Source organism: Ylistrum balloti, unplaced genomic scaffold, assembly GCF_031769215.1.
Source record: "Ylistrum balloti isolate Yb309-2 unplaced genomic scaffold, AGI_CSIRO_Ybal_v1 Utg370450, whole genome shotgun sequence".
Taxonomy (NCBI): domain Eukaryota; kingdom Metazoa; phylum Mollusca; class Bivalvia; order Pectinida; family Pectinidae; genus Ylistrum; species Ylistrum balloti.
Genome location: NW_026782299.1, coordinates 2101145 through 2173233, shown reverse-complemented (window position 1 = coordinate 2173233; position 72089 = coordinate 2101145). Strand labels below are relative to the sequence as shown.

The 72089-nt window shown below is 35.3% G+C and overlaps 2 protein-coding genes and 1 pseudogene across 2 annotated transcripts; 1 reads left to right on the top strand and 2 right to left on the bottom strand.

Moving 5' to 3' along the window:
- Window positions 1-14596: 14596 nt before the first annotated feature.
- On the bottom strand, window positions 14597-28080 carry LOC132554951 (chloride channel protein C-like). Its single transcript, XM_060219279.1, has 18 exons — window positions 28061-28080; window positions 26645-26834; window positions 26222-26364; window positions 25741-25870; window positions 24883-24963; window positions 24446-24621; window positions 23192-23284; window positions 22451-22694; window positions 21620-21817; window positions 21151-21239; window positions 20788-20918; window positions 20130-20301; window positions 19040-19220; window positions 18339-18505; window positions 17493-17672; window positions 16760-16877; window positions 16120-16215; window positions 14597-14842 (listed from the first exon to the last, which is right to left on the bottom strand). Exons 1-18 carry the CDS (start codon window positions 28078-28080, stop codon window positions 14597-14599), a joined length of 2655 nt encoding a protein of 884 aa, XP_060075262.1.
- Window positions 28081-34170: 6090 nt separating this feature from the next.
- LOC132554950 (uncharacterized) lies at window positions 34171-36618 on the top strand (annotated as a pseudogene).
- A 6662-nt stretch (window positions 36619-43280) lies between these two features.
- LOC132554949 (sodium- and chloride-dependent glycine transporter 2-like) lies at window positions 43281-54160 on the bottom strand. Its single transcript, XM_060219278.1, has 13 exons — window positions 54088-54160; window positions 51696-51892; window positions 51204-51298; window positions 50561-50693; window positions 49917-50051; window positions 47980-48083; window positions 46481-46605; window positions 45850-45965; window positions 45561-45689; window positions 45292-45391; window positions 44814-44914; window positions 44055-44222; window positions 43281-43487 (listed from the first exon to the last, which is right to left on the bottom strand). The coding sequence occupies exons 1-13, from the start codon at window positions 54158-54160 to the stop codon at window positions 43281-43283; spliced, it is 1683 nt and encodes a 560-aa protein (XP_060075261.1).
- Between the last annotated feature and the right edge of the window lie 17929 nt (window positions 54161-72089).

Here is a 72089-nt window from a genome sequence, read left to right as displayed (position 1 = left end):
GCCGCTAACACTAATGTACACATAGTGCTCAAACAGCTACATATAAATAATTAATTATACATCCATGTTTCTGATGATATCGTTACCAGATAGCTGTGTGTGTAGACTAGCCCTTTGTAGGTGATGGTGCGGTGTATATAACTTACAGAGCAATACTTATCTAACACGTGAGCACGTGCTGTAATTCCATCACCTGTTACACTTATCATATTTTTCACACGTGAAAAAAAACTGTAAAGACAGTTATGAAGGATATTATCAATTTGACTGAAAATCCTTGATGATTATCCTGAGATCATTTTTTGTCAATTGAACAAAAATATATTCTGCAAATTTTAATGACCATTATTTGAGGTGAATAATTTTCGAAAGACATAATTTTAGATATCTCGTGATATCTGACGTAATCCTACACATCGTCGACAGCGATAGAAGATAGAAGTTAACGTCCGTGTAAATATGATTTCTGTTAAGAAACAATTTGATAGTTTATTGATTTACCAGCTGATTGAAACATATACACGCTTTTCTTTGCACGTTAATTCTATTTTCACTGCTCTTAGTTTCAGTCATTCTCGGGCCCCCCATCGGCTGTCAAATTTATAATGCATTTTGTATGGCGAAACCAGCATCAATGATGCAATACATACTCCTAGTTTTTAAGGCCCCCTCCCCACCATCCCTCTTCTTCAGGGGGCTTGTCGCCGCTACATTGTAAAGTAGAACACCAGAACATACCGCTAAAACTGTATATATATCCCTACCTATTCTAAATAGCTTGCTAATGATATCTATGACAATTTTGCGGAAGACTCACTCAGTTCCTTATCAACTAAATATAGCAATACCTATTTAACAAGCGATCATGACAAAACTAGCAATACTTTTCAAGTTCTCATCAATTTTAAAAGTGACGTGGGATAACTGGTTTTATTTATTAAAATATCTCGTGCTCTGAAGAATAAACTTGTTTATCCAATCGAATCAATCTTACAAGGGGAAGTTAAGACAGCCATCATGTAAAATAACAATGGTGAACGTCTCCTTGATTTGTGTTGAAAGCAAATGATCACACGAAAAACACTTGTGTAGATCAGATTTTCTTACAGAATCTTCACACACGTTTGATATTTTTGTTCGTTTGCGGTGACGGAGTTTAATCCAGTTATAACATCTGAATATGGTCCATGTAATTTTTTCCCAATGTTACCAATATTACAAGATAATATTAGCCACATAAAAATGGTGTATTGTAAAGAAAGCAATGATTTAATATAATGTTGTCGTGAATGAACTTATACAAGTAAATTGTCAAGACTATTCTGAAAACGCACGTATACCTGCAACGGAACCAATTTTAATGTTGCAAGAAAAAAGTTACGGTTTATGTAAAACTGGCCAGTGTAAAGCCGATATGATATCTGCGAGTAAAACATTTCACCAGTAAAACGTTAAAAGAATTTTAATGGAGGGAGGGGCCCACTATACGCTTTCCAGAGGATGGTGCAGAGTATGTTGTTAGGTTTAGATTTGTTGTTTGTTTTGCCGAGTAATAACAAAAACATGTACACAACAGAATAATAGACTTGTCTACATATCAATTACCGCAAATATTTCAATCTGAAGTCTGAACTGTCGTAGTTTTGTCACTTTGCGTAGATCGTCGCATTAAAATCATTAATATTTTCAAATAGAAAGTCTCCGTGCTAATTAAACCAGCGTTACTTATCGTTCATTGCGTTTTTATATGACGTATAATGATGTATAATGACTTCTATACCAAAACACAGATATTTCATGGAGACGGATAACTTAACAATTCTAAGAGACTTCTTCCCTCGACAGTTTTTTTAAGATTAACGTTTTCTTCATCTCAACTTAACTTATTGTTTCCAGTAAATACAATACCACTATAGTACTGACAGCTTTCAGCTAAGGAGACGTTTTGGTTTTAGAGTACGACTACACCCCTATAATCCACATGAAGACAACACGTGTTTTAAGTTATGGATGATCACGGAATTAGATTTCAAATGAATTCAATGGTATGATTACTAATATCTTCTTAACCTGAAACGCAGTTTTTATATTTGTGATTAACCAAGAAAAGAGAAAAAAAACTGTAGCCTGGTTGGTTAACAGCGCTGTATGAGGTAACTGTAGCCTGGTTGGTTAACAGCGCTGTATGAGGTAACTGTAGCCTGGTTGGTTAACAGCGCTGTATAAGGTAACTGTAGCCTTGTTGGTTAACAGCGCTGTATGAGGTAACTGTAGCCTGGTTGGTTAACAGCGCTGTTTAAGGTAACTGTAGCCTGGTTGGTTAACAGCGCTGTATGAGGTAACTGTAACCTGGTTGGTTAACAGCACTGTGTAAGGTAACTGTAACCTGATTGGTTAACAGCACTGCTTAACTTTAGTCTGGTTGGTTATCAGCGCTGTATAAGGTAAATGTAGCCTGGTTGTTTAACAGTGCTGTATAAGGTAACTGTTGCCTGGTTGGTTAACAGCCCTGTATAAGGTAACTGTAGCCAGGTTGGTTAACAGCACTATGTAAGGTAACTGTAACCTGATTGGTTAACAGCACTGTATAACTTTAGTCTGGTTGGTTAACAGCGCTGTATGAGGTAACTATAGCCTGGTTGGTTAACAGCGCTGTATAAGGTAACTGTAGCCTGGTTGGTTAACAGCACTGTGTAAGGTAACTGTAACCTGATTGGTTAACAGCACTGCTTAACTTTAGTCTGGTTGGTTAACAGCGCTGTATAAGGTAAATGTAGCCTGGTTGTTTAACAGTGCTGTATAAGGTAACTGTTGCCTGGTTGGTTAACAGCCCTGTATAAGGTAACTGTAGCCAGGTTGGTTAACAGCACTGTGTAAGGTAACTGTTGCCTGGTTGGTTAACAGCCCTGTATAAGGTAACTGTAGCCAGGTTGGTTAACAGCACTATGTAAGGTAACTGTAACCTGATTGGTTAACAGCACTGTATAACTTTAGTGTTTGGTTAACAGCGCTGTATAAGGTAACTGTAGCCTGGTTGGTTAACAGCGCTGTATAAGGTAACTGTTGCCTGGTTGGTTAACAGCACTGTGTAAGGTAACTGTAACCTGATTGGTTAACAGCACTGTATAACTTTAGTCTGGTTGGTTAACAGCGCTGTATAAGGTAACTGTAGCCTGGTTGGTTAACAGCGCTGTATAAGATACGACTGCAGTAAATTCGACACAAGAGGGAACCAGTTGTAACACCCTGAGACGAATCTATCAGATATAGGATTTCACAATGAGCAAAGACATTAGGACGGAAGACCTGGGTGTCTTTTAACAGTAAAGGATAAATGAGGAACCGAAGACGTTTCTAAGACAGACGAGATTTGTGGAGAAGATGACAAGAAAACATTTCTAACCAAGTAGCTGTTCAGGTTTGATTTCAATTTATACTTCGCTTAACTTCACTTTATAAATCCCTTTGCAATTAGGTCGTGTTTGTATAACATTTTGTTTTGCATATCAAAAACCTTTTTGTCGATATACTTCTAAATAGTTTGCCAATCTGACAATGCAGATAAGAGTAAATGTTATATATGTGTTGAAGAGCAAAGTTTTCATTGGCAAGCATAAATGAAATGAGCTACGACTAGGACAAAATAACAAAAAAAAAAAACAAAAACAAAAAACAAAAAACAAAATAAAATGAAAAAAAAAACAACAACAACAACAACAAAAACAAAAACCATCGAGGATTCTTAAGGAATACCACTTCAGACCCAAAGATCGTGAAGAAATCTTCTTATCTTTTGATGAAGAAATAAATAAAGTTTTAAAAAGTTAATTTTTAGTTTTACATCCTCGTGTAATCCAGACTGGTATGATGACGGCGTTCATGAATGATGGCGCCACCTTTGGACAGCTTTATAGTGTTTTCGTCTGAAATGTCAAATTCTGTATCATGACATCTCATCCGGTCACGTGATATCAACAACGTTCAATACTTAGCAATAAGCAGGGATTACGATGTACGATTTTTAATTAATTTTGTAGTGATGCCAAGTTTACCGTCATCGATTCTTTTATTACATTTTAGATCATCGGGATAAAATAATGATACTACGGAACATTCCGAAAACAAGATGCTTACTCGCAGCTAAAAGTCAGTTTACAAAGTAAGTGTTAGATATAGGTAAGCCTTCCAATCCTGTTGGAGTTTATAACGCATAGGAAATTCTCAAGTTAGTAGCATTGAATAAAATTATGTCTCTTAGTTAAAAATTGATAAATAGAAATGAAATTTTGATATTCAAACCTTCAAATTTACCCCATAATCATATGTACCAAGGACGGCACTCTCTCCGGCTCTATAGTAGGTTCCATATAACATTTGTACCACACGGTAATACCACCAGCCCTGTCTCGTTAAATACACACGCCACCGACATAATGAAACGCTTGTTAAATCGACACGTTTCTCAGATTTTATGTGAAATTTCACACAAAATAAAACGTGCGGGTACAAGTGTTTGCCACTGAAACACAGAACAACCACGACTGTAAATTTGTTGTGCAAGACATTAATCAGAATTACACTCTTTTGCTAAACAACTAAGACAAGGAGGCAGACTATTTCAAACGTTTGAAGATTCGCGCACTTGTGTAGTGTGTACGTACAAAGTGAGATGCACGTGCTGTTGAATGTTATGTTCTAACGGTATTACAAGTGTACATACGAACGTAAAAATGATGAATATTGGGTGCAGAATATTTCAGTAATTTGGAGAATTTATGTATTTTGTATGCGATTTTAATTATGCATTTAGATCTTTAGAGAAAATGTGAGTGATATGCCCTTCCGCTAACTTAGTCGTCAGTGAAAAATACTCCCGAAATCATATATATGAACACAAAATGTTAACTACAACACGCAGATCTTCATGGTATTAGCCATTCCGTGTCTATTTCCTTATCTTGCATATAAACGGGGATGATAGATATAAAATTAATGTGACTGAGTCAATGAGAAAGGGTAATTTTAAACATCTCTATCCATGTTACATTAAGGACATAAGATATGGTTTGTAGAAGAAAGTTGGTGTACTTAGGATTAATCAATATACCGGTATGGCTATCGTACAATGTTACATGACTATGAGAAGTCACCAGAAATTAAGATGCAAGTTAACTATTTATTTCCAGCTCTACGCAAGTACCATGTCCCTGGGCGTATTGAATATAAATCAAAGAAAATGTATAAGTGGACAGCATAGCTTAGTTCTAAGAGAAGACTTTTATATCAAAATTTTGAAGAAAACTTTGGGTTGGAGGAGATACAAAAATAGAGAAACGTGGAAAATATACCGATATATCAACAGAAGCTCAATTAAAATGAAATTCGATGAAATCATAAACAACAACAAATGGATAAGGAAAGAGTTACAGTGAGAGTCATAAAAATACATGGTGAATATGAATGTGTTCCGGAAGAGTAAGCGTCTTCTGCTTCATCGACGACACCCCCATGTAAATCTTGGTCATAAGTAAGTAACGTCACGTTCCCAAAGAAAACAAAGTAAAATAGTAATGGAACCACCAGGTATATTAACAAACATCAAACACGTCCACCTTTATATCGCACGTTTCCCGACGAGATCATTATGGTGGCCTTAACACTTCGCCATAGTCTTCGTCGGCATGCATCTCTCGAAACATTTTGTCGTGAGCTTGTCTGTTGCCACATCTTGCATGAAAATAATGATACCAGCAACACACTCATTAGTACGGAATGAACTGCAACATGTAAACACCTGAAGTTTGGAAGGCGGGAGTGATGCTAGTTAGATATGGAAAATTCATTACAGAGACATTGAGATTTTTTTTATTTATCTACAGTTTTTTGGACAGGTACATGATACGGAAAGTTGCGGGGTAGCGACGGCCTGGGTTTATAAAGTGAGTTGGAAGAGGATTTGAAAAAAGGATGCACGTACTGGAAACTGACGGAATGGTCATGAGGGTGTACAGACTGAAAAAGTGTTTTCGAATGCAAGACGCAAACATGATCTCTCACGTTTTCAGAGAGGGGTTATGCAATCAGCAAAAAATACAAAATACAAAGTACTTAAGACTAATATTCTTTATTTCATTAACAAATTAGTTTAAGATTAACAAGTTACTTATCAAAATAAACATATCGATATTCATAAACGATATTTATAAACCACACTTGTATTTTGTTTACATTTGAATACCACACCATGAATATTGATTACACACTCATACATAATACTTAGTCTTCAATTGATGAAGGTAGCAAAAGCGTTACTTCATAAAAAGGCAAAAAATCTACCCCCTACAGAAATCAGTGACTATCATGAAAAAAAAAAAAAAAAAATTACAGGTTTAACTGAAAACAAGCTGAATACATAGCTGTATTGTCGAAGAAAATTGTCTGTGGATTAGACTAGGCTGGGATAGATATTGATAAATATCTATATCAATGGAACATTTTAAATCATACACGAACACAGTCTTACCCAAGTAATAAAACAAAAAGATAGGGAAATTTCTTAGTACAGAGAAAAATGTTGGTAATATTTTCAAAATACCCTGAAACCAATAATGGCATAAATTTTGACACTGATAAGGAAAACACATAGAATAAATATTCCTTGGTTACAGTCGACTGAGGTTTCGCTGTAAATATTCCTTGGTTACAGTCGACTGAGGTTTCGCTGTAAATATTCCTTGACTACAGTCGACTGAGATACACAAGGCCAGAAAAATACCTCAGATTACCTGTACATTTGTGACTTTCTCACATTAATTATTATAGAATTGTTATAAAAATAGCTATACAACACATACCACCAACAACCTTTGAGTAATGATGTATTCAGGAGTATTGATTTAAATAAACTTCAACCTTTATATTATCAAAGGCAAAAACGGAAGCAACATACACACAGGGACTTCCCTACCCATCCTCCATATATATGTAGCATATAGTGACTGTATAATACATATACAATGGGCCAAGAATTCATGCCAAGTCCCTGTGAACATAAATGTACATAAATATTTTTGATATATCTAAATAGTAAATAAAATTTGGCTGTATCTTTTAGACTCCAATGCAATTTTCTTAATCTTTTACCAGTGTTAAAATACCCTATTACATAAAAAATATTACCCTTCCTTATAAAATTTCCACAAAAATATTCTTAAATTTTACTTCTAACTAAACTGGAAAGGTTTGTTGATTATCAATAATCGTTAATTTGTTTTCCTTTGATATTAATAGACAATCAGCGATTGATTATCTCCAGGCTTCACTTGGTCTTCCAGCCATCACCTAACAACAAACCTCATCCCTACAGATCCCCACCATCAGTCATCACTGACAATGATACAATACTTGATGTACAATAATTCTGGAATTATATTTTATGGTAAATAAACGTTACAATATCATTCATTTCTAAATTAAATAGAGTATTATTAAGTTCTTAATGATGAAGATAGAGCTGAGGAATTAAAATTTTATCAAAGCCCATCAACACCAACATTTTACCGTAAGGATGAGATTTATTGAATATCCTACACTTTTTTTACAATATGATGTAAATACAATTTCTACAACATCACTGTCCCTTGCTAAATCTTTAAACTGATGCATTTCAAAACCATTTAAAATGTAAAGAGAAACAGTAAATAACTTTAATCATCTCATTTGTAGATGTATAACTAGCAATGATTCTTAGCTAGTACGATTAAATTGTGAACTAGTCTCACTGGCCCCACACAGATATATAGTCCCAAAGCTAATGGTTAAATCAGAGGCTAAAGTATTACAGAAAATTGAGTCGAACCAAAGGTCCTCGTCCATATCTATAGGAAATGTAATAAAACTGTTGATATCAGAAAATCATCAGTAATTCAATAAAGCCTAAAGCAATATATCATTTACATTAATTGTAAACATTGTTCTCGAATATTTTATTCAATTTCAAAATAAGATCTGTTCAAACTGTTTTCCTCATTATTATAAAATATCTATACTATGCTTGTTAGTAAAATATTTATATAATGTATATTGTGTTGAGTGATTTCAGACCATCCCTTAACAAACGATACCAAAGGTAAGCTAGATTTTTAATTAAATGAAAGTTTCCCTCACCTTATGTCCTATATAGCGCTATTAGAAAAATTGTTAAAATATCCTTAAGGATACAATATATTTACAACTTAATCAAAAGAACTCTTGGATGTTTGAATTTTCTTTGGAAGTCTTATTTGGCACATAATTGATAAAATGGTACTTGTATGATAAACATGTAACAGCCATGACGAACCAAATGATATAAATGATATTATTTATAAATGAACTTTAACCAAAAGTTACAATTTTTTGGTCGTCAATAGATCTGATTTATAATCGTGATGATATATATATTAATTTGACCTCAAACACAGGTATATTATTACAAAAACAGATATTGTTTCAATCAAACAACAAATATTACATATACAAGCCATGTTAAAAGGCTCCATATCAGGAACTTTGCTGGCCACTAGCTATTCTATCTGGAAACTGATAGCATAACTAGACTACTACAAACAAATCTGATCTACAATAAGCTTGATATGTTATTTATATAGGTTCATTAAAGACTGATATTGTTTTACTGACGAGCTGGGAGAGTATAACAGATTAGGTGATGTTAGTCCTCACACACGATCTCACCCAACTTCAAAATTATCCGTGTAGCTACAATGATTAAAGCATCAAAGGCAGAAGTCTGCAGGAAAGAAATGAACTTTCACCACTAAATGTTTGTTGTGTTAGAAGGATGATCGAATGTAATAATTGGAAAAAAGGACAACAACCGAGAGCTATCAAAACTATCAGATTGCAGACTGACAATGTGGTATTATACTGCCATCTGACTGACAATGTGGTATTATACTGCCATCTGACTGACAATGTGGTATTATACTGCCATCTGACTGACAATGTGGTATTATACAGCCATCTGACTGACAATGTGGTATTATACTGCCATCTGACTGACAATGTGGTATTATACTGCCATCTGACTGACATTGTGGTATTATACTGCCATCTGACTGACAATGTGGTATTATACTGCCATCTGACTGACAATGTGGTATTATACTGCCATCTGACTGACAATGTGGTATTATACTGCCATCTGACTGACAATGTGGTATTATACTGCCATCTGACTGACAATGTGGTATTATACAGCCATCTGACTGACAATTTGGTATTATACTGCCATCTGACTGACAATGTGGTATTATACTGCCATCTGACTGACAATGTGGTATTATACTGCCATCTGAAACATTGCTTGATGTTCAGTTACAGCAACTGTGTATCAAATTATGAGGAATGCTGTTTATTTCATATAAACCAATGATAAAGGTACCATTGGAAATGGAAAAAAACGGGCACACATATAACAATAATGTTTTTGAAACTTTTGAAAATAAATTTAAGTACAAAGTTGCTGTGTAGAATTTTTTGCAATATAAAAGACTTGAGGGTTTATCCAAGGACGTTTTGTGAATTCTATTAAATGTCCCAGAACTTTGACGTGACATTCTCACTTGTTCCCTTCGGTATGGTTTATGATTTATGAGAACTCTTTAAAAACAAGGCATTTGATATAGCACGAAACATTTGTAACACAAAAGGTTGAGTATTTCAAACAAGAGGCACATGGGGTCTGTATGGCTCATCTTGCAGGTTTGATCACAAGAAAATATTTTCTCAAAAGGAGTTACACCTTTGATTCATACAAAATTAAATGTTCTTGATACAATGATGCTTCTGATAAAAATTGGTCAAAATTTACATTATTCACAACAGAATTAAGAAGAAATAATTCACAGCTTCACTACTTCACCTACTTGACCCTGTCCATATGGTCCCAAGTGGTTAGACTCTTCATTCACACAAAATTGATTCCCTTCCATACTAGGATGCAAGATCAGACCAAATGAGACAGAATCCTGACATTCCTTACAAAGGAATAAGGATTTTAAAGAATTTGCTCATTTCCCATAGATGGCCCTTCCCTTCCGCCACCCTAAGGGGCTGATACTTACATTTTATACAATGATTCTACATAACACCAGAATGCTTCAGGCCAAAAAAGAACAGAACCCTGACATTCCTACTGGAAAAATGAGATTAAAAAAAAAATGCTAAATTTCCCCTTGCCTTGCCTTTCCCCTCAGGTCTCAAGGGGTCAGACTTGTCATTCACATTAAATTGAGTCCCAACCCTCAAGGATGCTTCTGACCAAATTTGAAAAAATGTATCAAATTTATGCCATAAGCTACCATGGTCCTAGAGGCCAGGTGAGCTAAAAGCAAGTTACTCTGCATTAAGAATTATTTTGTTAAACTATTGTAAAAAAAAAAAAAGATAAAATGAGTGAATAGTAGAAACATCACACTTGCAGTTATATCACAGCAAAGCTTTCACACATAAAGTACATCAACAAAATAGCATTAATCAGGTGCAGTGAGAAATCATTAAATGTAAGTGTTAGATCAACTTGTTAAGCTGTAATACATTTGTTGTAACTTGAATCTCATTATAGAGTATCTTTTCTATATACAACATCCGAGGATGCCAGTTTTCAATCTTTCTTTTGATGGAAATCAATTCTTTACAGCAGCAATGTGACACTATACACAGTTTAACAGTTGTGTACAATATAATTGATAATCTGATACTGCATATTTGTACAATATCTGTTACAATTTTTACGAAATTCAAGTTGCAATTTTTTTTTATTCACGAACATTTGGTCTAGCCACTGAGAATTATGTAATAAATATGCACTAAGTTGAAAAAGGGTGTGGTAAACATTTAAAAGGGCCTCCTCCTAACACCCATTAACTCTCCAACATCTGTATCTGTGAGTATAGGAATGTATAAAGTTACATTTCACAACCGATGATCTAGCCTGACTATAACACCAGGTTCACAAGGACCACACATTAGTATATAACCACTGTAATACGTACGCACATCTAGTTAATTTATTGGTCTTGAACAAATGTGCGGTCTACGCCTGCAAAAACACACAATAAAAACATTAAAGTTATTGTACATTTCCAAAACAAAAGCGATGAGAAATATTAATTCAGGAAGCACATCTCTGTAAGACACAATCCTTTATCTACATGTACAGAAGAAAGTTTATCATTTGTTACCTTTAAACCCACACTGCTATCTTCTTTTAAAGATACCGTTGATTTCATTCTGAGAGAAACTTTTTCAAATTCACAAAATAGCAATGAGCCATTACATACTGTACATATAAATGTTGAAGACTGGGTGTACAGTTTTCATATTTCATTCTGGTTGTATTATCAAAGTTCTACTTGCCAAGCTACATGTATTTCAAAAGTCACTGAATCCACTTGTCTAGGTAAATTGAACACCTTTTGCTGGGTATGCATTAAGCATTGACAACATTTCACTTCTGTAATATACTTATGTACCAGGTATTCAACAAGGAGACAAAATGTCCTACCTCTTAATATTGTATAATTAACTATAATAAACCCTGTATTGGATGTGTGGAGTACAGTACTAGTATCAATAGTCTTATGAAGAAACGTTAATGTTTCCCTAAACATATTTAGAAGCAATCAAAGAGGTACTAAATCTCCTCTTTATATGTGGTTTCTTAATGACTCCATAATAGGGAAAATAACATGTGTTTCACTCACTGAACAGTATTGCCTTTTGGCTTTGCCTCTGAGAGATAACCCTGAATAGGAAACAGACCTCCACTTTATCTACTAACGGTAAAGAAACTCACTCTCAAAAACAACGATGTAACAATAAGTCATCCAATGAACTAGATATTAAATGCTGCAGCTAGTGTTTCCTGCAATTTTACTTCTTTCCTGAATATCAACAACATAACTACATGAGTATCGGTGAAACTGGTGAATGCTATCTAGAAACAAGGCCAATATCTCTGTAATTAAGTTGTTCTAGGCCTGTAATTAGGTACAGTGCATATCATCCTTGTATGACTGGCGTATATACATACCAGTCCTCATTTAAATACAAAATTATGCTCTGGGCCCGAAATTTTAACGAAGGGCAATAACCCTGTAATTGTGGGGCCCTGAGTTTGGTACAATGCACATTGTCTTAGTACAATCAATGTATACAACAGGTTTCATAATCCTTTCTTAACTGGACAAAAATTTGCTCTGAATGGGAATGCATGGATGAAAATATGGATAGACAGATAATGTGGCAACTATAACTTCCCCTTCAAATATTTGGGGAGCATAATAAACATTTTCTTATTCATAATGATGACTAACTGTTGATTAATAGGAAGACACTAAAATGGATTTGATCAAACGTATGAGTATTTATAGGTATTAAAACTGATACAACACTCTTCCTTTTTATTGTAAACATTTCGGATTTGATGAGAAACATTAGGCCCTAGTTGTTCAAAAATTGCTTTGTGAAATAATTAAATTGTTGTCGACTTAACAACTAAAAATAAAGAGAAACTAATCTTCAGAATGTATCATTCTGATCTGTCTTAAGAAATCTATTGTTGTGAAATGTTAAAGAATGCTCTCATTGTTTGTTTGGTTCATATTTTCACTAATTACTGGTCAGCTCTAACCAAGCTTTCAGCAACAGAGTTTTGTAAAACCACAGACTTAGATATCTGTATGTGTAGCAATACATTGTGAGAGATAAATACAACATATTGAATAAATGTAAGTTTGTGTCAGGCACCTGTGGTTTGCACCAGCTGGGAGATGTGAGATAACTATGGCAGCCAATCTTTAGAGAATTAAGCATACCTATGACCTCTTTCATATACATAAAAGGAATCACATAGTACGATGAAGGTCTAACTGACTATTTCATTTGGTCTCATTTGTATTCCTTATAAGGAACTATATCAGTCAAGTCATTGTTTCAAGTTTATATAGCTAAAACTACACAAATACCTAACTACAAGTATTCAGACAGTAATTACAAGAAATGATATCAATTGGTCCCTTCACACTTTAAAACATTAGGAAATCATTACTCCTTTCAGTCATAATTCACAATCAAGAGACAGAAATGTCCATCAATATGAAATATGCACCACATATACTTACTTGTCAATCTAACTATGTAAAAGTATACATAAAATAACATATTTAAATAATAAATACATTTGTATTAAGAATCATGTATTTTGATGCATTTGCTCCATTAATAATCTAACAAGTTTAACAAAGAAATAAGAGACATCATACAATGAAGGATTTCAGCAACAAAGTTTTCTACATTTTTCTGCACAACCAAATTGACATTACCTTAAAGAATCCGAACTAGCTTAAGATGTTCAATAAAAACACAGATCCCATTAAAGACTTCGATATGTATTTAAAGACCATGATTCAATGTTATGTTTTATCAAAATGTCATTAATAGATACATCAAACCGTATATATTTTGGACATGACATGACATGATATAGTATCATGAATGGGTATACATTTTTTATGTTTGGTATTAAACAGAAAACCATTAATTGCCTACTTAACTTTATCAATATCTTTATAACACATTTGCATAGCATTCTATCTAAACTTAAACAACAAAATACTGTGAGGCACTTGGCACTTAAAAATGATTAATATTTAATAGAAATCCATCCCATTAAACCTCGGTATCTGCTTTCCTAAATATAGTCAATATTATGGTGGATAGTTTTTATGAATTACTTTGAAAAAAAATCTCAAAATTTTAAAAATGCTTTAGATTATTTTCACTAATCAAGTCATTGGTTAATTCCATCGCAAAGACTTTTTAAAATAACATTTACTGAATGAGTAGTATTAATAAATTCAAGGCCAACAGAGTTATCTCCCTTCCTTATACAGTCTACATGAACCACATCAAGACAGTAGCCTTCAATAGATTTCCCTGACATTTTCTTCTTTCTATTTTCTTGTGTTTGATAAAGATTGCTTGACAACACCTTAACAGATAAAATTTGCTGTTCAGTTTGAATTAAACTGGTGTTTGTGTATCAAACTGTACTTTTTATATTGATATTTATTGCTTGGTACGCAAGTATAAATCCACCATAGTGTTTGATAAATAACAAAATGACAGAATAACACAAACTTCTCAATAGGTATTTCTCTTATTGAGGTATTACGTACCTGAGAACATAAGCGATAGCGAAATAAATGATACAAAATCAATCAGTTTTACATAATACATACGTAATATGATGTTAATGGTGAATTAAGAAACTTCTATATTTTTATTGCTATATTTTGTTGGCAATCAACTTTATGACAGGTAATATCTGTTAACCATTTTTCCTATCATAAAATCAAAACTTTAGATATTACTGTTCTTTTAAAGATTTTACAAACAATTCAATGCATCCACAAAATTAGTACTTAAATCCAAAACAGAAGAGAAAAACTTTAAAAAATGATGAGATTTCAGTCATATTTGGTTTTGTTATCTATATTTTAAATATCCTATAAAACTATCTTGAAAAATGTTGTTATGCGACTGAACTTTGGTTTGCAGCAGCCATGCTTCGCATTTCTAACCTTGCATCATGCAGGGTCGACACTTTCTCCACAATGTTGAATCCCATCAGGTCTTTCCTAGTGATAATACCAAGTACTTTATTGGACGAGTCCACCACCGTCATGTGACGAAGTCCGAGGGTCCGGAAGATGATGTATGTCCTTTGTAAGGAAAACTTCTCTGGGATAGACAATGCCGATTGGTTGATGTACTGTTTCTGTATAACAGTTAACATTACAAACAAATAATTTGACAACTCAAACATACAATCAGATCTATATATCATACACAAAAAATCATTTTGTATGTTAAATATATAGCAGGTGCTATCAAGTTAGGGTAAATGTTAAAATTAAATTATGATCAAGTGGACTATCAGGTTAAGATAAATTAAAGGTTAACATCAAGTTATGATAAAAGGAACCATCTAGTTAAGATAAATTAAAGGTTAACATCAAGTTATGAAAAAGGGAACCAACAAGTTAAGGTAATTCAAATATTAAATCAAGTTATGATAAAAGGAACCATCTAGTTAAGATAAATTAAAGGTTAACATCAAGTTATGAAAAAGGGAACCATCAAGTTAAGGTAATTCAAATATTAAATCAAGTTATGATAAAAGGAACCATCTAGTTAAGATAAATTATAGGTTAACATCAAGTTATGAAAAAGGGAACCATCAAGTTAAGGTAATTCAAATATTAAATCAAGTTATGATAAAAGGAACCATCTAGTTAAGATAAATTAAAGGTTAACATCAAGTTATGAAAAAGGGAACCATCAAGTTATGGTAATTCAAATATTAAATCAAGTTATGATAAAAGGAACCATCTAGTTAAGATAAATTAAAGGTTAACATCAAGTTATGAAAAAGGGAACCATCAAGTTAAGGTAATTCAAATATTAAATCAAGTTATGATAAAAGGAACCATCTAGTTAAGATAAATTAAAGGTTAACATCAAGTTATGAAAAAGGGAACCATCAAGTTATGGTAATTCAAATATTAAATCAAGTTATGATAAAAGGAACCATCTAGTTAAGTAGTAAATCAAGTTACCACTGGGATCAGCTTCAGGACATAGCTTCAGGACATTGTTAGTGCTATGCTTTGCAATTATTGTTATTGATATAAAAAATACCAGGATTATTTAGTAATAATCCCAACACATTACTTCTCATATGTGTGTTTATTATGAGGTAATACTACAAATCTGGGTTATATAATCTTTGTGAATAGTGATTATACATGGGTAGGCTCATTACCAGACTGGGAATTATTCTGGGCTAAATAGGTTAATGTGTCTCCAAACCAGAGAGACATTCTATTCTAAACACAAAAGGGCAAACAGTCAAGGTTGAAAGACATGCTATTTTTTGTTTTTTGTGAGGATAATCAATGCAGTATATTTACATTAAATTAACATTTAAATAATTGAAAAAATAATTAAAAAATGCACAAAAAGAAAAAAATCAATGATAAAAAAAAACCTTACCAAATTCAAAAATCTTGTTTTATAAGCTGGATTCTTCACATACTTCTGTAAGGTGTGACTGATTTCTTTGGGATTTTTCAGTTTCAAAATGTTAATCTGTAAAAGAAAAAAGAATTATTGCAATATCATCAAATGTAGATGGAAAATTACTTGTACCATACTTCTCAGTGTTTAGTGATAGGTATTGCTCTAGAATGCATCTTTTAAAAGATCATTTTCCTTTAAAAATCAAACAATTTTTGGAAATACTAGTTAAATATAAGATGATAGTCAAATTTGTTTGAGGAAAGATTATACTAGATAGCAATATGAAAGAAAACATTATTGCTGACAATATTAAGGATAAAACAATTTTGAAAAAAGTTTAACCTCAACAGCTTAAAATTTTATTTTTCTTGGATAGTATTCACAATACATCACATGTACATCAAAATATCTCCAAGTTTTTCAGTTGACCATAAGTAAATTAACATCCTCAGAATAAAGGCAACTGTATCAATGCTTGAAATTATCATGAATTTGTGGTGGACAAAGAGATTTTACCCCTTAAAACATTATACAAAGCAGCAGAACATTTAAAATTTTATGCAGGAAATATGGCTGTCAAATGACACACATCTAGAATTGATCATGGATGTACCTGTTCATATTCTATCCATGTCGGGTCTTGTTCCCCATTTCCTGAGTCACCGGAGTCATCTTGTGATCCATCAGACTCAAACAGTTCCTCATGTGTAAGAAGGACAGACAACTCTAACCTAAAAATAGGATAAACATAGATAAAATTGTAAATATTTTACTTTAACGAAAGGGCTCAGGACTTATAGCCCTTTATATGAAAACATCAATAGTGAATATAGTGAACAGGTTACCATAGCAACCATAATTCCCCTCCCCATCCATACACACCTACGACTGGAAAAGGTGCATGCACACCTACAAATAGTTCCTTATATTTCTGTATGGTTTTGTTTAAATCAGTTGACAGATTTCAGACAGGTTGTCTGGATAAATTTGTAGACAACAGACAGAGAGAGAGACAGGGGGATTCCAGAATATATTCCCTCACTTGGTTGTGTGAAGTATGATAAGGCAAAACCAAACAAATGCAGGTGATATATTCATAACATATTACCAAGATTTTATAAACTTTGTCATTGTGTTGTGGAATTATGAAGAGTCCTAAGTAAGAGAAACAACCAAAGCATGTGAGAAAATCCTGTTGTTAGACTAACTGACACTTCAACATGCATTGATAAAAGATTTCCTGCCTGTTTGACCAACGATGGACTATGCCAATTATCCTCGCACATCAATCTTTCAATAAAACATACAGTATTTAATGGAGAGTGTCTTTTGTTATCTTATCTTACCTGGTTATCATCCCGCAAAACACTTCATCTCCGGTTCTTTCAAGCACTTTGACGACTGGGAATCCTCCATGACTTGTATCTAAAAGGAGCTTGGCAAGGTCGTGTACACAGTCTTTGGTGTGGATACTAGTCACTGGTGATGACATGACATGACGAGCCAGGTAAAGCTCTAGATTGATCCTAAAGTAGTTAACCAAATGAAGATATGTATTGTCATGAGAAAGCCTCACACATTTACCACTGACACCTTGATGTCACATATTTCCACTACTACACTGTCACATTTCCTCCCTTACATGTCATTATCTGACCTTGATTAGAAACACATGTACAGAAAACGATCAAAATGCAAAGATTTAACTTAAAGTTGCAGATGAATGTACAGAGGGATGGTTGGGCAGAAGCTAAGTGCCAAATAGTATAAGAATGGTATATTGATTTCATTCCTTCATCTTCTTTAATGTAGCAGCAAAATTGTATATATGTTTTATCTGAAAATGATACAGGGCACATATTCTTTGGTCATGTAATCATATCATACTGCATACACATCAAATCCTGAAAATCAGTGTTTTAAACTTGTAAAACTCTTCAAATTGTAACACTATTTATACAGAATTCTGTTTTTATTTATTTTCATGTACTTTTCTGTTTTTCCAGGAAAATGTAGACAATTTGAAACAAGTGACAAGGTTTTGTTGATCAATGCCACACAAGGTTTGAAGTCAAAGAACAACTTAAAAGTTCTTAACCATGGTGGTACATGTCTAATGTGGGTCTAGGATAATCATATCAATTCTACTTAATGACGAATTAAGGCTTCATCTAGATCTAGAAATGTCTTACCGGTTCTTGTCGATGGTGACACGAGGTTCTGGGTCCAGGAATGGGATGCACTTTAGTTCCATCAAGGCATGATACACAGGATGTGTAAAGAAGTCACCGACCCATTTTGAGATCATCACTGATACCATGACTGGCAAAAGTACTTGTACGTCATTGGTTAGTTCCATCTGGTGGCAGACAGTTAACTAATGAAATAATCTATAATTCATGGGAGAACATGTTTGAATTTGCACAGAACGCTAACCTGTAAAGACTCGCTGCAAGTTCTGAACAGTTTAAGATAGAGAGTCCCAGTGATCTTTTACACCTCCATTGAGAAAGAGTTACAATTTGTTTGCTATTCTTTAAGAGTGCTTGCCAATATACAACATCAGCAAAGTGTTACACAGAAAAGGAAAATTACCCACAAATTTCATTCCATTTATCACAAATTAACACAAATTTTGGTCATAAGCAGGAAAGCCTTCTGATCTTTAAAGTAGGCAACTTCTCTAATGAGCTACAGATCAAGATGCTTCTTGGTGTATATTTTGCAAAAGTTTTAACATTTTGTGATATCTGCGTAGGGTTACAGAGGAAGTCATATAAATGTGTGAAACTTTTTACTCCGAGTCAGGTAGTAACACTCTTTGCCCCAAGAAGAAATTAGGATACACAATATAAACCATGATAAAGGGCTGATCAGTCCATGTATTCCATACCATAATCACAGTAACGGCAAGATTTAACCTGGTCACTCCACCAAAGAATGAGGCTGCTCCAATCAGAGAGAAAACACCAGGATCCATCCACGCCCAGTAGGAAAGGTCCTCTCCACTGTGAACTCCGAACATGGTCGTCATGAGTATTCCAATGACACGGCCATACAGCCCGCCAACTAACCTGTAATAGACGTTAAAGACCTTGCTAGTAATAGAAAACCTCATTATCGTTAAGTTTTCCTTTTATTTTAGAGAAAAAAAACAAAACAATTTTTAGACATGTGTATTGAGGACTTCTGTTTTGTCTTTCCTTGATAAGGTATTTACTTTTATTTTGAAGTTGTACATTTGCAATTTCTGGATAGCAACATTGTGAAGTATAGGATCTTTGCCAATATCCAATAGGTTCCTAATTTGGAAAGTCTGTTATTTTCATCAACTTTAACCTTGCCCCCACTGTTTCACCATAAGAGGTAGAGCTTTCAAATTTAGCAGGAGTGATCCTCGTGACAAGATCTTCCAGGTGGTTTCAAAATTTTTTACCTTGACTGTGACCTTTCACTTACATTTGAAAAATTTTAACATTGGCCATAATCATTGAACTGTAAGAGGTATGGCTTTCATATTTGACATATGTGTTGCTTGTGACAAAACTTTTCTGGTGGTACCAAAATTTCTTACCATGACCTTTGACCTACACTTGAAAGAAACAAATCATTACCACAATGAAGACATAAGTGTCTCACAAAGTGTGCATGCAATTAGCATATGCCTTACACAGTAAAGTTGTAACGTCCTACTTTAGAATTTTGTTGCAACCAGGAACATGGTGTTTCATAAAGACATCTTGTTCTTTCTCTCGATTTTGTCTTCTTTTGAATGCATCAATGAAAATTGAACATTCCACTTTCTTGTCTTGAGTGATCACCACCTTGTGGTTATTTACTTGATGCTTGCAGAAAACAGAGCAAACATCACAACACAACAGATTTGAAAACATTCTTTCTCATTATGTGGCTGTAGACTTGTAAAGGCACACCAGATAAATCATGTTTAAGGATTTTAGTGGATGAATCCACTGAATACTTACAGCATGGGAACTAGAGCTCCACAGGACACAGAAGTTCCTGTGGCCCAGCATATCATAATGAAGTAGATCACCAGAGTGGAAAGAAGAGAGGCAAATCCAAACTGGAGATGTGTGTCTCGGGAAAATAAGTGTTTTACTGCATTTTCTAGTGTACCAAACATTAATGTAGCCACTGAAATTATGAAAAATTAAACTAATAATGTCTGCTATACACTGTATAATGAAAAATTTGAGGTTTGAATATAAGTGTCAACCCATAAATCCTATCTACCCATAAATTATGTAGTTTTAAGAACGATTTAAGACAACTGTAACAATGAAGCCTTTTGAAGAATAATATTTTATGGTGTCTTCTTCTAAGAAATGTGTTTATCTAAACACAAGTCAAAGTTTGAATTGAGGAGTCGACAATAGAAAGTACATCTGTTATTAAAGGTGTCTTCAGAAATATCTCAACACATCATGACATCACAAATCACTGACATAATATTTTTAACAGTAAGAATTTCAGGAGCTTAGCTTTCAACAATAACACCAATTTTATGTTGCTAGTTGCAGAAAATTATGGTGGAAGTAAAAAAGGTGTAACTGAGCAATCTTAATGTCATTTCCTATGAAAGTAAACAGAGCCAAAAGAAGAAATAGAAGCCACACTCACTTTCATTGTAGGTGCCGTTGGTTTTCCAGGTGTACTTGTCATCTTTCCATACTTGACCCTCGTAACATGTGTACTTAACCACCGAACTCTCTACATGGAGGGGGTTCCTTGTGTCGTTCAGACAGTTGACACTAAACACAATCAATAAATCTACTGTAATGAATGTTTAATTCCTATCTATAATATTGTTTTGGCAACCTTTTTGAGATTCCATATAGAAATATACTCATCAATTTGCTGAAAAATAGAAAAATGCAGAAAATGTTATTTACATTTTCATGAGAAGAGAAGGATCTGTTAAATTTTTTTTTCACAGATTAACATGATTGTTGCCTTGAGGATATCCTTAAAACTTGACTTTACCTGGCATCACCTGTCATGCCCTCCTTACAGGTATATTGACTGCAGGGAAAGACAGCAGGTAAAAACACTGCCAACAGTGTGATAATGATCTACAACACACAAATACACTATAAGTAATATCTATCACTACTGAGAATTACAGAAAACAACAGGTGATGGAATTTCCAATGGTTTGTTTAATGAAACAAGAATTGTGATCAATTCAAGTCACAGGCAAACTAACTTAGAAATTGTCTACAATACATGAATGGCCCCACTTCCTACCAATGACATGTAGAATTAATGCTTGACAAATTTCTATAAATAGTAACTGTGAACTTGACCTAGGAACCCTAAAACAGGAACTCATCCTATGTATTATTATAACTGACCTTTGTATAAAGTATAAAGTTCCATCATTTCCCTAAAGAAAGTCACTGACTGATGATATTTTCTTTGAGCTGTTTATATATTTAACGTTATGAAATACCATAATTAAGGCTGGTTCAAAGATCCGAATGAGTTTCTGTAGTATGGTGTGTTCAGAGATTGTGGACAGTAATTTTTTCCTGCCCCTGGTCATCTTAAGATTGAGGATGGTGAAGATAGCGCCAAGTAGGCCTCCGATCACTCCTATTATAACCGTTGGTATAAACATCAGAATGTTAACATCTATACCCTTTTCAATCTGTAAAAGAAAAGACATTAATCTTTGTAATGTTGAATCAGATCTTTAGCCACAAAGTTCTGTTCTCTGGTATTGACTGAAGAAAAATCTTTCTTTACACTATAAATCTATTTCAATCTGACTTTTCAGTTCTGTGGCAACCTGCTGTAATCTAACATGTTGTAATCAAATTCTTAATGAACAACAAATCTTTTGTACTCTGACATCCTGTCTATTCTGACCAATATGTTGTTACCACAAGTGGTCAGAATGGACAGGTCAATCTGACCAATATTTTGGGTAAGATAATGAAGAAAGTCTGTGCTTCAAATATAATTTACAGTGTACCAGAGGTCAGATTAACCAGGTCAAGGGCATCAACATGGTGTGCACTAGAGGATGTCAAATTTTAAAGATTTCACTGAACAATTACTGATTAATTTATACACTTACCAGATATTAAAATTTGTTTATTCATGTCAACTTATAACACTGAAAGATGAGGGGTACCTAATACTCACTGAGTTCAAGCACTTCTTCGCCTAACAATGATCCCTCAAAACAATGTTTATAAATGAAAAAAATTAAAGTAAATAAAAATCAATACAGCTATATATGCAATAATTCTCTTTTCAACCATCAAGTATAACTTACGTTAAAGAGGATGTATCTCTGTGTTTTAAACTGTCCAAAGTTTCCTGTATAAGAGAATCCATCGAAGGCCGAGTTAAAGAGATCGGTGGTGAAGGCAGACACCATACAACAGAAAAAGATCTGCCATGACAGAGTGATGGTCCAAAACGAAGACACCTCTTCCATAGAGAAAAGGAGGCCTCCTACAGGGGCACCAAAAGCTGAGGCCACCCCTGCTGCGGCCCCCGCAGATATAAAGTTTCTCCTACAAAAGAAAAGAAGTTTTGATTTCACATTTTATAGAAATGTTTTGTAGTTTTAGCTTTTTATAATTAATTCTACGCATTGTTTTACGAACTAGAGCAATTTGTTTTACCAATTTTTAACGTTCATTTTTTTTTCCTGGTTAACAACACTAGTAAAATCAAATTTCAGATACATGTGATATGCTTCAGTTGTTTATTTTCTATCTTTTTTATTGTTGACATATATTGAAAAGTTATGTATCTTGTTGATGTCATGCTGAAGCTGTATAACACTTTGTTAATATTGTTCTGCCTATCTGCTTGGTATATCCTTATACTCATTCTATTGATAAAAATCAAACAATACCTATCATCATTTAATATAAAATACCCTAAAACATATTTCATTTAACATCTACTTTTTCAGCTCAATATGCATAATAATATCATTACAGACATATTTTTTATAAGATTATACCATAAGATTATATTCAAAACAATTCTCCAGTTTCTTTACCTGTCCTCAGATGTTCTGTATCGCTGAAAGAATGGGAGGTTGATCTTCAAAGTTTCTGATCTAAACTGGCTCAACCCTGCTCCTACCAAAGCCCTGGTACATAAACAAAATAGATATAATGTCCAATGTTGTCAGCATGAGAGCAGACTGTGCCCGACAAGATTTCCATGTGAGGATTTGAATAAAAAATAAAAGGAGTATATCAAGACTGCTATGTAATTGTTTTTGCTGTTGTTTGTTTTTTTCACAAAAGGTGGGGAATTTGTGTGCTACAAAGTACTCGACTTTCTGCCTGCAGGTACAGTCTTTATTTGAATTCTGGCACATAGCTTAAGAGATATCACAATAACATATATCTAACAAGGGAGGTAATTCTGCCTTAATGTAACTCTGGCTGACATTCTGCTAAAAAACTCTCAAATGAAATTTTGTCACAGAATATATATGTTAGCACTTAACTGTTTGATAAATCAAACTGGAACACATACAGGTAACAAAAACCATGATAGATCCTTTAGTAAACCTTAACAACTGTGTCATTTACACAACAAGAAAAATAATGATGGTTAGTACATTTTGTAACTTTAGTGGAAACAATTCACTTTGATATAGATGCAAAACACAAACATGTCTGTCAGGAGACTTTAGACATTAGAAATTTCAAATTGAAAACCTAAACATGTGTGACATTATCCCCTGCTCCCAGCTGTTGATGTAAAACCTAAATATGATATATATATATATATATACCGGTATAACAATTGGTGACATCACTAAATTTTGTATCACTATTACACCTAAAGATCTAATACATTGCAAACTAGAGAAAAATGTAACATCTTCTTTTGTCAATTATCAATTAAATTTCCTTGCATCTCCTGAACTTCAACATTGTATATATATATATATATACAGAAAGTTTTGTGGAGTTGAGAGGAATGGTTTCACAGTTGTAGCACAGAAACACTAATTTTGTGTTTGTATGGTAGCACAATACCATAAAAGGCACTAACTTAATATGTACAGCAAGTTTTGTGAAGTTCAGTTGAACGGTTTTGAAGTTACAGCCCTGAAATTCCTCTCACAGACAGACAGACAGATGGATGGATGGAACCCAAATGAATATCCCCCCAAAATATGTTTCACAGGGGATAAAAAGCTTGAAACAGTTTTTTATTGCATCGGTTTGTCATATAGAGATTTATGAATACATAAAATGTTACCTAACCCTAATTACCAGACAGGATAACCTACCCCATATGAATCATCGGTCCCTCTGGTCCAACAGGCAAGCCACATCCTACGGCTGCTACACAGGAAAAAAACTTCACCAGTAAAGTCTTCACGTTAAATATGTGGCGTATTTGTGTACCATTTAGGAAACCAGTGACTTCAGGGATGCCGGAGCCACCAGCACTTGGACGGAGAAACTGGAAAGAGTTGGCATGCATGATTACCATATCTAGTAATTTCAGCTAAAATGTCATTTTCCTTTAAATCTATTGTATCATTTGAAATCATTTTAAACACACAGCAGCTTATGATGTTAAAAAAAAAAATTCTTTTTAATTTTTCATCCATTTATTTTTTTGTATTGTTTTACAACCCATCAACCACGTCACTGGAGCGATTTTGGGCCAAACAACACCAGAGTAAGGCAGTCATAAGACTTATGCTATCCATATACTTACTACAACAATAAATGCACTGAAAAGTATAAAGATGAGGCTGTATCCCATGGCAAATACACTTGCTACACCAAACTCTCGATCCTGTCAAATACACAAAAATATGTTCTATTAGAAAGATTATGTACAAACATACAGTGTTAGTGAAAATGACATTAACACAACCAATCATTATCCACAATAGTGAATATCATCATCATCATCATCATCATCATCATCATCTGCATGCTATGTTGAGTTCTAAATGCTGTTTCATTATAAAAAATCTTACTAGAACTTCCAATGATTTGTGACTTACTTACTTCATAAAGCGTTATTATAAATGTCAAAATGTCAACATTTTTTTTCTTTTTGAACATAATTATACTGACAACACACCACTGTAAGATAACAACCATGCACTGAGGAAAACAATACAGATATATATTTATTAGCTACAGTTTGACTATTTCCTTAGAGAAAGAAATTTTGTCTAAATCACGGTCTTGTTTGAGATCATGACAAATTAATTTGTTCTCTTCTTAAATACAGATTCACCAATGCCTAGACATATTAATCTTAGAGTGAAGGTAAGATGATTTTCGATTGAGAACAGTTAATACTATACTGTCACAAGCACTAGCGTAACAAAAACACCAAATGAACTTATTCCTTCCCAATTTGCTCTTTATTCAATGTTAGATCCACTGAAAAACTTTTCATGATTTTAGATCTAGAAAATGTTGACAAAAACATGTTTTGATATAGGAGAATGATTAACCTACGTATTACATTTCAATTAGGACTATAGGAGTTGTATTTGGACTTGTAGATTTCATTTATAACGTATACACTGTCTTCCATCATTAATATAAATATTACCTTGATGAACTTCTGGGCTATTTCCCATTTCATCTTGGCGATCTCCTCTATGAGGTCATGCAGTAGAAAACCAATCACGCCGACAAAGAAACCAATGAGACCCATTATTGTCCATCGCCCCAAGTTGTAGCTGAAGTTAAAAAGTGTACGTACAATTCTTAAACACCTTCACAATGGTGAAAGTAAGCGAATGCTATATTGAGTAGTTAATGCTGTATACATATATTATAAAGGATATCTCTGTTATTTAAGTGTACCAGTAAATACTAAGATGAAAATAAGATATTTTTGACATTTTTTGTACATAAATTCATAATAAAGCTGTCTACAAATAAAAAGAAAAAATAGGAACTGAAATGTTTTGTATCATCTGGTACAGGTAGAAGTACATCAATGTACAAGTTAATTCAGTACATAAAGGTTTCAAGGAACATGAAAGAGGAGTATTCATATTTTTCGAATATTCATCATGCATATGTACCTTGATGGTCCCTGACGTTTCAGCCACTTCCTGTAGACTTCACTGTTTGTAGGGAGGTAATCATGACTGTCATATGTCCCTAAAGTTTTCTTTTCTTCATCTGTGTATTTATGTGTGATGTTCAACGGTTCATAATCTCTGCCCTGTTCATATAAAATAGTCATAATATTATATTTATAAAACGTCAGAACTTTATGTGTATAGTTTTATTCTGGATTTTACATCCTTCATGAAGCTAAGATCATATGAGGGCTTATTTAATGATTTTTAGTGCATTTACATGGTCTGACAGTCTTGCCTCCTCTTTTCAAAAAATATGCTTGACTCTTCGTCAACATGCCGCTTTGGGAAAGTCCCCAATGGGAGGTGGGATATCCATGATATTCCCATCCAACCTATTGCGTAAGCCTGTATTTAGCTCACCTGATCAAAAAGTCCAAAAGTGTCATCTTGTGGGTAGTAGATAGCATCATCCCTGGGGGGTTCAACAGAGCGAGCATTTCGATTCCACACATGCCGTCTTCGGACAGATGTACCTTCAACTTCATCACCAGACGATTCCTCCTCAGAGGGTGGAATGTAGGCACTCACTGAACCACTCCCTTCAGCAGGCCTAAAAAATTATTAGGAATTTCATTCACTTGCATGTCTAATAAATCATACTCAGAGACACAAAAATGTAACCAATTAATCTGATGGTCCTCTAACTTATACCTAGGTTAAAATTAACAGCAGCAATAAGAAAATACTTTGATGATGCCTGTTTTTGCCAAGGATAAATACTTGTGCATTTAATACGATTACAAATCTGAATGAAACTTCAACAATTTTGATGTTTAGTATACACATTAACCTTCAAATCTTACAACTCTCAAAATGAGATAATATATGATATTCTTTTCAGTTAAGATTTTTTTCTTCATTTGCTTGTGAGGACATGCCAAATGTAAGATTATGTAGTACAAACAAATATTCATTTAACCCGGAGTATATAAATTTCTAAAAGTTTTTTAGATACAGGGGGCAGACACATGTGGGTTGATTTCGTACATCAGTGATTTTCTTAAAGATCTTTATATCATAATTAGGCCCATACAGTTGTAATCCTGGTGAAATGTTAGTCCCAATATATGCAGCTTACATAGAGAAAATTTCTATTAAAAACAATTCATTGAGCATCAAGACTAGCAAGTCTGAGGTCCCAGGTTTCAATCCTAGCGGAGGCTTTGAAATCAAAAGTTTGACACTATTACTCAAAGTTGGAGGATACTTTACACATAGAAAAAATTATGACATGCACAGTTGTTAAAATAATGTCAGAATAAAAATAAATTGGCAATGCAGTGTTATACAATACTGGAATAACTCTTTGTATACAATACTTTTGTAGGATTTTATGCAGGAGAGTGCAGAACACCATTCCAAAGTTCTAGGGAGAGATATAGTTATTTCTAAAACACTGAGCGAGTCCCACAAAAAAAAACATGCCAAGATCTCAAATAAACATGTATAGGCATTTTAAATGAGAGGTGAAACATCACTACAGTGCTTGTATTGTACACGTACAACATTGTATACATTAAACATATCTGTACCCCGATTGTGGTTACATTGTTTCCGTGTCATTACAATGGTTAAATATACCAAGAAACTCCTGTGGTTACATTGTTTCCGTGTCATTGCAATGGTTAAATATACCAAGAAACTCCAGTGTAATCCATCATACTGTGACAGACTAACAATAACAAAAATGATAATATTACATTGAGGTGAAAATATAATACAATGCCTTGATTTGTTAAAATGCAGACATCAATATGTACATACATTATGAATTACCTCCCTTTGATTTTGGACATGGACCAAAAAGCGACAAGCTCGCAGTACGATTCTGTTTGTAACTGCTGTGGGTGTCATGTCACGTGTTGGGGTTTTGTTCAATAGAACGGAAGTGGGATGCTGTACCTACCTAAGCCTGGTGTAGTTATACGTATATCCTGCCGTTTTATATCTCGAATGTACTCAAATATTGATAAGAGATAGGACACCGTCGTCCTCTGTCAACATTAAAGGTCAAGGCTGATTAAATACGAAGGGGAGTAACTCTAGTTAAAAGTTCTACTTTCGTTTTGTCCAGTCTACTGTACATATTCATATGGAACAACTTAGTCCACCTTGAATTCAGTGAATTCGTCCATGTACTTTGTATATATCAATATACATAAATATATATAAGACACTGACAAGATAGAGATGGATCAGTTCAGGGCTGCCCGTTATATTACCAACCGACATTATAAAACCTCAAGTGTTGGTGACATGTTAGACCATCTTATAAGTTGCAACCTTAAATATCGATCGCAGAAAAGACGCGCTGACCATGTAATATAAAATATGCCATTGCAAAGTTGTAACCAACCCCAAACATCTTGTTCCCACTACATGGCCTTCAAGACTCTGTCATCAAAAGTTGGAATATATTTCAGCCTGAAATTTCATCAGCGGACAAATTATTTTCTTTCAAATCAGCACTCGCCTCAATCCATTATAAATGCTGTTTATATCAATATCTAGCCGCAGTCAACTATAAATGACAAAATCTTCAACTTGTTGAACTTGGTCATTATCTATGAGAATTTTAAGATCCTTTAAACATATCTCATACGAAAAGAAAATTCATTTAAGATTCTATGCATTATATTGTATCATCGTTGGTTGTCATAGTCATTATATGATTCTGTGTTTACAGGCGCACACCTTGCTATCTATATATCGCATTTGAATACTTGTAACATTTGAACCACTGAATTCTTGAATTACTTCATTGAGTTTGTGGCAGGTATGGGAGATGTATGCATAAATCCAAGTTGCAAGATTTGATTTAAGGATTGTGGTAAGGCTAGAAAATCATCAAGAAGCCTAAATTCCCCACAAAATCGTGAAAAATGTCCTCAAGAAAGATGGGATGATTGTAGAAGTTGGCAGTAATATTTGTAAGAGATGTTACACACAAGGAAAAGACCCAATCCTGAGGTGGAGGAGGAGTGTAGTTAGGAATCGCAGTCCAATAGTTGTTCAGTGAATAACGCAATTGATGCGAATTTGCAAAATCACACAAGTATATCTCCAATGCCATAATTCCTTAATATTACTGATATTAAGTATGCTTCATCTCAACATCGCAAATGTTCCATATGTTTACAGAATATTGAGGTATCTTTGAGTAATCGAGAACCTCTACAAGCCAAACTAGGAGATATTTCTGGCCAAGTCATTAATGATTTATTTGAAATAATACACAAGATAGGCAAAGATGGAATTGCACCAAAGCTACAGTTCGCAAATCTATCAGATACCGACTGTATCGCATGGACTGGCTGGACCTTAGAACAGTTGAAGAAAATTCATTAACTGTGCAAATCCGATCTTTCAGGTTTTACTTTCTCTGCCAGTTCACTGGATGTTCTTCTGTTTTTTTTTTTTTTTTTTTTTGGTTAAATTAAAAACTAACGTTCCATGGAAGCAGATGACAGCATTGACAAAACTGTCAGAATCTACACTGTCCAGATATTTTCACAACGTAGTTGATGTTTTGAACACAACACTTTTGCCAAAATATCTTGGAACAGGACATCTTTCTCGTGATGAAGTCATATCCCACAATACAGTTTTTACAAAGACATTCTATGGTGACAACCTAAATCTCATCTTGGCTGGAACATATATTTATCTAAACAAAAGCAGCCACTATGTGTTTCAAAGGGCATCTTATGGGAGACAAAAGAAAAGCAATTATCTAAAATTCATGTGGGTTGCGTTACCTGATGGATACGTGTTAGACACAATAGGACTATACTATGGCAGCATCAATGATGCAAGCATTACAAAAATGATCATAGGTAATTTTGATCTTCTAAGATCATGGTTACGTGAAAATGACAATATGATTGTAGACGATGGTTTCAGGGATGTACTTGATCTCCTTGCCCAGTTGGGCTATGATGCAAAAATGCCATCTTTCCTGCCTCCTGGTAAGGCTCAACTGGATTCCCAACAAGCTAACGATGATCGTTGCTGTACCAAGGTAGGTTTGGTTGTGGAGTCTTACCACGGAAGATTGAAAAAATGGGTATTGTTTAAAGATACACTCGCTTCAAATCATCTGATTACAAACATTAGGAAACTTGTACGTATAGTAACCGCGAGCCTGCACGTTTTCAGAGGGCCCATATACATTTCAGACCCCCAGCGTGAGCGGAGAGACATACAAATTGCAACTCGCATGGTATCTCTTTTGCAAAGAGATAATGCTCTTGTGAAGCGGATTGCGGAGGATCCAAACATGACTCGTACAGCCAAAAATGAGTGGCGAAAACTAGAATCATCAAACGTTTCCTTTCCTCAGTTGAATATTGAGTACCTTGAGACATTAGCACGTGGTATTTACCAGATCTAACTGTCCCCTGGTTATATTGTTGAAGGTGACACCCAGCATGCAATGTCTCATATTCACCCCACAAGTCACAAACAAAGTACTATGTTTGGATGCAGTTTGAAACAACTGATTCAGATGATCCTATCATATCATATTACTGTCTTTGCGCTGCAGGGAAAAGAACGTCGGGCATGTGTGCATCAATGTTATACTACCTTGGCTATTATAGCCATCAGACAAATCCTAAAATCCTCCAGCCTGCCAGTCGTAAATTCAATGAATCTGTATTGTTAATCAGCCATCCATTTGAGCCAGGTTATTATAGCCTTATTCTTGTAGTTAAACGTGGGCGTTGCCTATAAAAATGGTGTATATTAAAGAACTGATATGGGCCCTCCAGGCCTCTTACTTTATATGCAAATATGTTTATTTTAATCCAATGTCATCTATAAACTTTCTTTATCTCTGTTTCATATTTTGAAGAACAAAATCAAAGATAAGATATATATCACAACATCATATCAATCACATGACGTCCCTCTCGAGATTCAGACTCCTCGCAATTAATCTGCTAATTGACAAACTTAACGGTCACGAATTTTTTCAATTTTTTGGCTAATTATCCTAAGTGCTTCTAACTGAACTGATTCTAATAAGTTTTTTTCCTGATTTGTACAATTATCCCAGATGACATCCCCAAACTCTAAAATTGGTCTGATAAAGGAAGTGTATATAGTTGTTAGGCTTTTCCTGTCTACTTTGTGTTTAAGCATTCTCAAAGTATTTATTCTATTGTAGGCTTTATTGTATATATTAGTGATATGGTGAGACCATTTACCATCACTACTAAAAGTTAAACCTAAATGTTTATGAATCTTGACAGAGCTGACTGAATCACCTGCAAACAGTATATCAGGATTAATTTGTTTCCTTTTTCTTGAGAAAAGTAAAGATTCTGTTTTCTGAGGATTAGACTTGATTTCCCATCTGTTAGCCCATATATTTAGATTGCTTAAATCATAGGTTAATTTCTGTGCAATTTCACCAGAATTATTTTCAATCACTTCAAAAATTGATGTATCATCAGCAAACAGCTTAAACTTGCTTGTGATGCAGTCATTAATATAAACCAAAAATAAGAATGGACCGAGAACTGAGCCTTGAGGGACACCAGCTTTAACATCTTTAAATGTTGAATGAAAACCCTCAGTTAGTACCCTTTGCTTCCTATCAGACAAATAGTTTTTAAACCAATTCAAAACATTACCGCTTATACCGCATGATTTAAAAATTAGGCCTTCATGCCAAACTCTATCGAACGCTTTGCTAACATTACAAAATACAAATCTAATTTCATTATTTTTATCCAAATTACTTATAATAGTTTCATATATTTCCAATAATTGATTTACAGTAGAGTCTTTTGGTAAAAAGCCTGATTGATGCTTAGTAATTACTTCACAATCTTTTAGGTAATTAAGCATATATTTAAAAACTACTTTTTCAATAATTTTACTAAAACAAGATGTGATAGATATTGGCCTATAATTAGATACATCATTTTCAGAGCCTTTCCCTTTATAAATAGCATTAACATCAGCTGATTTCCAAGAGGTTGGTATAGTACCTGTTTCAAAAGAAGAGTAAGAGGGCGTACTAATGAGGGGGTTAATCTTTTTGTTATTTTAGGTATCATATTGTCAGGACCAGGTTTTCTGTCATTAAGTAAGAGAAGTTGATCTTTAATGTCCTGCTCAGAAATGGTAATGTTTTCTAGTTTAAAAGGGAAGTTACAATCAGGTTGAGGTAGAGAATCCAGATTTTCAGATGTTGTTGAAAGTGACTGCCTAGGATGAGATGCTTCGACGCTCTCTGCCCATGGTGGTTTTTCTCGCAAAGCCGAGGATTGGTTCTTCTGTGTGGACATGATTTTCCTTCAGTGAGTCACTTTCACCCAATTGCTTTGGATGGCGTGTGACAGGCCAGCGGTATGTTGTCCAGTGATGTTATCGCCAGCCACTCCAAAGAGATTCTGGCTCCAAGTGGCAATGTTTGTGCCACAGCGATATATCCAGTTAAAACACCCTTCTGTCTGCTATCAATAATGCAAAGTTTACCTTTTGTGGTTGATATGTTTTGGAATTGCTTCTAACAAAGTTGCATTAAACCTTGTTTGGAATTAATACTCTTCAGATGAAGCTTCAAAGACATTCCATATTCCATAACAGTATGGTTATAATACCAAAAAAGAAAATAAGAAAATAAAAGAAAGTAATTTGTTGACCCAACATTATTATGCCATGGGATTACCCCGTAATACATGCAATACCAATATATTTATGCATCCAAATGATTTTTGAAACAAAACTTTGAGCCCTGCTTTTAGTGAGGCTCCAGACGTTGTGGAGGTTGATGGGGATGGATTAGACTGTTAATTCGAAACCAAAAACTAGTCATCAAACTTAGTTGCTTGGTACGTTTTCATCAATGGGTAGTTTTTACACCTTCTACTATCCCAGTCGGGAGATCTTCTTACATTATGAATGCTTAGACTTTTTCAGATTAGGGAAACTAGGGAATAGGGGGCTATGAATCGTGACAAAGCACCTGCCGACAAATGACTATGAACAATTTTTGAATCTGCAGTTTCTTAGGACATAGATTGTTTTTTTTTTGAAATACAAACAGTATCACCCTGTTGGTCCTGCCCTTCAGATTCCAAGGGTAGGGTTCGATTGTTTTCGTGTTTTCGTTTATATTATCAATTGTGACTAAACATTCTTAGATTGAATTATTTCAAAAAACTAAATACTGTCGAAACTCATCTCGAAATTAAAGGAACCATAGAAAATATTTCGACTTATCCAAATTAAACAAAGTGTCCAAATAAGGTTGAAAATACTTGTTTCCTGACATTGCTTACAGTTGAACGAAGTAACCTGTAATTAATTGAAAGAGTCCAAGCGTTGTGTGTACGATGGACCGATACGCCGTTATCTGCCATATGTTACGTTCTGGTAACTTTCTACTCTGTGTATGTGTTGAGCCATTTCGTCAGAAGATGTGCCGATGTTTTGACAAAAATATATTTCGGGACAACGAATGACTTTTCCTTGGCTTTACAATTGAAGAGAATGAAAAATCCTCCGAATTAAAAAAAGGAATTTATAGATGGAAAAAAATCGGGACTAGAAAATTATTTCGACTCAAACGGAATTTCGACCCAAGCGATTTTGAGACAATAATTTGAACTGTATATACTCAAACATGTTATTTTCCTGTTTATATAATAGAAACAAGTTGTCATTGCCTATGTAATCTTTCTGCATTTTTCTCCCCTTTTTCATATTTGAAACCAATTCAGGAGTTTTAAGTAACCAAAATGTCTGCTGAAAATTGAGAGATGAAGATTAAGTCGTTTCTTGCATAGCATGCCATGACGCGATCATAGTATAACACGTTTTATTGGTCTGTACTGACTTGCAGCATGATGATTATTTGTAGAAGGGTAGAAGGACCTAAGATGATTTTGTGTATAGGCAGCATCATCAACTTGTTTTGCGATGACCAGGTGTGCACTTTCAGGATGATTTCTACTCTGATGACATGTACATTCAACATGAAGTGATGTCCAGCATCAAACTTTCTATCTTACACTCTAATATAGATTAAATATATTACTACTATCAATATCTAGATTGTACATAACACATATGCATTTTTGCAATTAATCCTTTTGAAAGTTATACGAAATGCTTCTTAAAATGTAGAAACTCTCAATATTGGCTTACTTTATCAACAACATATCTTAAGGATTAAAAGGACAAATTCGAATATGTGTAACAGATTATGATATATTTTCCTGAGAAACAGATATTCTTGTTAGTGTTTTCGCGGCAACCTTTTAAAGACAACTTGGTGGCTTCATTAAGACATAAGGGTCTGATACTTCAATATTAAGAAACAATAATGTCAGAATGCTGCGTTTGCATTTGCATAGCAACCAAAAAATGTAAAGTTTGAAAAAAGACAAGCCTGTTATTGGACAATCTGCTAGTATTTTACATTTTAAAAAACTTTGAATGAAAATAGAAATTTGGATTTTGCAATTTTCAACACAATAGTCAGTTTTTCTAAGGTCAGAAAGCAGACTGACAGTGGTCCACAAAGTCGATATTCAAGAATTTGAATGTTGCGATTTTGGGTGGTAATTCTTTCAAAATTAGTTGGAATCTACTGAATTCTTCAAGTTTTATACTACACAGAAGTCCCCTTAGCAACCAGAAACGCTTAAGTTGTGGACACACCGAATCACGCCATCAAAACTGTAGTCTAATGTAGCGAAAGTTATTTTAAAAGTCATCATAAATCGCCGTTTCTAGCTTGTAAGGATAACTATATATAATAAAGTATATACAAACACAACAGTCCAAGATATTATCTTGGATTTATTTATATTAAATGTCTTATCAAATGTCAAATGAGTACATTCTTCAAATCTAGATCTGATCTATGATAGTAGGTGATATGATTAACTATTGCTTTAAAAAGCTTAGTTGCTTTTGATGAAAATTCTGGAAATGAAAAATTGAACTTTGTTCTTTACGTTATACAAGAGGATAGCAGGATAGATGAATAACATGTTTGAAATTCTGAACTTTTGTTTTCTAGGAAAATGTCGCTTAGTGTTCAGTGCTGACATCACACAAGACAAAGATGTCATCGTCAAGGTTTATAACGATGAGGCAGGTAAGTTTCGTTTTTCATTTAAGTGTACTATATAGTGACGTCATTTCAAATTTGAAATCTGTTGATTAACGATTACATTATAAATGGAGAAAATGTAGAAAAAATCAAATAGTATACTGTGATTTTCTTCTTCAATAATTTATTTTGTTTATGCAACTAATATTTAAGTAAGTAAATCAAACATTGTCTTTAGTGTATGTTTCAAATTTTGATGAAAGGTAAGTCACTCATACTGAATGTAAATTAACATGTATGCTTTTTGTGCCTGTGATATAAATATTTTGTGATCAGGTTTTGCAAGGACGTTCCTTCAAAATGCTGTTACACGGCTAAACAAAGAATCAGAAAGTAAGATCGAATTGGAGAAGTTCACTTACGATGTTGATTTCATAGCGAATAAACAACCCCAATCAATTAGCTATGTGACAGCATACGTCCAGGCTAATGAAGACGTTAAGTTTCCAAAACGTAAGTGTTTTAATTATTTTCATTTTTGAATGACAGAGATTTTTGTGGAAACGTTGTGAAATTAAATAAATATTAAAGTTTTCCAAAGGAATTGGTCATCTTTTAAACTTACCTATTACACAGATAAAGGCAATACAATGTTGAAGTGATACAGAAGTAAACCTCAATCCTCACTTTCGTAAATAATGTTTTCAATAGAGGATTGCGATGAATATCCGAAAGGATTAAACTGAATTACTAATATTTTTTAGATTTGTACCCAAAAGACACACAATATCATTCACAAAAAAAACATTACAAACAAAAAACCGTGAAGTGTCTATCTTCAACAAGGTTCGTTTTAATGTAAATATCCTGGTTTAATCTATTGTATAGGTTCAGAATGTGAAACAATTAATTCGATGTGATTATTCCTTCTGTTTAATTAATTTTACGTGTTATCCATTTCAGAACCTTAAAAAACTAATACGATTTGATTGGTTCATCTTTGTGTGCGCATCTCGAGATTGTAGAATTGGTATAATTGTTCTGCTTCATATAACTCTGTTATCTTATAGCTGGACTTGGCATTAACCTTGCAATGGAAAGGGGAGAACGACTCTATTTTCACGAGAATGACGGGTTCAGCTATAAATACACTCTAGACCAGATACGAAACATTGTCGAGAAAGCTGGACTTCACCTGATGGATACTTGGACCGATACGCGGATGCATGCAGTCTTCTGTATGTGCAAAACAGCATAATGCATCTCTTGTCGGCAATCAACGCAATTATTGAATGAAGTAGTTTATATCTTACTCACTTACCCCTTTCCCCCGCCAGTACCAAGGAAGTAACAAACATTTACGCTAACTAACGTATACGTATATTCTATACCTTTCAAATACTCATTGTTACCAGATGATTCCAAAAGTGGAGGTAAAAACAGATTGAAACCTGTATTGGTGGTAACATATCTTCTTACTGTTAACGAATAAGTGCTCTTAAACAAACAGTCTAGCTTTTGATGAAAATGGTAACAATATAAAGCATTGAAGTATTCCAACTAATTATCACTACTCCTTTGTTTATCAATAATTGTAGGGTAAATCAAATATATAATTTCATTTCTGGTTAACCAAGCTAATACTACAATAATAAATGTATTTCTTTTTCTGAAAACAGAAATTGACAAAAGAATTCCATGACTCTTGCCCGATATTCATATCAAAAACTTTAAATGAGTGTAAATTTTTCATAAAGTAAAAGGTACACATATATTTAATTTAACATAAAAAAATCCCTTGTTCTTACTTTTCTTATTCAGCTGTTTCACAATTGACATTTTTCTCATATAGAAATATTTACATGTAATGTGAATGTCAATTGCATATCCACACAAAATCAATCAAATGTGATTATTACATTTCCTCAGTTGTTGCAGTTGTAATATGTTAGGCTCTTGTCTTCCATTGTATAATCAATAGTCTGATTTTGTTGTTCGAGAAAATTCATTGTTGCATGGATATATGTAGTAGCAATTTCGTTTTGATTTTATATTTTTAATACCAATCCTATACATCTAAAAAAATTTTAGTCACTTTCTTCCAATTGTTTCTTCACCTTCAATAAACTTTATTTGTGTATAAAATTTTGCCTTCCATTTTATTTATTTTCCACTCCAAAAACAACCATGTCACATTATGTTTATACTGTAACCTAACACATGTTCCTTTAAACAAAGCTTCACCACACTGACCAAAACAATCCCCATAAATGTTTATTTCATTGACTGAACAAAAATAACCAATTATATTTTACGAATTTAAATATATCAAATATGGCCAAAAAACATTACTTTCAAAGCGTGGTACTTGGTAGCCTATTATCCTCCTCCCAACAAAGTTGATGGGATTATACATATAATTTCTGATATTTCTCTCGTAATCATTGAAACAAACAGTCAAATGGCCAAAATTGTCAAAATCACCGTTTCCGGACCATATAAAACAGTTATCGTAGAAATAACAATTAAGTTCCAGTCACTAACTACCACGGTTTCCAATATTGATATTTCTTTGAAATTAAACCTCCCTCGGCAGGGGTTTTGAATGTCTGTCTTTGTTTACAACTACATTTCAAATTTCATCTTCCAATACAGGTGAATTTCTCAATCTACTCCATTTTCCACCTTATAATAAACAGATTCACTGTATGTATTTGTTCATAGTGAAGATTGGCCCTGTACTCGTTCCAGTCTTCCCTCTAAAAAATTCCTTAACTATATTATTACAGTTAAACCTGTATACTGTACTATCTATTGAAGTCAATATTCACGCTTTCGCATTTGCTATTTACCAAGAGCCTCAATCTCAATGCTGTGATGTTTCTTATTCAACTGTTAATAAAATAACGATTTTATACTTGACATTCTTTAAAATAAATAACCTGATTGCATAATGGCACTATAGACGATTTCATTTTTAAAATTAATTTATTTTGCCCGACTAGACAAATAATGTGTAATGAGCAGAAAAATAGTGACAGTGCCAGAACAATATACAGCTCGTGGTAAATTTCGGCGCTTGCACAAAAGTCAATAGAACTCCAAATTAGAAGACATTAAATTTACTTTGATATGTGAGCGTCATTTTAAGTTGAGAGATGCATGTTTATTGATTCAGGAAACATCCGGTTTATTTTTAGGATAGTCTTGTTTTTCTTGTTGTATTGTTTTTGTTTGAAAAACTATTCCCTAGCGTTCCCAGATGATCAGATTTATCAGAATTGTATTATACAAGAGTAAAAAATCATTACATACAGGAAATAATTTTAGACTCGAACCAAAATATGTGTTCAGAGACGGATACGCCGTAAATAGGTATTAAACGGTAGTATGTAGTATAGTGGATTCGAATCTCTTTCAAAAGGTAATGAATGTAGTAGTATAACCTTATTAATTTTAATAAGATCAAATAACGTTGTTAATTACACCGGTAAAATACATAATGTATGTGTTGAGTTATTGAATTATGACTTGATCCCTGTCTCCATATATCATTTTGTTGGCGATATTAAGATCGTCCTTTCAGCAGTCATGTCGTGCCAGATATACAGGTACCCCAATTCTGGTATGGCTTTTATATAGACGTCAAAACAGTCAGTTACGGGATGGCGTTGTCACTCTGTCTTGGCAGGTGGAAGCGAACCATGGTTTGCACTTTTTCGTCTATTGATGTTGTGAATTGCGATATACAAGTTATAAAATTTTGAGAATCAATCGACTTTCTGTTCACTCGTTCGCTAAAAATGCAAACAAGGTGTGGTGATGAAGTTTTGGCGAAATGAACCACAAATGCAACCCACATGTATATACTTGAGTAATTCAGTCGCCAATTCTTATTTTTCCGGAAATTTCCCACTTTTTCAACGATCTTTCTCCAACTTGGTAGGCTTAATCACTAGGGCATTATATTGTTTTTCCTTGACGCCACTTTTATTCAAGTACATTAAGAAAAGTTAATACCCCTTGTTATTTTCATAACGTCAGTTTCAATTGTCTCAGTCTTAATTGCTATGAAATAAACAGCAGTTTCCCTGTATTTTGAACAGTTTCTGCTCCTTGTTATTTTCATATGGTCATTCTTTCTTTGAAATCTTCATTTTAATCGGTTTCCATGACATTGTAATACACATAAGATTCTCTGATAGCTAAATCTATTCATCAGTTTGAACCGGTGAAATATTGCATGGCATTAACGACTGGTTTATATACCAAATCTACCAAAAAAGACGTTTGGCTACATCAAACAATGTTAAGACTGGGTTACATATTACAGTTGTGGATATTGATAGTCTACAACAGTTAGATTAAATCATCCAGCTTAAACCTCACATTTTCAAAGAAATTACGGCAACACAAATACACAAGGGAACAGTGTTGAAACATTCGGTTATTTTTCTGCTTATTTCCACTGACGAAAAGGCACCAGACCAAATAGAGAGAAATGGAACTCGTCTGTATTTGAAATAGAAAACTGGCAAATTGTGCATTGCCGCGATACAAGTATAAATGTGTCTCCCTTCATTAATGTATTTCATTACTTCTCGAGAAACAGAGGATGACAAACTTCAACTGCAAACAATCACGATGATCACCTGTCAGTCATGCATTTCCCGATCAAAATTGAATGGACACAACTATGGACCAAGACATCCTACACATAAGATTTTAGTACCAGTTCAGTACTTCAAACAATATCGATTACAAAACTCATCTGCAAAATGATTGTGCGAAGAGATAATAGAGAATAAAATAAAATTAAGGAGCAACTAAATGTTTAGGTGACCTTCACTCAGCAAAACATTACATTTCAATAATGAATAAAAAGCCAAGTTAGAGCTTTAAACATTCAAATCAACATTCACATGACAATCACATTTGATCGACCAAATAACTACCGTTTGGGATATCCTTATGATGTAGAAAACATCGACAATTCAAATAAAAGTAAAAGAAACCATTGGCATATCTTGATAATGTGGAGTTAAAGGAACACCTCTCACAATTCGAAAAACTGGAAAAAACCAATAATTGGACTTCTAATCAAAAGTTCTTTATCAAGCAGAGTTTATTACTGGTTGTGCAATGGCCTTCTAATGGAACTTGAGCCTTCAACCAGAGAAAACTGGCAAAATACTGAACATTAAGTAGAGCGTAAAGATAAGAAATAAAACAAGCCCGCCCACAGACAAGAGACATGGAGAGAAATGAATACGTGAGTTACATGCAGGTATTCAACACGCAGCGACAAATTAGTATATGTTATTATTGACTAACAAATTCATCTCTGTCAACTGAACAACGACATGGTAACAGTCAATGGGAACAAAGTAATGTCGAAACTTTTGCCAGATGCGTATTGCAAAAACTATTTGTATCATACAGTTACAAAACAAAACGGTAAACAACCCAGTGCCTGGAAATCTAACGAAAAAAAGTAACTATAAGCGGTTATCAAGGGAAATACCCCCACCTCCCCCAAATAATTCTCAGTTCAACAAACCTCATCAAAGTGGTAACCTCCAAATATCTCACGATTAAAATCAAGGAAGCAGAAAAACAAACAGCCCAAGCAGTGGCTGAAATTATTAATTAATTAATTATACAAACATATATATAATACACAGACGTGGATTATCGGATCGTATGCTTTGATTTATATTTCGAAATTCGGCGATTTTTCGACAGAGGAACAAGAAGATATTCCTTCACTTTAGAATGGTGTATGGTTGTGTACAGAATGAAAAAAAAAAAAGTATCCTGATAATAGAAATGTTTTCAAGATTGTTCAAGAGCTCTTCGGAGTTCTTTGGAATCAACTGGTCAGTAATTCCTCTTGAGCAACAGCATGAATGTAATACTAATCCTGCTTTAATAGTACTAAGGGCGGTAAAAAGAAGCACTGGTAATGATCTGGTTAAACAAACTATACTCAAAGCACTAAGAGCAAGTGGTAACCCTGTGTGTTTATTTACTGTACGCGCTTCATAAAAATAATGAAAGCTTGAGTGTGTGACGATGTGCAAAACCGTGACACAACGTTGGTCATTACCGCATCAGAAATGACTATGAATTATTGTTTTTTTTTCTCTAAAATATATAAACAATTAAGTGAACACAATCCAGATAAGTGCCGAATTCATGGGAGGCCATACTATATTGTAGAAGAACAAATAGATCTCGTCAATGTTTACACGGAGTTGGAGGACTGTGTGCTTGTTTCCTGGAGTCCTGCGCTTTCCCACAAAGACCGAGCTGGGGAGCTGTTCCTGTAGAACTGGCAGAGCTTTGTTAACAATGCAGTTCAGTAATTTGAAGAAAATTTCACAAAACCCCCAATAAGATCAATAACGGACTGACCAATGTTCGCAAATTTTGCAGCGTGTTTTTTCATGCCTAAAAAGGACGATATAGAAAACCAAAGGATGTTTCACGAATGTTATTTGTAGTCTTATCATCCATCGACACGTCACAAAGGTGATATATGTAAAGGTTATCCCATGATTAATTCAGATACTGCTTCTCCCATAACTTGTAAAACTGACCTTTATCCGGCAATTAGCCCACCTATTTGTATGCATTTTACCAAACAAAATGCATGGTCTTGGTAGTGTTTTGATAATTAGTTTTTTTCGAATTTTTCTCTGTTGTATATCTTCTGTATAGAGTTGTTTCTTGTTATTTGATTAGAAGAACAACGAAAATAAGCCAATCCATTCAACATATTTTTAAAATATAAATAAATGATAAAATAGATAAAAAAAATTACAAGGTGAGTTGGCACTTATATAGATGCGTTCCCGTTCCATTCAATCTTTAATTTTTAACTAGATCTATAAATCTATTGTTGAAATACTCATAAGATACCTTGCACACTATTGTAAGTATTGAACTTTTATTTCAGATGTGGTCGACGGTGACTTTTAAACGTGACCTATGTACGTTTGTTTGATTCTATAGTGATTTTTTTTATATGTTTGTGTAAACAAATCAAGACGGTATGTAGTGTTGTTTTTGTATAGTATCATAAAGCCTAATTCACAGTCTCCATGTCGACTCTCTACCAGTGAGAAATGATATCTTCCAATAAACCTCTCTTTTTTCAAAGGTTGGCACTTAGGTAATTGCGGATATTTCTTAATATTGCTGATGTTTTTGTGGTGTGACTGGGATTATTCATAAGCTGTTTTACCTATATTTGTGTATATGAGTTTCCTTCTGTTGAAATGCCAGGATTTTGCCCGCAATTCGACCGAAACATCCTTTGGTGAAGAGAAATCAACTTGGGTTTTTTTTTCATCTTTCTAATTTACGACATAGTTGACAGCTTTTGTCCGGGGAGATCTTCAATTTGTTTGTGATTAATGATATTGATGAACCTAAAATAGATGTTTTAGAAAAAGGCAAAAGATTTCTACTTAAAACAGGAAGTATTCATTACATATACAACGTAGTATTGCTAACACGTGATATTTGATAAAAGGTCTAGCTTTGAATAATTGTATATAATACGGTTTTTCTGTGATGTGAATACCAGAAACACATTCATATACTGTAACAGTAGTTATAAATTGGCGCATTTCCTCTCCGAAAGAGGAAATATCCTTAATCTACATTGTTGATGGTGTCAAGGACACCACGATATTTTTACTTGAGTGACGTCAAACTAACTACAAGATCAGCTAATGGTAGTCTGTGAGTCTTAACAGAGGTGTAACTGTGGCTGTTAAGGAACGACAACTCTGGAAGATATTGTATTCAACATTTTATTTTTCATATCGTGAATGAAGACACAAAATGAATCCCATGAAGTAGTTATATCAGAATAATGCACAAAATCTGAAAACAAAAATAGTTATATATTCAGGTCATTTCCATGGCTGTATATTCGTTGGCGTCATAGACGCAGATTTCACTGTTAAGATGAATACCACCACTCCCTGTCAGGTTAAACCAAGCTAATTGTAATAGGGACGTGTCACGTGAATCTTCGGACATCCGGTACTGTTCTCTATACTTAGGTTCCACTGGACACCAGGTCAACATCGGTGATGAGGTCTTGCGCAAGCGCTTTGAAAGTAATGTTATTATGATAATTACTATGTTTCTGTAACATATGACATAGTATAAATGATGTAAAGATATTTTGAAATTTCAGTCAATTGTGGGCAGATAGTACAAAACCAAGACCATTGTTCAGAAACAGTGAACAAAAGTGAAACTGGCGTCGTTTTCCGTACATCAACATAGAAAAGTATCGAGATTACAGTAAAACTTCGCATCTCGTGTCGTCTTACCGAATAAGCATTGAAGAGACAAAACCATATTTGATGTCTCCATTGCAATTCCTGTATTTCGTGATTATTTTTTACTATATTTCTTTTACTTTACTTTCTACTCTTGATACAGATATATACAGGGTATGCATTTGGCTGTTGCGAGGACGTTAAACCTAAAACACCCGATAAACACCCGATTTATGTCAACTGAACTTTTTTGCATTGGAATACTACCCAACATAACAAGTGAAATTTTAATTACTCCTTCAAGGGATATTCAAATTTAGACTGTACCATATGTGACTGTTTTAAGTGTTTTTCTGCTTCTAGGAACGTGTTCCTGTCGCCTGTTGCCTACCTGAGTCAATGTCCCCGACGTCTTTAGAAGCAGTACTATAAACATTACAAAGAAAGGCAGGACGGTGGCTGTGATCAGCGTCCATCCTAACACGTTACAGTAGTCTGGATAGATATAGGTGCCGTAAGTAGGAGGACGATATGAGAAAAAACTGATCACCAGCAACATCTAGGAAAACAAGAAAATACCGACATTAACAAACGAAATATTTATACAAGGACCTGGTCTTATTGTCCTTGTTGATCTTGTTTCGCGCTACATCATATCAAGCAATAAACAGGGGAACGTGTACTTTTTTTCATTCCCTTCGGGAATTTTAAAAATAAAAAAATGATTAAAAGAAGGTGAAACACAGGAGGGTTGGTATTCTGATAAAACAAACCGAGTGTATAATAACAAAACATCTCTAAAATGACATCAATGTGCTAACTAGGTTTCTAAATCACGTGAACATGGACAAACAAACCTCAGTAACAGTATTGTGATATGAAGCAAAGTGATATGGGAGTATATGGATGTAGTCTATGAAATGCTGTAAACAGCAAGCGTGGTCCACGGCCGAACTGTTGGAGCGTGGAACACGTCCTATTGTAGCAGCTGTGCAGTGTAGACTGACGAACGTATGTGCTGACATGAACCATTCTATGAGCGGACAGTGAACTCGTCGTCTAACAATCACAACAATACCTCGATGTTCAATGTTAAGTCTTGGCGAACTAAATGATCCTGTCATTATCCCTTAAATGTGTAAATGTTTACCAATAAAGCCAAGGGGGTGATGTAGGCACCACTAACTCGAATGAAAGCCGGAAGTGGACGTCCAAACATCATGAAAGCGTCTCGGCTGACCCGGTCACCTCCTTTAAAAGAAAATTAGTATATTATCATTTGTCTGTTTAATCTTCGTTTGACATGGTACTGTAAGACCTGTAACAAGAATCTCGAATACAAACTTTCATTCGTCACTGATGCTAATGTAAAAAAAGCATAACGTCTGTGCTAAATGAAACGTTTAAGAGACACAGATTGTTTAACGTAAGTAACTAAATAACCAACCAAATTTGATTGTGATATGGGAAGTCGATTAAAGTGAAAAATTTAAAATACCGTATTTTTATTACGACACAATTGAGCAATATTCAGAAATCTGAATTAGGGAAATCAACCCACTGTTTATGTCATCTGTGTGTATGTGGGGCATCTGAGTGTTGTGCAGTAGTTAACCGATCATACTTGCCATATATCCAGAAGAACACAAAGGATTCCAAGAGAGCATTGGCCACCACACTAAACGCCGCTCCGTACCAGTCCATCAGTTGGAAAATGTACGCCCCGGCCTTACCGGTGAAAATAAAATAAAATAAAAATATGTCTTGCAATGCATATGTTAATTCATAATCACGTTCTAAGTTTAAATCAGTTGACATTATTTACATGTAATGATCTGACAGATAACAAAATTATTCCGATAATATCGACTTTTGTCCAGTAGGCCTATATGCTTACTCTTGTGAGGAAGGGAATCTCGAAAAGGAACACGACAGTTGTAATTACTGCTAACACTATTAGTCGGCGCTTCCGCAGCCTCGGAAATGCCTCCTCTAAAATGTTCATCATTGGCTCGAATGTAACGGTCTGTAAGAATAGAATGTAGAAGACACATTTAAATGGATTAAAATTTGTGATTTAGTCTACGAGATCCATCAGGTTTAAGCGAGCATTACACCACCAGGAAAAAATCACAAAACTGAGTGAAACTGCAAACTAAGGTTGATTTAAGTACTTTTTTATATACCTGCATGTCCATTCCGGGCATCAGCAAGGCTAGGAAGAACAGTACAGCCCACACCTGAGAGAATGGTAGGTAGGTTAGGGCCTGGGGATAGGCAACAAATCCTAGAGAAAATCCGCCTGGAGGTAAACAGATCAAAATTTATATCTATTTTGCATATAAATACACAAGTGTGATTTCGATTCAAATCTGATTAAAATATCTATAAGCGACATGTATCATATGAAAATGTAAAAAAAAAATTATTTGTTGCCTTCGGAGGGAGAGATGGAAATGTTAAACTATAAAGTGTATTTTTTATGGTTACGTGTTTAGGCCTTCCTCGCAACAGCAAATATCTTATGAAAACGGATGTTAAGGGAGACACTATCACCACATCAAAAGCAAAACTGACAGTGAAGTGCTGCAATGGAGGACGAAGTCTACGCCATACTGTGAGATACAGCAGATTACATTCTTTTCTCGTGTTTCGCAAGCTTGATTCCCCAATGGCAGTTCTAAAGTGCTTTTATGATGTGATAGACAGAGAGGTGAAAGATATTATCTATTGTTACAGATATTATCTATTGTTTCAAGCTTTAAAGTGCATCACTTATTAATTCACGGGAATAGGTCAATGATGAGAAAGATTTACCGGAAGTAATTATTTCCTGAACAGGGATTCCAGACTCTTCGGCCATAACGCCAACAACGGCAAACACAACCAGACCGTTCAGCAATCCAAACAGTAGAACAACTACAGATGTAATAGTGACGTCACTGAAACGACAGAGAGTGGCAGTAACAACCGAGAAATTCGATTTACAAATACATTTCTTAATACACAATAAAGATTGTCCCGATTTTCAACGTAAATGTGATATAAAGTTGATGAAGTTTATAGGGAAATTTTACGGTTGTGACGACCTCACGAAAGTGACATTACTTGATTCAATTGACCAAGATTTACAGGGCGGTAATATCCGAATAAAAAGCAGAAGGCGCTTCCCTTTCTGGAACACTTCGTCTTATCATCCTTATACCTTTCTTATGGGTCTGAGTGTTAAGTTTTCCTCTTGTGAATATTTTGCCCGTTCTTTCATCGAATTTGATTTTAAGTTAAGATTCTCTCAACATATCTTTGGGATAATATTCATACATGTTTATTTTCGTAGACCCAGCCCCTCGTGTAAGCATTTCTAATGATTGTAATTGTTCATGATCAGTAAACTATTTTATTTTTACATTTTACCATAAAGCTCTCCAGGTGCCAGAACGATGTACGGTTATTGTCTCTGTCGTTATAAACTTGTCATAGAATTGCCAAGCACTAATAGTTGTATATACACATATACTACATGTAGATACTGCTGGTTGACTATTAATCCCCGATGTTTGTCATAACTAGCAGGTCACATTTTCACTCATTCTAATTGTGGCCCGGTTCAGAATATACTCATGTACTTCTTTTAAAATCAAGGAGAAAACACCAACATGTCAATATAATCATGATTCAAAGTCAGATTTACTGAAAGTAGAGCAAAAGAAAATTATGGAAAAAAAAAAAAAAAAAAAAGGAGACTCCAGAAAAAGTAAGAGAAGTATAAGACCAGATGGTAAACGTCATGTTAACCTTGTTCAATCTGTGTTAATAATGTCACGTTCTCAAGTAAAACTAAGGTATATACCAACGGAACAATAGACAAACTGACCAGCATCAAACAAGTCCAGTCTTATATCGTACAAAGACGTAGAATGCATGTATCTCTCTATGTCATCATTGTGACGACCGTGATATCAGATATGAAAATTACAATCATAACTGAATTATGGAGCTATCGCACCTCTCTATCTAGATTTTGACATTTCTATCGATAACTTCGGATTTTGCTCAGTTTCCTCCTAGGTTAAACGTGTACGCTGTTAGTATCACTGACGAGTCGTCGAAGGACGAAACAACTGTATGATACATATTAATTAATTCTTTGGCTCTACTGTATCTTATCATAATGTACTAAAGGGTGTTATACATTTGCATGCGTTTGTACAATCACCATGTATGTTGCTGTATTTGTTTGTTTTGACACCGATAAAGAATAAATCTCTATACTCTACTGCGGCACGTGACAATTTACCGGGATAACATATTCATACGTCAAGATATTCTCGTTGAATTTGTTGTGACAGCCAAACGTTGCCAGTCCTCCCCAGCCTGGACCCAGTGTGTAAAATGCCATGAATCCGGCCTCTATCCATACCTTAAAGAATGGCAATAGACGGGATTAATATATCCCTGCATTCAAGGAGCAGTAAATAAGACATTGAATGAAATCATATCTTTATCAAAATATATTTCTATTTTATCACTGTTGCAGTAACAATAAATTTGACCTTAGACAAATCGAAAGTACAGACATTGCAGACACAATTGTCTGTTCAGACTCATTTTCAGAACTTCAAAGTATAAGAACCGGAATGTTTAAGAACTATCTCATGTACGACGTTGTGTTTTGTATCCACAAGATTTTACTACCAGCACGTCACCAATTATATTTTGGATCCATGGTTATTTTGGAATTAATGAAAATGAGAACGTTCATAAAGCTACCAGCGTTTACCTTATACCCAAACAATGTCAGTCTTACTCCGATTTTTAACCAGTTACCATAACTTTTATCAGAATGAACCGGAAAATAAATTGGTACCAAACAGTGAAAATGCTCCGTTTCATTCAAGAAAATGTGGATATAATGTGCTACCATGAAAGCAAATACCGAAGCAATTGTAATTTCAAATTTGATACACATCTATACCACACATGTGCGATTATTGCCCTGCTATAGACCTTCAGCATTAGACATGGTATACTTTACACACAGTGCGTAAGGTGCAAGATTTTAAGAACTTATCAATTTAGGTTTAGCTATTTCTTTTCGTTTGTTTTTTTCCCTCGCTTTGTTTGGCCCTAAAGTGCTCTTACTGTTGATTGGCCATACAACATTGACCGTGTTACTATAAATGTTATTAATTGTACTACTTTTCTGTCTCGGATGATAAATATGCATGTAAGTGTGCGAGAATGCGAGAAATGCGATTTCATAAACACTAGATACAGTTATACCAGAAGATTTCTGTTCGTCAGTGTCTCAATTGAAGCCACAATGCTATATAAGATTAAAATATTTGCAAAGACCGACCTTAATGTAATAAAAATGTGTTCAGATCTTATAAGATGGTGATCGCTAAGTATGAAGAATTTCCTACACCTGCTACAATTATGTTGAAAGAGGAAGATAGATAAATGGAAGTGTCTATTGAGCAGAGTGCTTCCTATTAGAAAGTTAATTGAAATCTAGTGTAATGTGTTATATCTTATTACATTGTCCTCGTGAAATATGGTATCAACCTGATACAAATATACAGCAAATCTTCATCACATTTCAACTCTTGTTGAGTTTCCACCAATCAAAGCAGTGCTTTCTAGTCAATATATTGAAATTCGCCGATTTTTTGGTGCGATGGCAAATGAAGGATGAAAAAGTTTTGTCCAAATTTGTGTTTAGTATTTTTCTGTGAGTTCATACGTTTTGGAAGAAATCAATGGGGACCCATTAAATGGCCTTTACATGTCACACTTATGTTTGGCTTTGTATCATGTAGTTTGATGAAGCATGTATGCCTTTTGAATACATTTGAATAGTGACATTTGCATTTGTAGAATACACACGTGCTGTGTTGAAACAAATCAATATTGAAAAATTATTGAATTGACAACTGAGCAAGCGCAATTCCTAGTCTTAATTATGATATTCATGTTGACAGATTTAAAAAAAAAATTCTCGGTGCCTTTTACGTTTCAACGCTTCCGGTCAGTACCAACACTGATAAGTCCTAGAAAAACGACATTGCTGTGTTATACAATAATGTCCTTTAATTGGCTGTAGTTCTTCTGTAAATTAAATCAGATCTATGATGAAGTAAGATTATTTTATCTAGTTTACATTGAATTATTTTATTGTATTGAAATTTGCGATTTCGCTTCACACCATGGTGTTGGATGTAATTACAGTGTAACGGGAATGGGTACTTACCTTAGAGTTTGACAGCACGGAGAAGTCCGGAGTGATAAAATACGCCATACCTGTCATGGCACCAGGTATCAATAGGGCTCGGATCCAGATAACAAAGACCAAAACGATCGGAAGTAAAGCAGTCACATACATCACCTGTAATCCATGAAATCACACGGATTCAACGATTTCCGCACTTTAGAGAGAGAGAGAGAGAGAGAGAGAGAGAGAGAGAGAGGGGGGGGAAGAGTCATCCATATTTTGATGTTATTTTAAAGTTGTAAAATTATGAGGCTAATGTACCTCCCAATATAAATAAGGCCATTTCTTTCAATCACTTTGGATTTTCCCCTGTAATTTCTTAGGGTTGAACTTTAGGCCCTTAGAATCACTGACGAGTCCGTCTGTCCGTCCGTCCTAGAATGACGTAACAACTGCATGATACAGTTTAATTTAAAGTTTGACTCGTCAGAATCGAACCTATATTTTTATTAATTGTTGATATTCACTTGTGTGTCTTTTGTACAATATCAGACACCTACAACTTCCTGTTAAAATAGGAATTCTTTGATACAGATATAAAGGTTGAAGTCCCTGGTATGCAACTGCACTGTTGAAAAAATAGAAATCCCTTAGTACATTGAGTAAACGGTTTGAAAACTAACCTTTCCAAAGGACTTGACACTTTTCACCAGTGAGAGGTAGACGAGTATGTGAGTGACGATGAGGTATAGAACATACCTCGAATTGACAGGTCCCACATCCTCAATACCAGAGGACAGGTCTAGGACGTGATATCTACAGCAAACAAGGCAATTCTTGTCATGTCAAACAAACTCTATTCTCATAAGCAGCTCAAAGAACAAAGAAAGAATTCTTCCAACTTAACTCCCTCCATTGTTATGCTTGTTTTCTGATACCTACACCTCTAATTACGATTCCTTAACCGTAAATACATGTACACTCACAACCAGCGGCTCATCAGTCATCCCGTATTTAACAAGAGAGAAGACGTATTTGAAAATAAAATTGTCATAATTAGATTACACAGAAAAGGGCAACATTTCAATACTGATTGAAAAATGATAGATTCGACGAAACAAGTTAGAATAAATATGAAATCTTTTCTAAAGGAATTGTAAACAGACAAGAATGTTGAAATGTGTTTTTCTTAAAGTCCCACGAATATCTATCCAATAGACATTACTTTTCATACTCTGTATTTTGGTAATAATGTTCATAGGAACAGACATGCTATTCCACAATGTGGGATTGTGTCTGTACATATATACTCTATTGGTGACTTACTGCCAAAACTCCTCCGCCGCGGATATACTCTCTGTAACAATGGATGGAGACAAGGACATTCCCGTCATATTGCTTAAAACTGCTGAAGATGCATTCTGTTAACATAATGGAGACAATTCAGAGTTATATGTAAATTAAAAGAATTGAGAAGCAAACATGCCAATCTCTGAAAACATTCGTTAGATTTCTGTCTTATTTGGTACCTAGGCTTTTAAACGATTGGAAATGATATTGTACAAATCTGTTAGTGTTAGCGGAACCTGTCATTTTGTAGGCTCGAGAAACATTATATAAATGTAACAATAGACTTTTAACAATTTGAAAAGCATTTATCAAAAGAGAGCATGAAAATTAAACACACACGCACAATGTTTTTTGACGCATGCGCTTTGCATGAAGTTGATTACCAAACCACATGAAACAAGGAAGTGACTGATATTTTACATTACTTGTACTGATATACAGAACACTAATATGTCGTCCACAACTTACTATTGTAGACAAGTTATGCATAACACTTGTAGCTATTTGGACTTCAACACATCGGTCAGTGTTCCACGTGTTATTACAGCTTGACCAAGGTAGCGTTGACCGGAAGGAATTGACCAGGAACTCGATGGTCCAGGCTCGCATAGTGGGATAGATGGACATACTGACTCCTCCCAAAATGAACATCGTTATGCATATACCTACAGAAATATACAAATATATTAACATCCGCAACCGACAATACTCTTAACATTTCATTAGTTACCATACCAAATGTAACATACATATAGAATTGCTACTTATATACTAAACAAAAAAAGAAAGGTAACACTACTTTATTCTGTGATTAATCAATTAACCCCTTCATAAATCCTTACCAATCATGTACGAATAAAGTAATTGATCAATTCTGATAAAACTGCAGTTATGGTTCATTATAAAACTTTGCGTTCAGTTGATTTTATTCGACTGTAAAGGACGTTACGAAGTAAACAGCATTGCAGCGTCGTCGCATGGAACTCGTAAACCGGCGGATAATTCGAGGAGAGATGTTGTTCCATTCAGCGATCAAGGCTTGGGCCAGCTCCTGCAAGTTTGACGGTTGATTTTGACGTTCTCTCTCGCGTCGCCCAAGAACGTCCCAGACATGCTCAATCGGTGACAAATCAGGTGATTTAGATGGCCAATCTAAAACCTGTACGTTATTCTGCTGCAAGAAAGTTCTGCTGACGCGACTGGTGTGCGCTGGTGCGTTATCCTGTTGAAAAATGGCGCCAACGCCATGGCAGAACAACTGGTCTTAAAATTTCGTCCCGATAATGAATGCCGGTTAAATTGCCATTTAACACAACAAGCCTGGTACGAGTCCCCCCACAAATACCACCCCAAACCATTACACTTCCGCCGCCAAAGCGGTCCCGTTCTGCGACGCAACAGTTCGCAAAACGCTCCCCTCGTCGCCTCCACACTCTGCGCATTCCGTCACCGTGTTGCAGACAAAACCTGGACTCATCTGAAAACAGAACATTGTTCCATTGTCGTAAGACCCAACGACGGTGAACACGGGTCCAGTTACGCCGATTATTACGGTGACGTCGCAACAAATTGGGTCCAGTGTAGGGACGCCGCGCTTTCAATTGGTAGGCCCTCAGCCTGTTGCGGACTGTTTGGGGAGACACACGACGCCCAAACAATGTCCTTGTAGTCTCTACTGCGGTTACGAATCGATTGCGCAAGTGTATCAATCGTATACGACGGTCATCCCTGGCGGTCGTTTTACGGGGTCGGCCGCTTCGGGGACGATCGGATGTTGACCCAGTTTGGTTTAAACGACTTACCAACTGGCAAATTGTCTTAACACTGCAACCAAAATGCCGTGCAACTCGACGGCGAGACTCCCCAGCCTGGATCATGCCTACAGCCCTTTCTCTCTGTACTTGTTACAGCCGGGGCATAATGATAAAGTTGATAGATAGCAAGATTCGGTGATTTCTAAGTCCTAAGGATCTAAGGAACAGTTGTCAGTTTGAATGTTCATGAAATTCAAGCGAAGATACAAGTTAGTCGAGGAAAACCTCGTGTAGCTCTTTCGCTATTACAGACTTTCACGCTTGAATGATTTTGGTAACCCCCCTGGATTTTGTAATGTAAAACATTACCATTTTCTAATATTGCACAAACGTCATTTTGTTTTCACTCATTTACAGGTATTCGCCAAGGAAACATGTTAACCTTTCTTTTTTTGTTGAGTATATATGTACGACAGTATAAGAAAAAAATGTTTGCAAAAAACTAAAAACATCAAACAACATCAAAACATGAGGAAGAGAAAGAGTAGGATCTTCTGCTTGGTCGACATCTCCCACCACGTCAGTCCGAGTAAGTCATATACCCTTCTCAAATGAGAATCGGGTTGATGGATACGAAACTGCCTGGCAAACTATTTAACCGAAGAAAGTTATGTGATGAATTAACAGTTGACGTATGATTGGTCTGGTAACCAAGGACTGACTTTGGACTTGATATGATGATGTCTAAAACTGGTTATTTGACGATCGGGTCGAATGGTGTTAAATGTAAACTTTATTTACTTCATAACAATTGCGAAACAAGTTTTATGCATACATCAATCTCTATAGGGGTCTTACTATGGAAGGAAACCGGAGTACACGGGAAAAGCCCACGTGGTCGCCCAAGTGACCCCATACCTTTTCAGGTCCGTGTCGGGAATCGAACTCCGGACGTCTTGGTGAAAAGCGGGTGCGTTACAATTGTGTCACCCAACCACCCGAATGGTGTTCCTTTAAGTAATACCGATAAATTCTCTATCATGACTTAGCTAACATTAGAACATGGTTTAAATGTTTCAGAAATCCAGACAAGAACATCAACTCACCTCTAAACAGCGGGGCGAAATCCCATACCCTGTAGAGTCCCTTTCCGGAGAACTGTGACATCTCGATCTCCATATAGTAGAGAGGCAGGCCACAGAGCAACAACATCGTGATGTACGGGATCAGGAAGGCCCCTGAAACAAATGGTTACCAGCGATTCAAATACGAGAATTCCTTAACACTTACATTATTTAAGTCACAAAACACATAACTGTGGTACATAATCAAGGAACATGCCGAAAACATCGATGTTATAATTCGTTGATTTATCTATGTTAAATCCTAGCCATTGGCCAATATGAAATTCCTTACTCTCCAGAAAGGAAACTTGACTAACATAAATGATATAAGTAGTCAGGACTTAAGGTTGTATGAAAGTCATAATTCAATAAAAAAAAATTCCAACTTATAACTTTGACATCGGCTGTTTTTTTTTATACTTTGTGACCAATAATTGTACTTATAAGATAGAGAATGTTTTGTTTGTGGACTATTTTTTACGGCGGCGTCATCCGGCGAATAACGTCACCAGTTTCAACGTGTTTCTGTTGCCAACGCAATTCTCTGGAGTATAAATTGGAACTCTTCATAAGATTTCCATAAAATATATATATAACGAAAATGGCTTATCAATCAGGCTTATATTCGGTAACTTTTACAAAAAAAAGTATGAATTTGTTGTGGTTTTTTATCGTATATCTTGACCTTAAAGATTACCGTTACGTACTATTCTGAGATACACGAGAATTGATGTCATATATAAACAGCTGTAATGTGACAATAGCTCTGTAGAGTTCACGAGAACTGATGTCATATATAAACAGCTGTAATGTTAAATAGCTCTGTAGAATTCTCTTTTCCACAAACATATGTATAAACATGACTATACAGATATCCAAACAATGTCTACCAGGAAAGGTCGCACAAAAGCAGTGGTGATTTCTTTGAGTTTCATTTATTTATTTACATATCTATTTCAGTCGATTTTCATTTTATGTCCCAGGCTATGAAGTCCTGTGTGTCAGCCTTTGCCAATATCTGCATACCAATCAACTGCCATTCAACTGTAACGATTCATATCGAGCCTGGATTATATGATAGCAATACTATCATATATCATAGAAATTGAATATCCGATAGTGTAATGTTGGATCCTGGGTTCATTAAATTCACAATTTTGGTAAAGTACTTAGGACCTTTGATTTATGAGGAATGATCAATTCATACAGAACCGAAAAAAAATTGGATAGAAAAGGAAAAACAGTCAGTAGGGACCATTATAGTCCACTGGTGGTCAGTCAGTAGGGTCCATTATTCAGTAGGGTCCATTATGGTCCACTGGCGGTCAGTCAGTAGGGACCATTATAGTCCACTGGCGGTCAGTCAGTAGGGTCCATTATTCAGTAGGGTCCATTATAGTCCACTGGTGGTCAGTCAGTAGGGTCCATTATGGTCCACTGGTGGTCAGTCAGTAGGGTCCATTATGGTCTACTGGCGGTCAGTCAGTAGGGTCCATTATGGTCCACTGGTGGTCAGTCAGTAGGGTCCATTATTCAGTAGGGTCCATTATAGTCCACTGGTGGTCAGTCAGTAGGGTCCATTATTCAGTAGGGTCCATTATAGTCCACTGGTGGTCAGTCAGTAGGGTCCATTATTCAGTAGGGTCCATTATGGTCCACTGGCGTTCAGTCAGTAGGGTCCATTATGGTTCACTGGTGGTCAGACAGTAGGGTCCATTATTGGCCACTGGTGGTCAGTCAGTAGAGTCCATTATTGTCCACTGGTGGTCAGTCAGTAGGGTCCATTATGGTCCACTGGTGGTAAGTCAGTTGGGTCCATTATAGTCCACTGGCGTTCAGTCAGTAGGGTCCATTATGGTCCACTGGCGGTCAGTCAGTAGGGTCCATTATGGTCCACTGGTGGTCAGTCAGTAGGGTCCATTATGGTCCACTGGTGGTCAGTCAGTAGGGTCCATTATTGTCCACTGGTGGTCAGTCAGTAGGGTCCATTATGGTCCACTGGTGGTCAGTCAGTAGGGTCCATTATTGTCCACTGGTGGTCAGTCAGTAGGGTCCATTATGGTCCACTGGTGGTCAGTCAGTGGGGTCCATTATGGTCCACTGGTGGTAAGTCAGTAGGGTCCATTATGGTCCACTGGTGGTCAGTCAGTAGGGTCCATTACAGTCCATTGGTGGTCAATCAGTAGGGTCCATTACAGTCCACTGGTGGTCAGTCAGTTGGGTCCATTATAGTCCACTGGCGTTCAGTCAGTAGGGTCCATTATGGTTCACTGGCGGTCAGTCAGTAGGGTCCATTATGGTCCACTGGCGGTCAGTCAGTAGGGTCCATTTTAGTCCACTGGTGGTCAGTTACAGACAGCAGTTTGTAAATTATCACTTTACTGGTCTTTACCAAAAAAATGACTTATGTATGTTAAGTATGTCCAATAGTTTAAGGTTATGGGGAACAATGTACTTTACACTGTTTTTTTAAAAACGAGAAAGTAAATTTTCCTCCTTCACCGCGGAAAATGCAAACTCCTACGGTAAAGGAATTCGCCGTTTTGGAAAAATACTCTAAAACACCTTTCTATCCATCAAGCATGTGTTTATTTAATTTTTAAAAATTAGTTTATTTGGCCCTGTTTGTCCCATCAATGAGGTCAGATCGGCTCGGATTGAGCACAATTTTACATAAAAAAATTCAAAACCAAATTCAAAATGAAATGTTTACAAAGAAAATTAAACAGATTATACAAAAATATTTACCACGTCGGTAAAGTATCGCCTTTTGAGTACACACCAGGGTTAAATGATAGGCGTTGAGAATGATGAAATTAACAATTTCGAAAGAGGACTTTAACACATTTGATTCATGAAGAGTTTTTATCATATCTGGGTCCTCAGGAGAGAATTTAAAAAACAGTTTCAATAAATTTGACGCCTTTTGCCATATGGGTCAGCAAAGGTCAAGTAATACATGTACGTGCGATCATGAAAGTTGAAGTTGAGGTTAAGGATTGTACACACTATAGTTCTCATTGGGCCGTGGAATGTTTCCACAACTTTTTATTAAAAATGGATAAGAAGTTGAAAACGTCCATTGCTTGAGACATGAATACATGACAAAATGAATGACGAATTAAATAACGGATATAAGAGATTCTGTGAATAAAGCGATTTCATTGGGAAATATTTTATTTATCACCTTAGTGGTATTTGAACTCCGTTAGTTTCCCTGTTAGTTCCGTTGTACACCTACTTGGATTAACCGACATTTACATGGCGGGTGTCAACGATGAAGCATATGACGCTCACTTTTCCGGAACACCTAGTCTTATCCTCCTTGAACTTTTACATGAGTTTCCGCGTAAAGCCTTTTTTTGTACATATTTTGCTCTGATTTCATTGAATTTGAACGTGGACTTATCATGCTTTACCCGACATATTGGTATTTGCTTTATTGTGTTGATAGGCCTAATGATAATATGGAACGTGATAATCTTAAATCCCCAGTTGTGGATTTTGCATCTATATGTAATAAAACCCCGTCTCATTTTGCGTTAATTCAACGAAGATGGTTCGATATTCTAAGGTTTGTTCTGATTATCCCGAGTTCCGTGATAGACGCCGACAGTTAATGGCAAGACGTGAAACACATGGTTTCGAAGTATGCAGGTGGGTGAAGACATAAGGACTTGTCCCGAATTTTTTCGGAAATTTGCGCTGAGTTCATGTGGATGAAAACTATTGAAAGGTGTTATTGTCGTCATAATAACCTTTTCTTAATCTTGCTTTTAGAAGTTAAACGTGTTGTCAACTCTTTTCAATTTCAGAAAACGTAAATGCTTACACTGGCTAAGAATTGACGGGTGTCATCCGCTCTGTTGGAGAATATTTCCTACAAAACCAGCAGTGTTGTCAGTGTGATTTTCCCAAGAATTAACACCCAAACACCGCTCGTTTAAGTCACTCTTATCTAGTTAAACTCATCTGTTTGTCCATATGTCCGAGATAATTTGACACATATTTACTCACCGCCACCGTTTCTGTAGACAAGGTAGGGCACCCTCCAGATGTCGCTGATACCCAATGACATCCCTAACAATGAAACAATGAAATCCAGTCTTGAAGCCCAAGGAACATTCTCGTTTCCATTAACATTTCCACCCTTGGAAACATCGTAGTTGTAGCTAATGTGTTTAAGATGGTCCGATACAACGTTAGAAACATTACATTTCATATCCTTAGTGTCACTGTCTTCATCGGCCATATTGAAAATGTATATTCAAATGTTTTTACCTCGATGTGGGTGACGACAATAGTGTCATTGATACCAACATGTGTCTTTACGCCATCACAAGGCCTAATTTCTTATCAAAAGGTCAATGCCAATATTTCTCTGATACGAGGCAAAACTGCTCTCAATTACCTAACTGTTTTATAAAAAATTATAGTTGACGTTTCTATCGGTTCAGGTTGTGCGAAACGTCAGTTGCTTTGTTTTTTTTTTTTTTTTTTGGGGGGGGGGGGGGGGTATTTGGCTAAATTGATAGTTTATCTTATATGCCGATTCGGTCGAATGAAAACTATCTTTATACGTTTGAATCACATTATGATAGCTTTAATTCATCTTGACCATTCGGGTCACATGGTGTAATAAAATGCTGTTAAATATATATACAATATTAACCCTATTGTCAAATATGTCATTGATAGATATTGTTGTGGTAAGCAACAAAAAGCACTGAGTATTTCCTACCCTTTCATGTAGAACAATTAACAGTCTCATACCTTCATATTTCAATTTTACAAACAACAAACTTTGATAAATTAAAGACAACTTTTATTGTTAATGTTCAATGAATATTATGACTTCAAAGATGATATTAATGGCACAGTTTCACTTTTTCATTTTCCAAATAAGAAATGATAATCAATAAATACACTTATAAATTACGCACAGAAATATTGACACAACCATTTTTTGATATCAACAATAAACAAGGAATACAGAAAGCCATCATATGGACTTGTTAGCACATATCACAAAGTATATACAACATGTACACAGCAAATAGCATGTTGGGCAGGCAGAGATGGAATCTGGAAGGGTTATTTACATAACTGAATATTCAAATCATGATTTACATATATTTAAACACTTGATATCATGAATATTCAAATCATGTTTAACATAGTTTTCAACATTGATATCATGCATATTCAAACATTTATACCATGAACAGTGTATATACCAATACCTGAAATAATATTCAAATACTGATGACAGCACTACATGAACTTGCTTAATATGTATATTTAAATGACAAAGGCTAGTTTATTCAAAATTTCAAATCATTTTGAATATTAAAATCTGAAAGAATGTATTTTCAACTTATGAAAGTGAGTTTTCTGATATCTAATATGAGCATTCAAGATGTTGCTTTAAAAATGAAAAAAAAAAGAAAAGAAAAAAAAAAAAACCAACAAAAAAAAAAGAAAAAAAAAACCAAACAAACAAATAAAACATACATGGTTTTCAATGCTATGGAATAAGTAATTTTATTTCATAATTCATTTCTAGAAAAAAACATAAGAAGAAATGAGTATTAATAATTGGATAAAAAGATAAATGTTTTAGAATTAAGATCTGTTGTACTGTTACTCTGTTCTAGCTATGAATTTGTTGTATTTCTAATTATACCAGAACATGTACAAATGATATCATTTACAAGATCCAACATTTAATCACAATATGTCGACTGTGGAGATACAGGAATGTTGACATGTATTTAATTTGTTTAGAATACTTTGCTACTCCGATATAGACAAAGATGGGTTGAGATTGAAGAAATACATTACAATTCATGGATTAAATATATCTCAAAAAATCTTTTACTGTTGAGCATTCTCATTTCTATAATTTTTTGTAAATATCATTTATTTGTGAATTTTAGTGCTTAACTGCACAAACTTTCATTACTATTCAATTTTCATATACCTGACAAAAAATATATATTATGCATTAACATGGACACTGACTAAATATTAGTTACTACAAAGTTGTTACAAGTATACAGATAACAGCTTACACACAAGGAGGCTGGTATAAAATAAAGCAGTGCAGTGTATTGATGTAGAAAGGAACACCCACCCACCTCTCACAACAGCATTGGAACTTATGTAGAGACAGAAAAATGATGGCAGTGATACACTATAGAAATACACTCGAGAATCTTCCACGAAATCAGTGTGACCATACACACTCCTGACATCATTGGGAATATTGTACAACAGTCCTGTCGTTTACTACCAGGAGAATCCTCTTAACCTTATTAGTCTTCAACCTTCTTAAATGATCATTTTGATACGATGATTCTTCTTAAGATCAAAATACTTTCACATTGATATTGTTTCAATCTAGAGTATTTTCATTGCCATTTTTACTGACAGACCAATAACAATATGTAAATCAGGTTTTTACAAAACAGGGCTTTGCAAGTCTCTTCAGTGGATCAACAGAACATGCACTGAAGACATGTAACTCTATCCAAAGCTACACATTGACTGAATATAGAATAATCTGCTACATGTGTATATAGGCTGTTGTAACACAGAACCTAGGCAGTGTAAGAAGGAAGAGAATAGATTTTTACCAATAATTAATAGCATATCCACAGCATCTACTGATGTCTACTTTCGGCTCAAATTTGAAGCTACATTTTCAATATCCTTTAAAAGCATGTGACCTAATAATGATAATTGCACTGTAGTCCTTTCATTCTATGATAGTGAATGGAAACATCTATTGAAGTCATCTGATGACATTTCATTTCGTAACAGCAGATATTATTGAAAATTTGTAAAACAGTACAACAAAGGCCAATTATCATATGCTTCAGCTCAAAATGAATTTTTTTTTAAATTAATGTCCAATTTTAGAAATATAACTTTTAACAAACAGCTGTAACATAGTTACCTGTATAGTGAGCAAGTATCATTTGAATAATTACATTGTTGAATCTTTACTGTTGAACCAGGAACGTCTGATCTCTTATCAAGTGACAGTATTATGAAACAGCAGAAATACTAGCACAATTCTACAGCAAAAACAATGAGGTCTGTCTAGATAGTGGGGAAAAAACTACACTGTATTTAGTGCTGAACCATATATAAGAATGAAGATAGTATGAAATATATACATATACTGTATTTCCAGATGTCAGTGACTAACTTTAAAACCTGACAAGTACCGGAATATGTTGTAATACTCAACTACATGATAAACCAGTAAGTTGATGAAATGGCAGCCATTATAAAAAAAAACCATGAAACAATTGATAACATCTGATTATGCCCTGATATGAACAATAATGAATTCAACAAATTCGGTCTGTAACATTCGGAGAAAAAATGGGATACAAAAAAAAGGAGAAAAAAAATTTAATCATTTTAAATGATAAAATCTATTCAACAATTGGATTTCATACATCACATCTTCCAACTGAAATGGAAGATTGTCATCTAGATGTCCATCCATATACTGGAAACTGACATTTAATGGTCTTTATCTCCAAAACAGCTTTTTTTTGGATGAAGAGAAATATTTCACAATTTTTCTTTTTATTTTTATTATAAAAAAAAAGAAGAACAATAAGTTTCATAAAAATACACTTTCCCCATTTAAAAATTTCTTATGAAATACTTTTGGTTTCTTGTGCTCATAGAAAAACTTCCCTAAGAAGACATATGTGCATTGTAGTGTACGTGATTTCCACTGATATGTATCAGGAGGAAGACTACACAAATATGTTATAATTAAGGAATGTTTCTTGAAGAAAGTCTCCTGGATTTCTTTGTATAATCAGCAATTTTGTCACTCATAAATGTGATTGTCAATTCGTCTTCGTATTTACAAACTTGAGACTTGTTTTAAAGTCAACATCTTTACGTAATGAGCAATGACACATCATGACACAAACGATATGGAATCATTTTTGTCTCTTTACACACAGGGAATACTTCCATACCATGGAGAGTTCTGTCCCCTGCCTCCACTTCAGATGGTTTCTGTAGTCAGGTAAACAGAAGTTATTTGTCATCCATTGATTCAGATGTTTACTTGACAGATTTATGTCCCCTTAACTCTGAAACTGGTCGCAGTGCTTTGATTTACAATGTGAGTTAGCATTGAGCAGAAAACGTAAAAAAATCATAGCTCATCCAGTGTAATTTTTACATATTTCAGATGTTGAACTGTATCAAATGATTAATCCAGGTCATACTAACTGAGCAGGGTTAACACTTCCTCTTATTTACTAGTCTTCATACATGTGAAACTGGCTCCTGGGATGTCTTAAGCTATTGGTCCGAGGTGTTGGAGAAAAATTTCTAAAGTCTCCATTATATATAGCTCGATCAGTGACCGGTGACCCCAATCTACGTTCAGCGATGGGTGACCCCATCACACGATCGTTCATGGGAGAACCAATACCTCGGTCAGTAAGGGGTGACCCCAACATCCGTGGACTTCCTGGTGGAGACATATTTGTAAAGTCATTTTGGTAAACAGTTCGAGCCGATCCATTGTGAAGAGAGGACAATGTACTGGTATATGGCATGTCATCGTAGTCATGGTTACTATATAAATGGCTTTGCTTTAACTTTGATTTGGTGTCCGGTGTCAGTTTTGGTTTGGATATGGTAATCGTTCGGTGAGTAGGCTCAGGACTTAGCCTAGGCATTGGTGCTGGTGCAGTAAAGAGGTTAGGTGGAACAAACTTCTGTGCATCAGCTGCTGTTAGACCAGCTGATCCCCGTGACTTTTTCTGCTGCCTTTTGTACTGTAAGTACAGGATGATGGCCATCACAAGAAACACAAACCCAAAGGTACATGCTGTGATGATAATGAATTTACTCATTTGGTCCAGTGGGGTCACCTCAAAACCTGAAAAAGGGAGGTTTCAGTAATAAGATTTCTTATCAAAACTGGCTGCAATGAGGGTCAAAAGTCACAAAGTGTATTTCATTTCTTAAAAATCTGGATTGTGAATTACATCCATGAATGAAATTTTATAGAACAATTATTCTATATAAATTTGTAATGTTTGGGTTGAGACAGCATTAACTAACGGCTTAAAATCCAATTTATAATAATTAAAATTTCATTCAGGAATGTCACTCAAATGGGTGCTTCCCTTCAGACTATCAAGAGTGATTAATATAAACTGATAGCTTGTTCTGCAATCGTTGTAAAAGTTTATAGCTATTCACAGTTAGTATTATTTAAAGTTATTTGATTTTAATTGACGTTCAAATCGATGTTCAATTTAAGCATATAGCATCATTTCTCTACTGTAAAATGAAATAAAATCTCACATTGTTTGTCACTGGTAGTTCCAGGATTCGAGTGGAGATCGTCCTTACAGGGGAAGCAATCCTCCTGTCTATCAAAAGGCTGGTAGGTCCCAGAGGGACAGATATCACAGTAAGGATCAGACCCAGACACAAAACGGGACCCTGGAGGACACGCCACTACAAATACAAAATTTAGGAGGATATACTGACAATTACAAAAATGGGGTGTTGATTATCCAGTTTGCATCTAGAGGATTTAAGTGGGACAAAAATACAAACTTTAGTGTAATGGTGTCTTATAAACTGTCATATATCAGTACCCACCAATAAGCAAAGTGAGTCAACACATTACTTCTTACTCTTGAACAGAATACAAAATATTACATCTGTGTGCATTTTACTGAACTGCAATTAAGATATACTTGGACTAATTGTTAATTACATGAACTTGGATAAAAACAGTTTACTTACATACATTTCACTTGACATAATGATATCATTTAAAATGGTTGTACTTACCACAGCCATCCTGATTCCAAATCTCCCCCAGGCGACAGCTCCAAATGAGATCTGAGGTTTCCACCTTGCGGACAGCCATATATTGGTGATTGTCGAGGTGGAGACGAAGACCAGGCAGAAGGCGTTCTAACTCCAGCCTGATGTCCTGTAGGATTGATTTCACCTGTCCTTTTGGAAAATCAGTCCTGTAAAGATATAAACAAAGGTGTTTATTAAAAGTATTACTGAATTATTTCTATTCCAAGAACTTCCTTTACTAGCGAGTCTCTTCACAAGGATGTTATCACAATGCAGTAACTTAAAAACCTATCTGTATATCAGCCAAATTCAACTTTCTGTAGGACTTGTCTTGGGGAAAAAACCCTTGAAAAGTCAACATGTAATTCTATAAATGAACCGATTTGTTATCATTGGTGACAAAATTAACATATCTGTTCACAATGATAGGGTAGATTAAATTGTTTTTATTGGTAACAAAAGTTACATTTTTTTGTAACCTACCCATTTACAATGATGACGAAGTTTAGACCTACCCGTTGTCAATGGTGACATTCCAGCGGACCATAAAAAGCAGGCTTTCCATGTAGCTGCGTCTGTTGCGGTCGACACTGGTGTCATAGTCGCAATCGATGGTGATGTTACTGAAGTGACAGAATCGTGAGGAGCAGGGCGTGTGTGCTTTTAAGTACTGTATCACTGACAGGTAGAGTTCATCCTCTAGGTCAGGGTCATCTGACTCGCATGGACCCTTGAACCACATGGTAAACTCCTGAGTGACTACTGATGGCACTTCCACACCTGCAACATACATAACAAGAAAGAAGCTGAAACTGAGTTACTAAGGGCTTATTGTAACAGATGTATAGAAAAGGGCTCTCTCAAGGTATAAGTGATATGTGTTAGTAAAGGGCTCATTAAGGGCTTACCATGACTGTTGTTTACAGAAGCTGGGCTCAGTCTAACATGTAAAGTGAAAGGCTTATTTTAATTGATGTTGATTGAAGCTACGGTCACTCTGATATTAAAAGCATGGTTTTGATATTAATTAATGAAGAGTTATAAGAAGGGCTTTCGATAACCTATATAGTAAAGGGCTTGACAGAACTAATACCTTGTACATTGAGAAAATCATATCTGGCACATAGTGCTTATTGTAACCAAATGTATATATCATAAACTCATTAATTTTATAAATTATCAAAATAGTGAAAAACTTTTGAGACAGATTGGTGCAAAGCCAAATGAGACACGTTTATAGTTATGAGAATGGACTGAGCAACAATTATTGAGACAGACGTCCCTGGCTTATTGGATCAGATATACAAGGCTTATTGAATTTCCTTTACTGGGCCACAAGGACTTCAGTGTCCTCACAGCTACAAGACCAAAACTTACTCAGACATCCTTGCTGGTATTTGAGGATGTCTTTGAGAGTCTGGAGGACTTCAGTATCATCACAGCTATATGACTTGCTATATAGTTGTAGTGGGTTGACAGCGTAGGACTTGTCACATACAATGTAGCAGGACTCCACATGTGTCTTTGGGTTCATACTGCAGACAAACAACCCATTGTCCATCTCTGGGAATTCACAGGACTTTTTGTCTGAAAGATCACATTACAGAAGAGCTGAAGATCTGTAGTATTGAATGAGATATTCACATCTGTTTGTGTTATCTCAACATTCCTATCATGAATTAATACAATTAATTTAACAAAAGCAATTTGTTGTAAAGTAAGAAATTTCATTGACAATTAAAATTTATAACAAATTATGATTCATTAAAAAAATAATTTTCAAGGGGGATTTATTTTCCTATTTCGGTATTCTCAATTGAAGAATTGTTGTAAACATGAACTGTTAAAATAAGTAAATTTATTGAGATTATTAATTAAGTGTCCATGAAATGGCATTTATGAAAAACCAAGAAAATTGAGTCCTATAAGCAGTATATGATCTATAACTATATGATTAATTTCTTACAATAAAATTGTAAATTAAATTTTCAAATCATAAATTTTTTTTAAAAAAGAAATTAGATATAAATCTTACTGACCTTCATAAACATGAACTGTAAAATTACAGTAAGCCCTGTTGCCAGCTTGGTCTGTAGCGGTGAAGTTGACAATTGTTAGCCCTCGAGGAAACTCTTCCCCTGATTGATGGGTCCCAGTGATTGACCCCACCCCAATATTGTCCTCCGCTGCAGGCTTCTTCCATAACACTCTCTCCTGCTGTTTGGTGGACTTTACAGACAGATCGCGTGGACAGTAGGTAAATGAGGGCAGCACTTCGTCTGTTAAAGATTATATCATATATTTCAATTTCTCATATAACATGTAGCCAGTAGAAAACTGTCAATCTGATTTATATGTACATAGATCACATCAAAATATTTCTGCTAAACCAACTGTGATACATACATCATGTAGTGTATGATAGCAGCTTACTTACCCCCAACAAACTTAACTTTAGCACTAAAACACAACAAGTCATCTTTATCTCTAAAATAAAAGAGTATCAATAAAACTGAACTAAGGGCAATAACTCTGTACTTTGGGGTCATGGACCCCAATTTTGCTACATTGCACCTTGCTTTTGTATAACTGATGTGTATATTACATTTCAATATCCTAGTTTAAATGCAGGCGATGTAACACTCCAGACACAAAATTTCAACAAAGGGCAAAACCTTTGTAATTGAGTGGTTAAAGGCCCTGAATGCGTTTTTACTTATATATGTATATGGCCAGTGTATACTCCATGTTTCATAATCTTTGCTTAACTACACTCCAGATGTGAAAGGACAGATAGATGGAAGGACAGACAGACATGGCAGTAACTTCTTTTGGGGGCATAAAACAGGATTATGTTGAACGTCCTAGACCATGGAGACAAGAGAAAGCTGGCAACTGACAAACTTGGAAAATGGTGAATCAGGACAGAGATGCCCCTCCATACATTTGGTTTATAATGTCTGGTAGTAATAAAAAATACAATCTGTATAAATTTACAATAGATCCCAACTATGAACTTGTAGCAGTGTCATCATACATAAATTAGACTTAATATATCCAGTGTTCTCCTAGCTTACATGTCTTGGCTGTTATCTTTTAATCAGTAACGTGCTAGTCCGAAATTTAAAATAAACATGCAAACTCAGTCAGTTCTACTGCCAGAGAGAAGTCACATTTCTAGTTCCCCTCAGCTAGGTCTACAGTCAGAGGGGAAGTCACATTTCTAGTTCCCCTCACCTAGGTCTACAGTCAGAGGAGAAGTCACATTTCTAGTTCCCCTCAGCCAGGTCTACAGTCAGAGGGGAAGTCACATTTCTAGATCCTCTCAGCCAGGTCTACAGTTAGAGGGGAAGCACATTTCTAGTTCCCCTCAGCCAGGTCTACAGTCAGAGGGGAAGTCACATTTCTAGTTCTCCTCAGCCAGGTCTACAGTCAGAGGGGAAGTCACATTTCTAGTTCTCCTCAGCCAGGTCTACAGTCAGAGGGGAAGTCACATTTCTAGTTCCCCTCAGCTAGGTCTACAGTTAGAGGGGAAGTCACATTTCTAGTTCTCCTCAGCTAGGTCTACAGTCAGAGGAGAAGTCACATTTCTAGTTCCCCTCAGCTAGGTCTACAGTTAGAGGGGAAGTCACATTTCTAGTTCTCCTCAGCCAGGTCTACAGTCAGAGGGGAAGTCACATTTCTAGTTCCCCTCAGCTAGGTCTACAGTTAGAGGGGAAGTCACATTTCTAGTTCTCCTCAGCCAGGTCTACAGTCAGAGGGGAAGTCACATTTCTAGTTCCCCTCAGCTAGGTCTACAGTTAGAGGGGAAGTCACATTTCTAGTTCTCCTCAGCCAGGTCTACAGTCAGAGGGGAAGTCACATTTCTAGTTCCCCTCAGCCAGGTCTACAGTCAGAGGGGAAGTCACATTTCTAGTTCCCCTCAGCCAGGTCTACAGTCAGAGGGGAAGTCACATTTCTAGTTCCCCTCAGCTAGGTCTACAGTTAGAGGGGAAGTCACATATCTAGTTCTCCTCAGCTAGGTCTACAGTCAGAGGAGAAGTCACATTTCTAGTTCCCCTCAGCCAGGTCTACAGTCAGAGGGGAAGTCACATTTCTAGTTCCCCTCAGCCAGGTCTACAGTCAGAGGGGAAGTCACATTTCTAGTTCTCCTCAGCTAGGTCTACAGTCAGAGGGGTTCACAAGAAAGTCATATTTGTCATATTTATAGTTCCTCTCAGCCAGGTCTACAGTTAGAGGGGAAGTCACATTTCTAGTTCCCCTCAGCCAGGTCTACAGTCAGAGGGGAAGTCACATTTCTAGTTCTCCTCAGCTAGGTCTACAGTCAGAGGGGAAGTCACATTTCTAGTTCCCCTCAGCTAGGTCTACAGTCAGAGGGGAAGTCACATTTCTAGTTCTCCTCAGCTAGGTCTACAGTCAGAGGAGAAGTCACATTTCTAGTTCCCCTCAGCCAGGTCTACAGTCAGAGGGGAAGTCACATTTCTAGTTCCCCTCAGCCAGGTCTACAGTCAGAGGGGAAGTCACATTTCTAGTTCTCCTCAGCTAGGTCTACAGTCAGAGGGGTTCACAAGAAAGTCATATTTGTCATATTTATAGTTCCTCTCAGCCAGGTCTACAGTTAGAGGGGAAGTCACATTTCTAGTTCCCCTCAGCCAGGTCTACAGTCAGAGGGGAAGTCACATTTCTAGTTCTCCTCAGCTAGGTCTACAGTCAGAGGGGTTCACAAGAAAGTCATATTTGTCATATTTCTAGTTCCTCTCAGCCAGGTCTAATGTCAGAGGACTAGTGAAGAGAAACATAAACCTCTTAAACCACATATACAACAAAAATTCCATTGCACTTCATCTTCTCAAAGGAAAGCCCTGTTGATGTTCAGAACACATCATGAATCAACCAAGATTTTTTAACTGATACAAATAATGCCTTAATTGTTCTATCACATAAGCCTCACTTTACTGGTTACAAGACACCATGATTAAATATTCCATTAGTGAGAATGCTTCACTAAACAAAGTTATTTATGGAACAGCAGGTTTTCACTTCAATGTCTACTTAGTGCAGCTGACGTAGATTATCCAAGAAATGCTAATAGTCTGTGAGATAGAATTTTTCAAATTCAATTTTAAAAAACACATGTCAAGTAAAATACCAAAATATTTGTTGGATTCTGTATGATAAACACCATTTTTACCTTGTACCAAGACGTAGAACTTGCACACTGTGATCTGTCCAGTTCTATCATTTGCGTCCATCAGAACTGTATGTTTACCATCCTCTCCATTAGCTGTCCACTCCAGGACCATCTTCCCGTCCACCTCTGGGTAATTTGTGACGTAAGGGATTTGGTTTCCGAGGGAGTCATGGGCTGACCAGGTTACAGGTATATAGGCTTTGCTTCTGGATGGTGGTACCTGGATAGTTAGTGTTTCTCTGGAGGGGCAGTTCTCAAAGTACGGGGATCCTATAGACATTGAAAAATACATTTAGAGTCAGAATGATCAAAATCAAATATGTGATATTTGTGAAGTAATCGTTTTCATTACATTGCATATATAAACTGCCAGACAGTGTCATCTTAATATTCCTACTGTTATAAATTCTATATAAAAACATAATTTGATTTCAGCATACTTTGAATCAACTCATGTTGAAAGTTCAAAGTAACACAAACCATAATTATATAATAATTAAAAGTTTAAATAATTTTTTTCCTCAATAATTTATATCCTTTAACACATCAGCAAGAAAAACCTTTCTGAAAATGTCTTTTTTCCTTGTCACGAAATTTCTGTTGTTTTCAGGCAATATGTCTATTGCACTACAGAGTGATAATATTTATATCTTAATAGTTACTACTTAATACACCTGTAACAATGTAGATTAAAAGATAACAACAAAAGAACGGTGATTTATATATGTAGTACAAGTACTTACACACGCAATTAAGAATTTGAAATCAATACGGCAATAATAATAGAAATTTTGCTGCAGAAGTTGAAAGAATTATCAGTAATTGACAACTTACATCCTTCTCTTAGGATTAAATTTGTACAAAAAAAAACAACTTTGACACAAACAAAAAGAATGAAGAGGAGGTGGAGGTAGGTTTACAAACACTATAAGAATATAAGCTACAGGTGCTGGTCCTCACCTCTGTTGAGAGCTCCTTTATTGGAGATCGGTGTCCATTTGTTGGTGAAGCGTGGGTCCCCTAGCATCTGTTCCTCCTCTGAGTCAGCCTTGCCCCTATTTCCTTTGGGCCACACCTTGTACGTGGGTTTTGGTTGAGAAGTGACAGGGGGCGGGGGTGGCACCTTTACCGTGACCACGGCCTCCTCCAATCTGTCTGTAAACACGAGCAGACATCAAGTTTATTGTCTGCTCCGATCACTAGACCACTCACTGTTGTATTAATCATCAATTTACTACATTGCTAAATACCGAAACAACATGGGAGACATTGAAGGACCACAAGGTCATAACAATCATTAGCAAGGTCACAGGATCCTAGAGGAGAAATCTACTAAATAGGTCACATTATCAGAAAGGTTGAAAAGGTCAAGGGTCATAAGACAAGGTCACATAATTTTAGGAGCTTGAGAAAAATACCACAGAAAAAATTATAATCTGTCACTGAGTCAAGAATAAAGACAAAACGATACCACAAGAGGATTCACTTGCAGGTCAGAATAGATAGCAAGGTATAATGAATTTCTTACCGTCACATGGCTCATTCTTCTGTGGCGGCTGGCGGTTCCTACACGTACAGGAAGTGGATCCAGTCTGTCTGTGTGTGGTGGTACGCAGCTCACATGTGCTACAGGTGGTATTTGCCATCCAGGACTTGTAATAGTTCACGGGACAGGCTAGAATATACAAGATTTCACATCACACCAACCAATAACTAACCGTGGATAGTTCGGTATTTACTTCAGAAAGTAATGCTTGCCATGTAAGTGATGATATATAGGAAGCGTGATCTTAAAGATTGCACAAATGAAACACAAGTGAATAGCGTCTTTCAATACAATTTTAGAATTGGCTATTATACAGCTGTTTTGTCCTTCTATGACTTATCAATGATGCCAAGGGCCTGAATTTTGAATACTAAGCAACTAAGAGAAAAATCTGAAGTGATCATGAAAAAAATATAAACATGATATGGAAAGTGGTAAAATATGATTACCACCAATATATGTACATCAACAGCATGTAGGCTGGCTAGAAAGATAAATATTGATGAGTTATGGGTTCCAAAGCATGGGAATAGTATCTGTAGAAGGGACAGCAGTGAAGAATTCATGAAAGAATAGAGGAGGAGACATTACCAGGACTATATACATATAGATGGAGAGGACATGGTCTTGAATATTAGGCTGGGAATGATACATTGTACATATTTAGAGGAGTGGAAATAAAGAGTCAAGATTCAAGGTTGATGTTGACGACATTGTCAGGATGGTGCATGTGGTATCTGTACATACCCTGACACTCTCTAAATTCTGGCTGGTGACCTGGACTACACAAACAATGGAATGTAATGGTTGGGATCAGACGGGCACACTGTGCATTGTTCCCACATCGGCCACGACAATTCACTTCCTCCACCGCCTCCCATGGTTCAGCCACTGTAACATCACCATCAAGTATCATTAGTGTTTTATGATTGTAAACATTTCTTCATTAAGTTGTGCATTGAAATATAAAGATTGTTAATGTTTTCTATAATAGTAAGATTCAATGTATAAATACGAGTTTAATACATATTTAGCGACAAATAAAAAGTACAAGATAAAATATAAATTTTACATATATTTATCATAGTGTTTGATATTGTAATGTAAATGTTTCCTTCTTTTGGCCACCTCTTTTGATTGTGTTTATTTACCTTCGACACATGTGACATTATCTGGGGCAAGAGTGTGACGTTCCGGACACGTACAGTAAAGTGATTTCGGGATGGACACACAGTTGTTACTACAGTGATTCTTTTCTGTCCGGCATTCTCCATACTCTGTAACCATGACGATGCATTATTTAATTACATACACAATTTATTTAGTAATGATTCGAGGACAAAGTTTTGTATTGGTATATACTTATGAGAT

Excerpts from the sequence above, each read along its gene's own strand:
- LOC132554949 (XM_060219278.1), bottom strand. The coding sequence starts at position 54,160 with ATGGAGATCGAGATGTCACAGTTCTCCGGAAAGGGACTCTACAGGGTA. Across the intron at positions 44,223-44,813 it reads TCACCCCCTTGGCTTTATTG|ATGTTGCTGGTGATCAGTTT; the intron begins GTAAACATTTAC and ends TTGTTTTCCTAG. Across the intron at positions 43,488-44,054 it reads CGTCGGGGACATTGACTCAG|CGCTTGCGCAAGACCTCATC; the intron begins GTAGGCAACAGG and ends TTACTTTCAAAG.
- LOC132554951 (XM_060219279.1), bottom strand. The coding sequence starts at position 28,080 with ATGTCCAAAATCAAAGGGAG. Across the intron at positions 24,622-24,882 it reads TCAGTGCATTTATTGTTGTA|TTTCTCCGTCCAAGTGCTGG; the intron begins GTAAGTATATGG and ends AACTCTTTCCAG. Across the intron at positions 18,506-19,039 it reads TTGCCGTTACTGTGATTATG|ATGGAACTAACCAATGACGT; the intron begins GTATGGAATACA and ends GTCTGCCACCAG.